We start from the raw sequence: 67,549 nt of genomic DNA on the forward strand, positions 1-67,549 counted from the left end.
ATGCTGTCTTTGTGGTGTATGAATTATTTGATAATCAAATTCTTGCAACAATAGCATCCACCTTGCAAGTCTTCCTGTTAGTTGTGGTTTATTCACCAAATAGATCAAAGCTTGGTGATCTACATGAAATACAATCTTATTACCAAGCAGGTAATGTCTGAACTTATGTAAAGCATATACCATTCCCAAAGATTCTCTTTTAGTGATTGCAAAATTCTTTTTAGCATTTGTCAACACTTTGCTGGCATAATAAACATTTTTATGCTTGTTTTGCATTAATATTGCTCCAACTGCCATATCGGAGGCATCTACAAATACATGAAAGGGTAACTCCCAATCTAGAGGTTGTAGGATAGGAGCTACTACTAACATATTCTTTAAAACATCAAATGCTTGTGATGCTACTCCAATCCCCATACATATTTTACTCCCTCTCTTGTCAGTTTTGTGAGTGGCATAGAGGTGGCATACATACATGTGAGAGATATCTTAGAAATCTGCCATGCCATTTGATTTGGCCAATAAATCTAGACAATGCTTTGACATTCTTAGGAAACAAATCTTTCTGTATGAGAGATACCTTCCTTGTATTAATAGCCATTCCATCCTCAGATATAATGTGCCCAATAACACACCTCTTTCCACAGCAAAAGCATGCATTTACTTGGATTTAAACTCAAACGAGCCATCTGACATTTTTTAAAACATAATCTGAGATGATCCAAATGATATGATCGAATCATCTAGGAAACTCTCAGGAAAGAAGTAAGGTAATCTGCAAACACTTCTTGAATCCACTTCTGGAAAGTTGGTGGAGCATTCTTCAAACCAAAAGTCATTACATTGCTTGCAAACACTCTCCATCTATGACAAATGCAGTTTTGTCTTTATCCTCCTCAGCCATTCTTATTTGATTGTAACCACTGAATCCATCCAAAAAGCTATAAACTCATGTCCTGCCATAGCATCTAGCATGGTATCACAAAAAGGTAAGGGGAATGGATCAATAATAGTTGTTGCATTCAACTTCCTATAATCCACACATATTCTTAGCTTGCCATTCTTTTTTGGAACTATAACAATAGGTGACAACCAAGTTATCTTTGCTGAACAATTGGGACTGCATCTTTTTTAAGGTTTATCTTATGCTGACAAAAAGAAGGATCAACTCCTTCATATCTGTATAATGCCATACAAAGATGTTTTTAAACTCCAGTAACAACTCCCTCAATTGCCCTTTGAATGGTTCTCTCAATCCAGTGCTGGCACACACCATCTTTGGGTCTCATCCTTGTCACCAAGATTCAAATCTTCAAGGTCATCTTCTTTTACTCTAGCACTCTTGCTCATATGCTCTTCAAATGCCTTCTCTGCTTGAATCACTGCTTGAATATGTGTTTACAAACCTCCTTCCACTATTTCTTCATTAGCATCAGAGTCATCTAACTTCTTTTGTTCAACAACCGCCTTCTGGTCGGAATTGCCTGGCTTGCTGCTCTACGTAATCGGATCTGCACTCGATCTGCATCCGAGTTAGTCTTCTTAGGATTTGTATATTTCTCCATAATGCCTACCACATCCACTTCAAACAATGCTACTAGTGAAGGGTTTGTTCTTAAAAAATAATCCTCTTCATCCTCTTCTAATTCTGCTACCATATTAACTCCCTCTGCCTCAATGGGTCACATGCATTTGGGAAGAGTTCTCTTCGGAGTCAAACTTATTTTATACTTTTTCTTTCCCTTCCTGATAGTAATCCTTTCAGCTCCCCACTCATGCTTAGCTCTTGCAGCACGGAGCCACGGCCTACCCAATATCATAGAGTATGAACTTTCTTTTTCCTCCATTCTTAGTACCAGAAAGCTTATTGTAAATGTCAGTCCCCATATACTGATTTGTTGACCTCTCACTATACCCAATGGTTGGATTCTCCTCTGATCAACCATGCTCACCTAAAAAGGTTCTGGGACCAATTCATTATCACAAAAGCATTTATACAACTCTTCTGACAATATATTAACACCAGATCCCCCATAAATGAGTACTTCTGGAATTCTTTGTCTTTGGTACTCCACATCTACTATAGGTACTTTATAATCAACATCCTCTACCATGGATGTATATGTTTCCACATCTTCTTCATCTTCCATTCTTACTCCCACTTCAGCTATAGAAGGTTGTTCCTTATGGAAATTTTGCACAACTGTTCTTTAAAAGCAAGTACCATTCTAGCATTATTCCTTACCAATGTCATTATCTTCCTTCATAATCTACATCCGACTGCTGTCGGACTGTGTTTTGATTGTTCTCCCGTGACTGTAGGAACTATGTCAGATCCTTGTTTCCTTTGCTGAACTCCTCTCCTCTATCTTTATTTGCTTCATTTTCTTTGTATATAGCCCTTAAGGCTGCATCCCCGACTTCTTGCTGTTCCTCCCAATCCACTGATTGTTTCAGATCAAATGCCAATGAATGTTTTGCTTGAACTTGAGCCTTAGCCCCTACTCTTGTAATTACTAGTGCCTCAACATTCGGTTGAACCATGGACACCTCAACTTCCTTCGGACATTATGAGCAATCACACTCACATTCCAAATACTGAATATTATGCTGACCATGAATCTTTGTGACTATTCTTATAGTCTCCTCTTGGAAAATCCCTTTGGACTCCTCCACAATTGTCTCCAAAATGACCACATTTACCCCTGCTAGTGGTTGTGTAGTGGGTTTGCATTTAGTCTAGGGGTGAAATTCACAATGGGTAGGCCTCTTTCAATTCTATGTTTACACCATAGTTCACACTGAGGACCTTGACGATGCCCATCCTCAAGCCCACAATACGTGCATGCTTGACTGTTTTCTCTTTGCTACATATTACAGCTCCGATTCTGTGGTCTTCTAGGTGCTGCATTGTTATATCTCGAGTTAGCTTGTGCTCCAACTTGATTAACTGATGCTGGCTGGGCAGCTTGTGCTACTGGCTGCAGATGAGGACGTAACCTCCCCCTATAACTTGGATTATACCAACACTTTTCTTTAGCATGATTATCTTTCCCACAGTAATCACATGGTACCTTTTCTTTCTTTGATTCTACTCCCATACTTTGCAATTGTTCCTTAATTATCTTCTCAAGTTTAGAGTCTCCTTTAGGACTCTTTGGCTCTTTCTTCTTGGTTTTCCCCCTTGTTTTGGGCTTCTTTTCTTTTCTTTTTGTCTTCCCCTTCTTTCCTTCTCCTTCCTCATCCGAATCTTTGTCGAAATTGTCATCTTCTCTTTGCAATGCAGCATATGTTGAAAGCCAATTGCATAAGAAAAGGGTTAAAAGTGTATGGTATGTGGATTCAAGTGCATCAAACCACATGCGCTATCATGGAGAGTGGTTTGCTAATTTGCAGCAGCCTAAGAGGCCTGGCTTTGATGAAACAAGAGATGATACTTGTCATATGATTGAGCACGTTGGTAGAATTCCTTTGAACATGAAAAAATTCACAAATAAAGTATTTAGTTGATGTATTAGGTGTGCCAAGTATTACTAAGAACTTGGTTTCTACTGGTCAAATGGTAGAGCAAGGATTGTAGGTCAAGTTTAATAGAGAGGGTGTGTTTATTAAGGACTGCAAGAATAGCAATAAAGTTATTGCAAGAGGATGCAAATTTGGTAGGATGTTCACTTTGAATGTAGGCATGTCAAGTGTGGATGCTACATTGTTTGCAAAAGGATAGGGAGGAGTTGTAGACATAGAGATATGGAATAAGCGAATTGGCCATATGAATGTGCAATAGATGGTCTAGGGGTATAGTTGTAGGTTTTGCCAAGTTAAGAGTTGAAAACATGGACAATGTGTGTGAAGCTTGTTAGCTTGGGAAGCAAGCCAAGAAATCCTTCCAACAAGATAAGCATATAAGCTCAAAGGCTCTTGATTTAATACATTGGGGTCCGCAAAGCCATTTGATTTGATACATTTAGATCTATGGGGTCCACAATTATGCAATCAATGAGTGGAAGAGGCTTTTATGTGACCTTTACTGATGATTATTCAAGAAGATTTGGGTATACTTTATGAAGCAAAAATCTGAAGTCTTTGGTCATTTTAAAAGCCATGGTCAAAATGGAGTGTAGCAAGGAGGTAGCAGGAATATAAAATGCTTGAGATCAGATGGTGGAGGTGAATAATTCTCACATGAGTTTGACAACTACTTAAAGGAGCATGGCATAAGGAGGTAGTTCACTATACCCCACAGCAGAATTCGGTTGCTAAAAGGAAGAATAGACATACTGCTAAGGTTGCAAGAGCCATATTGAATGAGTGACATATGCCCAACTGTTATTCGACTGAGGTAGTTCATACAATTTTATATATTATGAATAAGACTTCCACTCAAGCACTAGATGATGTGACATCATAAGAGAAGAATACTATAAGGAAACCAGACATGCCACACTTTAGATTTTTAAACTATGTTGCATATGTGCATATACCAAATGAGTTGAGGACAAAGCTTGATTTGAAAGGCTAAAAAATGAATCTTGTTAGGATACTCAACTGAGCAAACGGGTTGTTGTTACAACCTTGTCACAAAAAAGTTTAGAGTAGAGATGTATGCAAAGAGATGGAATCTTGGTATCCACGACCTAATGGAGTTACTGAAATGAAGGTTGAAAAGAATGTTGTTAGCACAGGGATCATGCAGCTTGTGTGGACCCAAAAAGTCCTCTAGTAATGCTATAAAAGTGAACCCTTGGTTAGGGAGGTTGAGAGCACCAATGAGAGGCATTGATTTTCTACCTAAAAATTTAGCAAGTAGAAAAGAGACAAGAAAGATTGATGAAGCACATGCAACCCCCAAAATTAGTGTTGGTCATAGTTTCGTGAATGATGATTCAAGTGGTGTAGAATCCTTAGATAATGAGTTTGGCATACCAAAATTAAGAACACATAGTGTGTAGAAAATGAGGCCTACAAATGAGAAAACTTTATGTATTAATAATCAAGGTGAAGTATCCAGTGGAAAGATTTGTGTTAACGATACGTCATGCCACAGCTTTGAATCGTCCGTAACAGCATGCAAGACCCCAAAAGCAACGCAAATAAAATTACAACACCATACCCATTCAATCAAAACATTGCACTTACCAAGAAGAAAACTCCTTTGCCTTAGCCTAAGCTTGAGCAATAGTATAGATGAGCTAGCATGGACAAGCAGCACCAGCATAGAAGAGTAGCACCAATAAGACTGAGCAAGAGCATATACAAGCAACATAGACAAGCAGCACCAACAAGAAAGCCAATCTAACAATTAGAACAAGGTGAATGATAATAAATCATTCATAAGGCCTGTCGGAGATTCAAGTTGCGAAAGAGAGCGGAGATGATGAATTGAAAGGGATGAGGGAGAGAGAGAGAGAGAGAGAGAGAGGGCTTGAAAATGTGGAGGAGAAAAATAGCAAGGAAAAATTGTGATTTTAAAAAAATTAAAAAAGGCCATTCGCTTCTGAATTGGCTTCGCCTTCACTTAGGCCTCCCTGTGGCATGCCAATAACAACCAAATTCAAGCAAAGCAATTGAACCAGACAGCCAACATACATCAGTCAGCAATTACACTTCTCCCAACCTCATATTTTTCCAACACGTACATCAGTCAACAAGATAAATGCCCACTTCTCCCAACCTGGTAATTTTTCCTCCATGTCACCAAAATTTTTGAACATCCTTCAAGGCTCAATAAAACCATGCACATTCCCACAGAACATGAAAAACCATACACAAACCTATGGGCATGCCAAAAAGGGCTCAGCTAGCCCATTTCCTATTGAATGGCAATCCAACTGGAAATTTTAAAATTCTAACCGAAAATTGACTAGCATTTTATATGCCAACGAGATGATGCCCTCCATCATCCCCCAATGGATTTCCTCGGGACTAGTGTTCAGGGGGGGAAGCTCAATTAGCGTAGTGCTTGCAAAAGCCAGTTTGTAGTGTATTTTAGGGCCGAAATCGAATTATCCAGGTTGGGATTCGAGGTTTCCTTTAACTTTTCAGGGATATAATATGTGTATTTTATTCGAAAATCTCAATAATTTATATGAATTTAAGGAAATTTTAACATACAATTCCAATTAAGCTTAGGTTGCCTTTTAAAAATGTTTTTTTCTAGCATTAAGCTAGCCGGTTTTCTTTTGAATGGCAATCAAACGAGAAAATTTGAAATTCTAACTGAAAATTGGCAAGCAATGGAACTAAAAAGTTTACAATCCTAACCAGCTAACTTCCTGTTGACTAATAATCCAACCAGCTAATTTGAAACTTTAATCAACTGAGTCCTAAGCTGAGGCTCTTTTCTTGAACCCTATTTGGGACCAATTAATGAAAAAGGAAGGAATGCTAGCAAATCTACAATGGAGAAGGGCCGTGAGATATGAGATGGGTGGCACCGATCTTAAGATTTTGGCCAAATAACACTGGTCATCTTGTTGTCTAAATAAAACTATAATTAAAAACTAAGGGAATGTGTCCCTAAATTCATAGCCCAATTGGTAAGGCTTTAGGTTCACAATCATGAGGTTGTGAGTTCCAATTCCCCAAGATATAATGGGTAGGGATACCTCCCCTCCTTTGTGGGGAGTTCCTGTTGTGAAGTTTCACATGTAGGTTTACACACTCGAGTTACCCTCCGACATTCATCACACCTATTTCGGCATTCGTCTACAATCTTCAACTTTGCTAATCCATTCCCTAACGAACAATGCTAGAGGAGGACTACTGCATCACCGACATTCAAGGACACACAGTCTAGCTTGGGGATGGTGCTTAAAAATTATGTCAAATCTTCAACCATTGGGCAAGCATGCAACTCTAACCAGTTGTGCAGGGCTTTCTTCTACCAATTGATTGCTAACCTAGCTTGTCTATCCCAAGTTGTGGTACTACCATAAATACAAAAGTAGCCAATATTTGGAAATGGGATGGCAATCCCCCCGCCCCTATTGTGGATGCCTGGGTGTGTGTGTGCTACTCTCGTAAAAAGGAGGGAATGGATGAGCTAGCGATTCAAAACTATGCTCTCTGAGAAAGGCAATTCACGGCTACAATACTATCAGAAAAGTGCTGAGAGATCAGATACATAGGACTTTTAAAGCAATGCACGTAGGCCACTCACTGATCAACATAAATGGCTTTGTCATCACTTAGTGCTTGGCATGGTGGACGTACTTGGCATGCTCAAGGAAGACCTTTCCTCCAACGGTCATCAAAGCCCATGAGTCACTTTAATTCGTGTGAAACGATCAACATTATATCACCCCTAACATATGTCAAGGGTGACATGAGGGCAATACTTATAGTGAATTTCTAAGTTCCAACCACCACTATCAAGCTCCAACCTTTGATGGGCATGGCTCCCATCACCAAGCACCTCATTGAGTTTGGAGAGGCATTTGGTGGCAGTAACCTACAAGTTGTTGAATGTGTCTTTCTATCTCAACAAGCTAGCATTTCTTGTTGGCCAAGTTGAGTCCTTAACAGCTTGCAAAATGCAATCGTTGCAATTTGGGCCATGATACCTTGTGCTCACAATGAACTCCCAATTTAACAGCCCAAAAAAGGTTGCACTTAGAAAGAGAAGAAGTAACAACAATGTGGGCTTACTAGCAAGCAAAGGTGTTAGATTCCGAAAAGACACGCCTATATACCAATAGAAGTGATAAGGGGTTATGAAGGAGGGGGGCAAGGGGGGAGGGATAGGACTTGCATACAAACCCCAAATGACATACAAGATGCCCATTACCTACAAAAGTAGGTAGATTCAAATGTAGTCGAAAGGCTAAGACTCCCAAGGAGGCTTCCCTCTCCACGCTATTACTACAAAACCTGTGCACTCAAAGAAATTGCTTAGACCCAATATACACAATTTGATAAGAGCCCATAAGTTGTAGAAGATGGTATTTCTTAGGGTATCTACAATGCATACATCTTAGAGGATGGCATTTCTTGAAGGCTCTATGTTTGTACAAGATGGTATTCCTTCAGGGTTAATGGAAGTAGATGGTACTATGTGAATAAAATAATCGATGCTAAAAAATTGCCTATTGTTAAGGTGCACCCACATGCCCTTCCCTTGCCTTTCCATGTGTTGGCCTTTAACACTCTACCATGTACTCGTATGCATTAGGAAAGGGGTCCTTAGCACCGGTTGGTGGCCTCACCTCAGTACCTTTAGGCTTGCCCACAATGTCGCAAAGCCTCTCCTCCATACTGGAATGTTTGATCCCTACTACTCACATGGCAAACGACGTTTGTGGGCTTCCAATCTTCTCTCCAATGCGATTGTCTTGGAGTTTGCAACAAGAAATACATGGACTAAGCTTGTAGAAACACCAACCTCCTCCATGTCCACTCTAGATATATATGTGTTTCAGATATGTGAATTTCTATGGATTCTCTTGATATACTATGAAGGGGGATGTGCTTATGTTATTGCAAGGTAGACAGTATATGTCAATGCATCACATGCCCTATAATGTGCTTGTGCTGTGTAAAGTAGGAAATTTACCATTCTTTAGCTGAAATCATACGTTAGACTGGAGAGAATGTTGGTTGTCTTCCTTTAAGGCTGCATCACATGAGTACTAAGTAACCACAAATCCTTATCTATGTATGAATCTTCTTGTTGAATTGTGGCCATTAATACTTCGCAACACCACTAAGGTGTCTTCAATCATTCTAGCTTTGCTACATCGTCCGACCTGTCTGCATTAGCCTGAATGCTACTGAGCAAAATACATATGGTGAAGCATTCCTCAGAACTAACTCAAAAACAACATTTGTCATGTGTGCAGCCAGCTCCATATTAATGGACATGATAAAAGCAAGCTCAACCATGCTGAACTGACACATTCAAATGGCAAGCTGAGGTCGGGTCCTCTACGTCTTCCAATAGACCTCCCCCAATGCTCATGATCTAAAAAACCTTCACAAAGGGGGTCAAACCATTCACGCAGGCAAAACATCGTGTCACTTTAGCAAACAGACGTGTATGACTGCATACAATGACAGAACCGTTCTGCCTGCATTCCATGCAATACTTGTAGCCCTTCTTTGTCATGCCTGCCATAATGGCTTTCAAGGAGATCACATCCAAGAGCTTTAAAGACATGGCATGTAGCAAAGCATGCCTATTTCGCTTTGTTGTCCGCATCAACCTTCTTTGTCATGCCTGCCATAATGGCTTTCAAGGAGACCACATCCAAGAGCTTTAAAGACATGGCATGATTTTGCTTTGTTGTCAACATCATGTAATAACTCATCATCTATAGCTTAACAATGCATCCGAGAACCACACTATACCTCAAAAGAAACTGAAATCCAAAGCTTTCTTCACACCATTATCAATCATTGCCTTTCTCAGCTTTGTTACATCATCTGATCTGGCTGCAGTAGCATGAATGTTTGCTAGCTGTACATATAGTGAAGCGTTTCCCGGATCTAATTCAAAAACAACATTTGCAGCACGTGCAGCCTGCTCCACATTACTGTGAATTCTGCATGATGAAAGCAAGCTCAACCATGCTGAGGCGACATGTTCACAAGGCATGCTGAGGATAAGGTCCTCTGCCTCATCCAATAGTCCCCCTCGCCCAAGAAGATCAATCATGCATTCATAATGTTCCACAAAGGGGGTTAAGCCATGGTCTATAATCATAGAAGCAAAGTATCGACGCCCTTCAGCAACCAGACCTGCATGACTGCATGCAGTCAGAACGCAAATGAAGGTGATCTTGTCAGGTTTGAACCCTTCTGCCTGCATTTGATGAAATAGGTGCAGGGACTCCTTGCCATGCCCATTCTGGGCATACCCTGCCATGATAGCGTTCCAGGAGACCACATCCCGCATTGGCATCTCTGCAAATGCGGCCTTTGCATCATCCAGGATCCCACACTTGCTGTACATATTGATGAGGGAATTCCCCACAACAACATCCAAATCCCACCCATTGCCAATACCAGAAGCATGCATATCTCGACCCTCTTCTAGTGTTGTTACACTGGCACATGCATCCAAAATGCAGATCATGGTGATCTTGGTTGGCTCAAAGCCTTCTGTATGCATTTGATCGTATAGTTGCAGGGCTTCCTTGCCGTGCCCATTCTTGGCACAAGCTCCCATGATGGCATTCCAAGTGACCTCATCCTTCAGATGCATACCTGCAAAGACAACCCTTGCATCATCCAGGCTGCCGCACTTCCCATACATATTCACAAGGATGTTCCCCACCACCAAATCCGATTCCCATCCATTATCAGCAGCAGTTGCATGCAGCTCTCTACCATCTCTAAGGGCTGCCACACTGGCACATGCATCCAAAACGCAGATAAAGGTGATAATATCTGGCTCATAGCCCTCTGCTTGCATTTGAGAAAACAGTTGTATGGCCTCCTTACCGTGCCCATTCTGGGCACACGCTGCCATCATGGCACTCCAGGACACCACATCCTGCAGAAGCATCTCTTCAAACACAGCCATTGCATCATCCAGGTTCCCGCACTTGCCATACATATTGATGAGCTTCGTCCCTAGAACTTCTGATTCCCATCCATTGCCAGCTATGGTAGCATGCATGTCTTGACCATCTTTTAAAGAGGTCAAATTGGCACACGCATCCAAAGCACAGATGAAAGTAATCTTGTCTGGCTCAAAGCCTTCTACCCTCATTTGACTAAACAGTTTTAGGGCCTCTTTGGCATGCCTATTCTGCACACACACTGCCATAATGGCATTCCATGCAATGACATCCCGCAGCAGCATCTCTGCAAACACAGCCCTTGCATCTTCCAGGCTCCCACACTTGTCGTACATATTAATGAGGGCTGTCCCCAAAACAACATCCACCTCCCATCTGTTGCAAGTAAAAGAAGCATGCATCTCTCGACCTTCCTTTAGAGCTGCTATACTGGCACACACATCCAAAATGCAGATGAACACTATCTTATTTGGCTCGTAGCCTTCTGCCTGCATTTGACTAAACAATTGTAGAGCCTCCCTACTGTGCCGGTTATGTGCACAAGCTGCCACTACGGCACTCCAGGAGACCACATCCCTCAGTGGCATCTCTGCAAACACAGCTTTTGCATCATCTAGGCTCCCACACTTGCCATACATATTCACAAGCGTATTGCCCACTGCAGTATCTGACACCCAAATACTGCCAGCAACAACAGCATGCATTTGTTGACCCTCTTCCAGGGTTAGCACACTAGCACATGCATCTAAGATGCAGACAAAGGTAACCTTGTCTGGCTTGAAGCCTTCCGCATGCATTTGACCAAACAGTTGTAGGGCCGCCTTGCCCTGCCCGTTCTGGGAGCACGCTGCCATCATCGAGTTCCAGGAGATCACATTCTGCAGTGGCATCTCTGCAAACACAGCCATTGCATCATCCATGCTCCCACACTTGCCATACATGTTGAGGAGAGCCGACCCCACAACAACATCCGAATCCCAACTGTTGCCAGCAACGATAGCATGGATCTCATGAGACTCTTCTAGAGCTGCCACACTGGCACAAGCATGCAAAACGCCGATGATGGTGATCTTGTCTTGCTCAAAGCCTTCTGCCTGCATTTGATCAAAAAGTTGTAAAGACTCCTTACCCTTCCCATTCTGGGCGCACACTGCAATCATGGCACTCCAGGAGATCACATTCCGCACAGGCATCTCTGTAAACACAGCCATTGAATCATCCAGGCTCCTACATTTGCCGTACATATTGACTAGGGTATTCCCCACAACAACATCCAACTCCCATCCGTCGCAAGCAACAGCAGCATGCATCTCTCGACCCTCTTCTAGTGCTATAACACTAGCACACACATCCAAAAGACAGATGAAGGTAACCTGGGTTGGCTCAAAACCTTCTGCCTGCATTTTACTATACAGTTGTAGAGACTCCAAGCCATGCCCATTGTGGGCAGAGACAGCTATCATAGCATTCCATGTGACAACATCCCGCAGTGGCATCAGAGCAAATACATCGCTCGCATCATCCAGGCACCCATTCTTGCCATACATATTCACGAGGGCTGTCCCCACAACAACATCCAGCTCCCATCCATTACCAGCAACGGTAGCATGCATGTCTCGACCATCTTCTAGGGCTGCCACACTGGCACACGCATCCAAAACAGATATGAAGGTGATCTTGTCTGGCTCGAAGCCTTCTATCTGCATTTGACCAAAGAGTTGTAGGGCCTCCTTACCGTGCTCGCTCTGTGCACATGCAGAGATCATAATTGTCCAAGTGTACAAATTCCGATGGGCTATATTGTCAAACACAGCACGTGCATACCCCAGGCTCCCACACTTGTTGTACATTTGGACGAGGAGGTTACTCAGAAATGTGTTGCTTGTATATCCACGCCTGTTCATGTGCTCATGAACGCGCACACCATCAGACAGGGCTTTTGCTTTGGTGCAAAGCCTCAAAAGAGAGGCATAGGTAGAAACATCTGTATCTGGACCCAACTGACGGAGAACCTCTTCATTCAAAATCTCAGGACTCTTGAGAGAGCTATTCCGATAGGTTTTGATGGTTCCTAGCTCAGTTTGCACCGCTTCTCCAAGTTTGGCCCTATTGGAGCTCCGCCCACACATCAAATAGGGGACAGGGAGAGAGCCCAGTACATTACCCTTCTGGCTAGCAAAGTTTATTTTTGCATCCCTAGCCTGGAGGCCTGGCCGCTTGCTACATTCTAAACTGTGCCTCTTGAAGGTTAGGGGCTCGATAGTAAGATGAGGAGAAACGCAATAGGAAAACAGCACCATGGATTTTGGCCGGTGATTTCACGTTGAAGCTGAACGTCTTATATATTTTCAAGGGATGCAGGAGACTGGGTATGGGAACCTGGGACTCACGAGTAGCAGACATGTGATCGGCTATTTTCCTAGTAACTACGTACAGTCAGTATCACCCAGTTTGATTGCAACAAGTTCCAAGGAGAAAGAAAATGGCCAGTACATGCTGTTGCAGTCGAGTGCTCAGCTTTCACCACAAGTTATGCAGTGCAAATTGCAGCCAGCTGCGAGCCCTTTAACGAGGTCTAAGAGGACGAGCATAGTTCTCAGCAGCCTCCGACAGATGACCCACTTGGATGCAATTCCTGAGGCATCGTAGACATCATGAAAGAGAGAAATCGGAGAAATTTCCATTTGAAAGTAGATACCCATTTGGCCATGGAGCTGAGATGTCCTACAAGAATTTTCACCTTCCCCTACACAAGCTTTGAGCTGCCAGTATTCTCAAATTCTGCCTGAGATGGCAATTCTCGCCTCAAGTCGTCACCATCAAGAAGATTTACCAGGGTCGCGACTCGACCAATTTTCACATCTAGAAGTTCACCATTTCTCACGTGGTGTCCCTTCTTCAAGCTTATGAGTGCTAACTAAGCACACGTGCAGAAATAGTTATCCAACTAGTTGTATCACTCGTCTACTACGATTTAAAGACCCCCTGCGCTGCATCTCAAGGTACGATCTTTTAAATGTCAATAAATAAAATTTCAAGCTTCATGTACTCACTTTACTCAACAAATACAATTCAATTTATTAGGGTGGATCTATTGTATCTTTTTGAATTTGTTGTCTTTGCTCTATACTAAACAAACACAATTCAACTTATTAGGGGAGCTCTATGTGGATCTATTGGATCTTTTTGTATAAATCTTTCGAGGCTTTAAGAATTTCTTTTGTATCATTGTGTTCTTCCGGACATCATTGTGATGAGGACTCTCTCTCTCTCTCTCTCTCTCTCTCTCTATATATATATATATCTTCATTTCTCTCTCATAGCATACATACACGTGAGCATGTGTGCACATATGTGATACAAAAATGTATATATATATGTGCATATACACACATATATACATATGCATATAGTAAGTGCACCCCCCCCTCCCCCCTCCCCTCGACGAACACACACACACACAGATATAGATAGATAGATAGAGAGAGAGAGAGAGAAAGAAGCTCCTTTTTGGCACATGCATTGATTGGTTCTTAAATTGCTAATCAATCTACCTTGCATCTTGGATTGGCTTTTGAAATGTTGGCTAAGTCTTAACCCATGGCTTTGAGACCTTCCATCTCCTCCTTTCATTCCATTGACTTTCCATCTCCTCCTTCCTCCCAAAGTTGAACTTCCATCTCCTCCTTTCCATTAGCTTTCTACCTCCTCCTTCCTCCCAAAGGTGCCTGTTGTCTTTCCACCTCCTTCCCACTCAAAGCCTCTTGTCTTTCCACCTCCTCCCCTCTCCAAGCCTCCATCCAAGAGCTCCTTCTTTGTGACACGTGGCAAGCTCTTCTCCTCCAAGATGCCACATGTCCTTTTTTTTTTTTCATAGTGTCTGTGGTTAATAAGTTAAAGATTAGATCAAGTCCATGAATCCATTAAGTTTGCATGGCCCTCTTAGTCTTTAACGGTGCTTGTAGTGTTTTCTAGCCTGCCCCAAGGGGAGTAGGCTATAGTGACATGTGTAGGTATCAGGAAAGCTAGAATTTGTTTTTAATTTTAATTCGAATAAATGCGAAATGCGAAGTAACTTGTGATTGGTCCGCACTGTTAGTTCCATGTGCCGCATAGTCTTATTGGTGGAGATACGTAATTGCATGCAGTATAAATGGAATGCTGCAATAATATCATGCTCCCTCCTGCTCACAAATGACGAATTCGTCAATCACCACCATGCCATTGGGCTTTCCCTCTAAGCTTTGTGAAGTATCTTCTTGCCTCGTGCTTTCACATGATCCTCTCCGAGAATCACTATGCCAACAAATTCAAGCGCAACCTATGCCTTCCAAATCGACCCATTGATTCGCCATCCTGCTTGCATTTTCATCGCGTGTTTCCTCCTTTCATCGAGTCGGTCTATTGGTGCTTCTATGGTTCAGCCAGTCTTCAGCACCTCCATGTGCTATGATCATCTCTCTTCTACTTGGATATTCTCAGCACTTTTCATCTATGGCTTCTCATCCTGAGCTCTCTGCTGAATCGATGGAGACTGGAAACATGACCTTCCAACAGGGTCGGATTTCGAGACTCCACTTTGAAACATTGATTCGTGCTAATCTTTCCTATTCCTTTTAATTGCGCTTTTTACTTACTTCTTTCCTTTCTTTTTCACTTCATTCTTTCGATTTCAATTGGTTGGAGCTTGTGTGGACTCTTTTTACATGATTCTTGTGGCTTCAATTCATTGACGGTTCGATGCCTTGTAGAATTGGAGAAGAAGTTTGATGGTAAGCCTCACGATTCTGTGGTTGGATCGATTCATGGACACATGAGTACTAGTGGCCACCCTACCATCCCCACTTCCTTCAAAAGTCTACACAATCTTTTTTATTTAGATCGAAAGAAGGAGTGTTTATGGCTCCACATACCGAGTTTGTGTTGCTGTGGGTTGGTTTACATTGAAAGAACAGGTGTTTGTGGATTCACATAACTAAACATTCATTTCAGCATTTAGTGAATTAGAAGGATTGTCTGTGGTTGGTTTAGCTTGAAAGAAGGAGTGTTTGTGTGCTGGTTTTGTTTTGAAGTATAGGCATGCATACTTGTGATTTCAGCAAGCAAGCATTCCTCCCATTAAAAAAAAGTTGATGATGATGCAACCTCACTTGGACCCTTGAGAGAGATGAGAACTTCATGTCTAGAGGGAATTCCTATCCCATTTTGTGCATACAGATGCTATTTGAGTTCATTTGGCATATGCTAGCTTTTGAGGGGAGGCTCTTAGTCAAATACGAAACACATAAGGCCAAGGACATACCTTATCCAACTTGTCTGTGTGCTTATTTTTACCGATCACAAGAGCATTGATACGGTCACATTGGTTGTCCCACATGCATATGTGCAACAATATAGAGATTACCTAGAGAAAGACTCTTTTTACCGCATCAAGGGGGAAACTGTAGTTCTAAAGGCCACAAGGGAGGGAGGGACATGTAGTTATTCATTACATGTGAATGCCATCAATGCCGTAATAAAGGGGAACCTTTAAAGGGAGCCATCACATTCCTACCAGAGACCACCATTGCATGTTATGTTCCATGACTCATCGATGACCAAGCTGGGAGAGGAAAAATATCCACGGTGATGGGCACAATCGCATTTGTCATAATCAAGGTGGACATGAGGGAGGTGCGAATGACCAAGTCATCATTGCAAATGGGCCTCACAATGAGGATAGTGTTGTGGTGAGTCCCAAACTAGATAATATTCACACGCCTTTCTTCTCACACCATCTTCTCTTAGATGCTAACTCAAATCATTTCTATAAGCAGCTATCATATGTGAATGAATGAAAGAGCGTCTAGACACGATTGATTCAAGAGTTCAATGAGAACAGGATTGTAATGTACACATTGAAGAACATTTTGTACATGCATGCACAAAAAACTTTATGTGTGTATGACTTTACAATGCTAGGATCGAAATGTGTTGTAGGTATAAGGCATATTGCACTTCAAATGTTGTAGGTATACGGCATATTGCACTTCATGAATTTAAATGGGCAACTCATGGATTATCAATGTGATTGGTGTGGAGGTAATCATGTCAACAGAGACCCTATGCATCCTTATAATTGCTCTAGTTGCAATGCTATCCAAGAGGTTGTGCAAGTCCCTTCATTCAAAGGTCATCTTTTACTTGAAGATGAATCTAATGTTCTTGTTAAGATTGTGGGCCCACATGTAGACACTATCCTATCATTGGAGACTATGTTCTTGAGGCTGTACGAGGACAATGTCTGCATTTTTGTTCAATGCCCCTAGACTTGAAGCCCACTGGTAGTTTCACCATCAATAGTTTCGGCTACATTATTGATTTTGACCCTTAGTGACATACGACATCCACAATATGTTTCTTGCTTTGCATGGATTAGTTGTAGTCATGAAGGCTTCATGACTACAACTGGTAGTTTCACCATCAATAGTTTCGGCTACATTATTGCTTTTGACCCTCAATGACATACGACATCCACAATATGTTTCTTACTTTGCATGGATTAGTTGTAGTCATGAAGGCTTCATGCCTTTGACATAGATTGCGTTCATAGTTTTTTGCCCTCTCTACTTACTTGTGGCGATGAAGGTGTTATGCCTTGTAGACTCATTTTTGGATTGAAATAAATGATGATCTCCACTTCATGAAGTTGTTTTTTGTCCTTCCACTTCATATGGGTGTTAACATTCACAAATCTCTACTTTCACTTCACATGGATGTAAATATACACAAAGTCCCACCATATTCCAAGGAGGTCTAAACTAGTGAGTCATTGTAACATAGAGAAGAAATACAAGGTGGAGTCACTGAAAACTTGGTTGAATGTGACACAAGCAAACTAATTGATTTCAATGAAAGTAACCCCCACAATACTGACATCATCAAGTGTGTCTTAGAGCTCATTCCTTCAACAACATATGGATCACTAATCCATATACTTTTCAACTCCATACAAAACATATCAAACATATCCCCACAACACCATGGTTGTTGATTGCAAGAGTACTTGACAATCAAGTTAAAGCTACCATCACATACGATGAAATCGCAACATACGTCACTATAGCTTCCTTCTCAAGATCCATGATTTATGATTGCATCCCTGCAAAGAGTCCTTCTTGATAAAACTAGAAATCCCCCAATAATATCTCCATTTTTCCCAAACAAATATGTACACATACAACAATGTGCCGAATGGAGAGACCTACATTGAGAACTTGGATTTTTACACCACCCAAAGAACAAAGATGTTTAATGAAATGCACATACACAAACACTAATATCATCAAGTGCTTGATTGAGTTGATTCCATCGAAAATCTATGAGTCATTACTAAATATGCTCTTCAACTCCATAGTATCATCTAGAAGCATGTGGTTATTGCTTGCAAGAGTGCTTCATACCCGCAAGATGAACAATGGATTATAAGATAACATGTTGCAACATATGTGACTATCGCTTCACCTTCTAAAATGATCCTTTTTTATTGCCTAACAAGATTCTCCAAGTCCATTACAACATTATTAAGTATGATGGATTACAATTCCAGAGCATAAAATGTATTCCATCTCCACTTATAAGACAAAAAAAAGAATGAAACGAGTCATTCTAACATGCCAATTTGCAATGGTGTTGTGGCTGTTAAATTACACGGCGCAGCGGAACAGAAACTGAACAAAGAATAGAGAGTACACAGCACACTGGAGAGGAACAAACTTTTCCTTCAATACTGATGTAGTATAGATGATGGCTCCGTCCACCCGTGCGCTCCCACAATGGAGCTTAGATGGCGATCTAGACAGATGCTAGGTGAAGAGCTACTAGTTGGAAAATCTGATCTAATCTAAACTAATCTAATACAATGGACTGGGGAGGTTGCCTCTTTATAGCTATGAGGGCGGTAGTCAGATCAACGTGTCGGTGGAGTCAACCAGTCGACCTAGTCAGTGGAGCCAACCAGTCAACCTAGTCGGTGGAACCAACTAGTCATCCATGGAATATTCAGGGAATATTCCCTATACCGTCTAGCAAGAATAAGGGGCTCCCACACAATCACCTTTCTACCATCAATAGTCTCATTGATAGACCTCATCTGACATGCAAGTCACATCCAGTGTCTCGGGCTCACACATGGCTTCTCCTCATATGGGGGCCTTACAACTTGAGCACCTTGGACCATTGGTGGTTACCAGGAGGGTGGGGCATTGAGCATATCTAACACCCCCCCTCAATGTCCACCCATAGGTGAACTAACTTCTCGGCCCAATGCCAAGTCTCTGAAGATGACCCTAAAGCTGATCCTTCGCGAGTGCCTTGGTGAAGATATCTGCTCCATTTTGCTCTATTGGACAGTAGACCAATTTCACTATCCCGTCCTTGATCAAATCACGCACATAGTGATAGTGAATCTCTATATGTTTTGTGCGCTCATGAAACACTGGATTTTTAGCAATGGCCATGCAACTTTGATTGTCGCACCTCAGCACAGTTGCCTCATCCTCTTGCACTCCAATGTGCCATAAGATCCTCCTCAGCCACACTACTTCACATGCAACAAAACATGCTGCCTTGTACTCAGCCTCGGTAGAAGACAATGCCACTGTTGGTTGTTTCTTACTGATCCAAGAGAAGATACCTAAACCTAAAGAGAAACAATATCCAAAAACTCATTTCCTAGAATCAACATCTCCAGCCCAATCTGAGTCACAATGACTAGCCAAGGAAGTGCCCATACCATAGGTGATGCCATAATCAAGAGTGCCCTTCACATACCTGAGCACCCGCATCCCTGCATTCCAATGATTCTCCCGCCGGGGCTTATTAGAGAACCTGCTCAAAATGCCAACAGCAAAACTGATGTCCGGTCTGGTGTTGCACAGATAGATGAGACTGCTGACCAACTTCCTGTACCTCCCGATGTCTGTTTGTGGTGAGGCATCCTCCATAGACAACCTCGCATTTACCTCCATAGGTGTAGCTATCTCCTTGCACTCGGACATACCAAATGCCTTCAAGATCTCCCTTGCATATTTTTGCTGAGAGATGAAGATCTTGCCTGGCTCTTGCCAGACTTCAATCCCCAAATAGTAGTGCATCAAGCCTAAGTCTGTCATCTCAAAATCCGTGCTCAACGCCTTTCTAGTCTGTTGGATCATGCCTTCATAGTCACCTGTAATAAGGAGATCATCCACATATAGAACAATAATAGCATTTTTTCCACCTTTCCTGTACACATACAAGTTAGCATCTGCTGAGGCACATCTTTTGAAGTTTAATTTATGAAAGAATTTGTCTATCCATTGGTACCATGCTCTTGGGGCCTGTTTCAGCTCGTACAGAGCCTTCTTCAGCTTACATACCTTGTTCTCATAATGGGGGGACTCAAACCCAGGTAGCTGAGCCACGTACACCTCCTCCTTGAGGTCACCATTCAAGAATGCTGATTTAACATCCATTTGATAAACTGGCCACTTTTTATGAGCAGCCACCAATAGTACTGTGCGAATACTGGTCATTCTTGCAGTCGGAGTGAAAGATTCCTAAAAATCAAACCCTTCAACCTGCAAAAATCCTTGTACAACCAATCTGGCTTTGTACTTTTCCAAAGTCCCACCTTGTACTTTACCTTCCAAACCCACTTGGTGCCAATAACCTTTCTGTTAGGTGGTCGATCTACCGGCTCCCAAGTTTCATTCTTCATTATGCTGTCATATTCTACTTGCATAGCAATTTTCCAATCTCGGTTTGCAAGTGCTTCCTCCAAACTCGCAGGCTCCTTTTCTTCTGCAATAATCTCAGCCATCAAGGCCATATTGACTATGTGAGCAGAAGCCCTCCTTTGCTCCTCGATTCTCTGAGACCGCCTTGGTCCATCTGCATGCTGCTCAACAGACATAGGCATTTGGTTATCATGGTCGTAGAGCTGCCTTACCCATCGCGGCAATGGCTTTTTCGGTGGTGTAACAACAGGTTGGTGACTTATACCTTCATCATATGATATTTCCTCCTCCTTTATAGCTCTTGGGACAGGTCCATAGTGAATTACCTCTTCGCTTGATGATAAAGTGGAAGAGCTATTCTCTGCCTCCACTGCATGTGGCTACTCCCTGAACACCACATCACGGCTCGCTATGATCTTTGTTGCCTCTTGGTCATACAACTTATAGGCTTTCTTCTCATCACAATAGCCTAAGAAGATACATTTGGTGCTTTTTGGTTGTAGCTTGTTTCTCTCTTTGTCTGGTACATGCGCATAGCATTCACACCCAAACATTCTGAAGTGGGAGACAGATGGCTTCTTACCGCTGTAAGCCTCATGTGGTGTTTTACCTTTGAGTGCCTTTGTATAGCTGCAATCAAGGATGTAAACCATAGTATTGACAACCTTAGCCCAAAAGTGGTTTGGCAGTCCAGCACCTTTCAACATACACCTCCCCATCTCCACCGTGGTCCGCATTTGGCATTCAACAACTGAATTTTGCTGAGGCGTATGTGGTGTCGTCATTTGTCGCTTGATCCCTTTGCTCTTGCAAAAATCTCCAAACTCTGTAGAAACAAACTCACCACCACCATCCGATCTGATTTTCTTCACTTTTCTCCCTATTTCATTTTCAACAACCTGTAGCCATTCTTTAAATTTACCAAAAGCTTGAGCCTTTTCACGAAGAAAGTACACCCACATCTTCCTACTATAGTCGTCGACAATCAATAAAAAATAGGAAGAACCCCCCAAGGCCTGTGCAGGCATCTTACCGCACAAGTCAACATGCACCAACTCTAGAGAAGCGTTTGCTCTATTCTTTCTTCTTGTGGGAATGCCTTTCTCTGTTGCTTGCCCATCATGCAAGCTTCACACTGTTCTTTGATTTCTATGACTGCAGGTAAGTGAGCAACCATACCTTGCTTCTGCATCTCCTTCAGCACTGCAAATCTGATGTGGTCGAATCTTTCATGCCAAAGTCTGCTTGTGCCCACTCCAGCGGTGGTTGTAAGAGCACTTAGCTCATACAGGTTGTTCCTCCTTACTCTTGTGCCAACAAGATTGCCTGCACTATCCAAAATTTTTGCTCGTGTCTTGTTGAACCTCATCTCATGGTCAAGGTCAGTTATGGAAGCAACTAATAGCAAATTTCTCTTGATTTGTGGAACATACATCACATTAGATAGTTTCTTAACATCTCCATTTATAGAAACAAATGAAACCATACCTGTACCCTCAATAGGGCATTTTGTGTTATTACCAACCGTCATGATGATGGGTTCTTATAGAGGTTGCATGGAACAATATAGACCCTTCTTACAGGTCATGTGACGGGAGGCACCACTATCCAACACCCATGAATTAGTGGTTGAAGCTTCTTGAACTGAGGAACACTCTTCCTCAATGACCAAAAATAGATCCAACTCTGCTTTCGCTGTGTTAGCTATCTCTTTCCCCTTATCTGTCTTCTTCAGGATACCATTCTTTTCATCTTCTTTCTTGACCCAAAAATCTACAATCATATGGCCCTTCTTTTTGCAGTAGAAGAATTCTCCCTGAAACTTCTTCTTGCCACCCTTCTTCTTTTTGTCACCACTAGTAGAGGACTCACCTTTGGTGGAGGAATCACCTTTGCCTTTCGCAATGGCAGAGAAAGTAGCATCCCCATTGCTGCCTCCATCTCGAGCTTTAAGCCTCAATTCCTCCTCCATAAGTAAAGCACCGAACTCCTCAAATGACAATGGTTGGGGTCTCACCTGAGTGTTAAGTGCTGTTACCAGTCCATCAAACCTTGGTGGACATATCCGGAGACACCGCCGAGCTAGCTCTTCGCTAGTCTTTTGTATCCTAGCACCAGCCATCTGGTCACATAGATTTTTGATTTGGGTTATGAACACCTCCGATGTCTCTCCTTCATTAAACTTCTATGCTGCGAGCTGATTCTCCAGGTTCTGGATCCTTGTCTAATTCCGCGTCTCATACTGTCTCTTCAATATGTTCCAAGCTACAATTGCCTTAAATGTATGCTGAATCTTCATGTGTATGCAATGGAGCCTTAACCTTAACCTTTTGCATGAGACTTGTAATTTTCAGCAAAGTTGATGACCGACACTATGGCATCTTCTAGGAAATTTGTCAAACACTCCTTGAATTGGGCTACCTACCATTTGTAAATAAAATTGTGGGTGATGAGTTTTGTTGCATGTTCCTTTGTCATAATCCACAAATTACCAACTTCCACTTGTTTGTGAGATAAAACCTTTATCTATTTCTCTTTTCCTGGACTTGTCTTGCACACCACAAGGTCCTCAAATTTCTACATGTTGGGAAGTCCACGTTTGCCACTTCAAGTGTGCATATTAGACTTTCTCTAACGATATTGCATTCTTTACATCATCCCATGAGGCATTTCAACTGATGGAATGGTGCATATGTCGGTTTGCTACAAAGACACGACTCCCAACAATTTTTGACACCATGATTAGAAACTACACCCTGACCTTTCTCTCTATCAAAGAAGTAGACACTACAAGAACAAAAAAAGGTGGCTCCATGCACACCAAATGATGAAGATCGAAGATGGTTTATGACATCTTCTAAGTATATCATTTGCATGTGTTGAATGTAGCAACAAGTATTCCTATCCTTAAGCTTCTACAAAATATGATTTGAACTCCTTGAAACTATGTTGCCCTACAATGACATCAAGATACATTGATTTGAACTTCAAGAAGAACTATGTTTGCAATTTAAGCTATGCATGAGGATTTCTTAAAGCACATTAGGATTTCTTCAAAGCACTAAAGAGAACACACAAAAGCACAATAAAAAGCACTTAAAAGAATAATAGAAAGCATATGAAGCACAATAGAAAGCACCATAAAGCATAATAGAAAGCACATACAAGCACACTACAAAGCACACAAATGCATATAAAAGCACAATAGAAAGCACATTATAGCAAATAGAATGCACACAAAAGCACAATAGAAAGCACATAAAAGAACATAGGAGCACATCAAAGTACAATAGAAAGACATAAAAGCACATGGGGACTGCTTAACATCATTAAAGGGAGTACATAAAAGCAATATAAAGCACATTAAAGCACAATAGAAAGCACATTGAAGCACATAAAAGCACATAAGGACTGCTTAAAAAAGCACTAAAGGGAGCACATAAAAGTGCAATAGAATGCACATTAAAGCACATAGAAAGGACATAAAAGCACATGGAGGCACATAAAAGCACATGAGGACTACTTAAAAGCACTAAAGAGAGCACATAAAAGCACATTAAAGCACAATGAAGAGCACATAAAAGCACATAGAGGCACATAAAAGCACATGAGGACTACTTAAAAGCTCTAAAGAGAGCACATAAAAGCACAATATAAAGCTCATAGAAGCACATTAAAGCACATAGAAGTGCATAGAAAGTACATAGAAGACATAAAAGCACAACATACAAGCATATAAAAGCATAATAGAAAGCACATAAAAGCACAATGGAAAGAAAAAAGCACATAATAGCACAGAAAAAAGCACATAATAGCACAATAAAAAGCACATAAAAGCACATGATAACTTTTTGAAAGCATATGGAATGCATATATAACTATAGAAGAGTATTCAAAAGCATGTATAAGCACACATGTATAAGCACATTAGATGGAAAGCTCATATAAGCATAGATGATTGTTTAAAATCACATATCAACACATGAGGAGTGATAGCACATAATACTATTTGAAAGCACAATAGAAAGCACATGTAAGTCCATGAGGACTACTTGAAAGTAGAATAGAAAGCACATAACTTTGCAAATATTAGCATGATAGTATAGAGATGAATTACTTGCCCATGAATCCTCAAGATAATGAGTCGGATGTTTGATGCATCACTTTTGACCCAACACGTTGCTGACGTATATCCTTTTTGTTTGGAGACACATGAGTGTACTTTGTCCAGAGCTCAATAATAAGTTCCTTCACTTCCCTCTCAAAAATGCTCTTTGGAGCCTCATGTTTGCATAAATCCAAGGAAGCTTCTCTCCAACTTCATTGCATGATAGGATATCTTGGACATGATGAATATTTTTTAGATATCCAAAAGTCTAGAGACTTGGCCAATGGATATTTCATTGTCTCTTGACAATGCATTCAACAAGCAAGTGAGATTACTTCTTTTGACAAAAAGTGTGTCACTAGATTTGGGATTCTTTAGGATTTACAACGATTCTGTTAGAGCTGAATATTGCATTTTGCACCGTTGTATACCTTGTGATGTGTGGGTCATGCAACACTTGGTCTGTTACCTCAAAATCCATCTTCTTTGAAGAGGATGCTAATTTCTCTATATAAACATCACAATATTTTCTATGATTGTACTCTTAGTTGTTTTATTACACTCATCTTCTTCATTTAACTTGTTTTTCATTCTTTTTCTCTTATCCCTCTTCCTTGCTCCTTCCCAAGCCCTTATAGTCTTCTTTTTTGGGGAGTTGAAAGATGCCATTGTTATAGCATATGTACATCCCTCTCCTTGGCTCACATGATTTTGAAGAGAAATACTCTTAGATTGAATCCCATCAGTCTACAAACCTAGTGCTCTAAGAAATTTTAGGTCCATGGCCTACCTAGGATCTTCCATACCTTCATCAGTAGCATCTTGCATGAATGTGAGCTCAAACTCATGGTCCAACGTGGTCAAACTCAGAATCCCATTAGTCTGGATATCCAAAGGTTGCCCAAGACCCTCCATACATTCATCATCTACTTCTCGCATGAAGGTTAGGTTAAAGTTGTGCTCAAACATGGTCAAGCTAAAGAATTTTGGCTAAAACTACCCTATCTTTGAAACCAGCAGAGAAGAAACAGGAGCTTCATACTCAACTACATCAATAATCATTATAGGCATGCTTGACTTTGAAGCCCCCTAGATTGGCTTCTTGAGAATTGATTGTTCTTCCCTATGTGTTTCACCACCAATGCAACTTGAATAGCCTTTACACTTACATACATTGTGCTCTATTGTGTCAATAGCTCGTGACTAATGAAAGCATTCAAATCACAATGAAACATTTTCATCGCTATAAACTCACTTGATTTCCCATCCACCTTATTGTTGGACCATACCATCCAAGTCATTGATATTGGGAATAGGCTATATATAGTCAATGAGGACCTGATCTGGAGCTTTGCATGTTGCCATCTCAAAGCAATTCATCATTGAGACTCTATTTTTGGTTACTCCTAACATGGATCAATAAATAATCCTATTACTAGGTAGAAGGAACTCCTCTAGTGGGTTTCCTTTGTGTTATTGAGATAGAGTCATACCATCTCGCTATTGTGTGCCATTTGGACGAACAAGTAGTTGAACTACATCAAAAGATCGATGTTTGATCTTTGCAGTACACCATCAGCCTTGTCGAGCAACCAAGGAAATGCAGTGATGGGGAGTTCCTTGGAGATAATCTAGGCCATCGTGAGTCGAAAAGGAATTGGCAAAAGCTAGTGAAGGAAGCGATGAAAATTGGTGAAATCTAAGGAAACAAAGTAGGCTAGCATTTTGATACTAGTCTCAAAGCAGTGAAGCTTTCTTCACCATTTCTCTTCTTTTTAACAAAAGTCCAATTTAAACCATTAATCTTCATGATGAGGGATTAAGATGGACATTGCTTTTACCCACAATGCGTCATAACTCCCTTATTGATGAATCCAAGACAGTGTTATATCTTCTCCATAATTTTTAGGCGAATCCACCATAAAATAAATGTTGACCAAGGTTGAAGGTATATTAAACCTACCAGCTATAATGTTTTAATTCTTGGGATTGCCAATAATTGAACTCATGTTTCTGAACCATTATAGCTTCAACTAGTGTCATTTCTATATATTTTGTGAATCTCCAAATGCAAAGTCGAAACATTTTCAACACCTTGCCATAGGATCGGGGGGGAGGGGGGGTTTGTTTGTTGTGTGCTGTGTGTTACATGAAGAGATTCATTTCATGCGTGCATATGGAGGCCATTATTGAATGAGGGAAAGAGAGCTTATGAACCATCCATACAGACTCTTTTTGAGTTTCCATCATATGTATCCATTTTTCTAAGAACCAAAACATATATATTTTCATTGTATTAATAAAACTTAGCAAATGCCATAAACCTAATTAGCTCCTTAGTTAATGCATAAGGCATAGGTACCATGTCCATGAGTTCATTTCATGAGGTATGGCATGAGGTAATTTGAGCTGATAGAATGGGTGATAGTTGCTTTATAAACCCACAATGAAAGGGAGCCACCTCCATAACTAGATTTGATTAGTTGTTGGTGGGAGGTCATTGTTCATTAGTGCATAATTAAGACTGTAGATATGCCAATTCCTTCATTATAAACTAATGAACAACCTACCCCTTAACCTACAATGGTATCTTAGCCATGGTCATCCTTTAGACTACATGAAGTGACCAATCCCACTAGTTGATGTACATGGGTGACCACAAGTTGAAGCCAAACAATGGTATCATAACCAATCCCACTAGTTGGTCCAATCCCACTAGTTGATGTGCAAGGGTGACCACCATGAGAGCCTTCCTTCTTTCGTGGACCTTATGTATTATGCGGTGGGAAGGCATGCACAAATCAAGCTTGTGTTCGACAGTCAATCATAGTCATGCATGCACGAGTGGTGTGATTCTTGCTCTCCTCCATTGCCCTTCATCTTTGCAAGTGTGGTACTTGTCCTTAAGCCCTAATGAAATGGTGAGAAAATGGTTTTTATGGGAAAAACTAATTCCCCATGTTAAATATCATATTATTTGGTGAAAACATGTCATTTTCAACACTCAAATGTTTCACAAGGTCTTTTTTCCCACAAAACCATTCATCTCAAGAGCTCATTTGGGAGATAAATGGGGCAAAAGGGTGGGGGGACCTCATGCCGCATTGGCATTAAATTTCCCATTTCTGCACAAAACTACCACAATGTCATAAGACCGCTAGAGGCCATCCCTATAGTGCGGAGAATGAAGGTGCTACACCCTCTTCAAAAGGTGTTGTGAGAAGGTGTACAGGATAGAGAGTCGGCCACATCACCACCAGATAATTAAAGAAGGACTGGGGTACCCTCGGGGACCCCCTAGATCATTGTTGGAAGGTGGCCCTCCTATTGCAGGAGACGGCCCTCATAACGACGATTCCATGGTGCGCGAGGCCGGTGTAGGGGGTCCATGGGGAAGGCCTCTTAGCCATATGAATGATGGGTCATCTGGGCATTCTTCCTAGCTTTGTGTTCAACGGTCAATCATGGGGTGAAATTCTTGCTCCCTTCTTCGGCCTCATCTCCTGCTTCGTATTTATGCCTTCCGGTAGCACTCCACCATAGCCCCCTGCTCTTAGCAATGGCTGAGCACGTTCTTAAAGACATGAACCTTTCTTCTCAGGTAAAGCCTCACGCTTTTCGCTCACTTGCAGTTACCTTTACCGTCGTGGATAGCATCTTCGTCTCACGAGGATTGTCTCCGAACGTTGCAGGAAATAGGAAGGTTCGCCAAGGCCATGAAGGACCCTCAATTTATGGACCTGCTCAAAGATTATGCAAAAGAGATATCAGAACCCATGAGTAAAGAGGTGAGCTTAACGTTATGCTGACTGCCTCTCTTATCGTACTTTGCTTGTATCTTCTCATGCCGACAGAAACTGGTTACAAAATGTGGATTTTGGGTCGTTTGGTTTTTGCTTATTTTGTTTTCAAGAAGGCTTTAAGGAAACATGCTTTTATACCCAAGAAGTTATTCACATGGTTTTAGGAGGCAGAAAATTACGTGAAGATGGTAGAAGACAGATCACAATTCTCAATGGACGGAAGGGAGCTCCTTATTCCAACTCCAGATTTATGTTTCAAAACGAAGAACAAACAGACAGGCTGTAAGGTCTGGGTCTATAATCTCAACAAATTTGGAACAGTCCCATCACGATTAAAGATCTCCTCATATTGATTAAAGATCTCCACCCCTCTAATGATTCCTTCCTTATCAGCTTTTTTCAGTTTCTCTATGGAAATTATATTAGAGGAGAATATCTCTATGGCTGTTCCCGTCTTTTCAGTCTTCTTTGTTCTTTACTCTTAGAACGAGAGGCTTATATATCTATGGAAAATTTGCAGTTCTTCATCAACGTATGCCATTCGGAGAAACTAGATCCACCACAAAGCAATGCGAGGGCAGATGGCAGTGGTGCGGACTGGCATATCCCATACAGTTTGAGCCCGATTCATAAGAATAAAGACAAAGGTTGGTGTGTGATCTTGGATGTCTCAGAAAATGAGAAGACTTTGTTCCTTAACAAACTTAAAGATACAAATGCTGAAGATAAGATAGGTTTACCTGAATGAGGCACTGGGTTAAAGAAGGAATCTTTCTGTGCAGCTGGGGTTGATTGTGTAGCTGTGGATTATGTAGTCAACAAAGACGTTTGCAAGCGTTGTAAGAAAAGCAAATACTTTAAACGGTTTGTTGCAGACACGGCAATAGACTCTGTTGAAAAGCAGTATGGGCTACAATTAGAGCGAGGTATATTAAACCGAAAACTTATGCCAGGCAGACTAAATCATTAAGTCTTGGAGTTCTTAATGCAGGCCACTCTTCCAGTTGTCAGTTCTGGAAAATGTACGATAACATATAGTTGAATACAATATGGGCTTTATGAGGCTGTCCTATATATGTTTGCCTATATGGAGTATGGTTTTAAAATTTTGTTTAGTCAACGTTGGCATTCAAAGTATGGTTAGGTGGTGATTTTTTCTGAAACATTGACTCAATATACTCTATCTTGTTACATACTAGGGGCGGCTCAGTTTTAAAGAGAACTGAATTGAGAGTGTTGCAATTTACACTATTCTAACCTCCCTTTTTATCAGTTGCAATTTATTCAATCTCACAGAAAACAAAACAGGAATGTGAATCCTCTCTCTCACTTGACTATTAAATCAAACTTCAGAAACTGATGAAATGAACCTGAAAGCTTCAAAAGATTTAACTTTTGGTAAAATAACTCAAAAGTGGGAACCGTTTGAAGGAAAATTGTAGCTCTCATCTCAAGCTACAAGATGGGCCACAGTACAACTGAGGCAGGTGCAAACACAAGGAGCCATGGGCTTTGATACTATGTTAGAGAAGGGGGGAGAGAACGAGAGGAGAGGAGTGCACACACATATTAAGCCATCGGCTTTGATATCACGTTAGAGAAGGTGGAGAGGAGTGGAGTACACACACCTATTAACTATACAGTACATTATAATTATGAATATATACAACTTTGTCCCTTATGATTAGTTTTAGGTTAGGGTTTGTCCCTCTGCCTTTATAGTCCTCTCTAGAATGTGCAATTTACACTATTCCTAACACTATTTGAGTTCTATTGAAAAATTAGTAAATGTGCATAGCTTGGTAAACACATAACAATTGACCAGCAACCTAGTCACTTATATTAGTATTTTTCATTTGGTGAATGAGTACAGTCTTGTCACAAGTTTTTGATCTTATTATTGGGCGCAGATATCTCTTTTCCCAAATTAAAATACAAAGGGTCTACAAACAACCCCAAAATGCTGACAATACCATCAAATCCGAAATCTGTGGGTGTTGGTATTACGTTAACTCCACCAAAAGCATCCTAACTTTTTTGCAAATGAACCATGAGGATTCAGTTTGGCGATTTGGCAAGAACCCCAGAACTAGAAAAGAGATATAATTCTAGCTCCTCATATAAGTAAATCTGTATACTTTAACTGTTTGATTTATAATCCACAACTTGATCATGGGGTTAAACAATGTGCCAAAAATGAACATTGATATAAAAATCAGCCAGAAGTTCTCTATTGTTTTAAGAGCACTCATTAAACCTAAAACAGATATTCCTCAAGGAAGGTCAAGCAGTTCAAATGAAGAGAACAACTTACCATCAAGAGCTACTGGCAAAATCGAAGCATGCTGTACTGTGAAAAGTGAAAATTTTGGTGAAGTGAAAGGAGACAAGAATGTCGAGGAACTACTTCTTGAACCATCTTTTGATATTATCTACAGGAACGGGTTGGATATTGGGGCATTTTGGTCAGTATGGAATTCTTCTTGGGTCAACACACACCCATCCTTTTAAATTTTATAATAAGTTTTGTGAGAAGATAATGATGAGGACAATAAAAACTTAAATATTCATAAATATTTTTTTTGGACGGCCCTAGGATTGTGCAATCTTTTTTTCATGATCTTATGTATGACAGTCAGCTCTTCTCACCTCTGAAATGGGCACCCAACGTGAGGGTTAGCTAGGCCCAAGCGTGGGTGTAATCCAGGTTCTAATCTAACGCCAAGACATGCAAAACAACCACAGATTAAGAAGGGGGGGCCTGGCAAGCTGACTTCCCAACCGTAGATCTAGTATAAGGATTGTCCTCCAAGCCTGAGGTTAGCCGCATTCATGACCACAATTCATGTCCCAAACCACAGGAGTCCACCAGTGCAAGTGTTCGACTAGATTAGGCGTAGGCGTGGCTCTCTTGTATCCCAAGGGGTCCCTGTAAATGAGCCCACATCACACTTAGTTGCGAGAGTGGATCCAAGCGAGCTTGACATTAGAGGGCGACCACTGCAGGAGGTCACCATCTATGGAAGAGGCGTTTTTCTCATCTAGTTGAGCTCCCCCGACACTGCCTCGACACTCGTGGAGCAGAGCCCCATCCTCCTTGGCCCGCATCTAGTTTACCTCTTTCCTTGGTATCATGGGTTCACAGTGGAGGACATGGATACGACACACCATGTTCCACGTTTTCCGGCTACGCTCCGCTTCCTAGGGCTCCCCAAGGAGTATCAAGCCATCCTCCCCTCCATTGGTCGGGCATTTGGCACAGTGCTCGAGTCCCCGCCAGAGTCGGCTACCTTAGTTCTAGCAGATGATGGAGTCCCCAAGATCAGAATGGTGGCTGAGAGCCGAGAGTCCCTCCCAGAGTTGATCCTCCTTGAGACCCTTGAAGAGGGCACCACACTTCGCCAGAGGGTGGAGATTTTCGGACTACCACGCCACTGTCTTCATTGCAGATAGATGGGTCAACTTGCCAAAGATTTCCCTCGTGGCCTCCCCCATGCACCTCCCCCCCCTCTCCCACAGAGTAGTCAAAGTCAGCAGGCCCGAGTCCAACGCCCTCTCAGGCAGGAGCAGCCAGAGTCTCAGACCCCATGGATTACTCCCTCTAGGTGAAAAAGAAAAAGAAACCAAGCAAGCAGGCCCGCAAGCGCTGCAGGCAAAGGACCAATCGCAGAGAGAGGGACAGGGTTGACCGAGAGGCCTCGAAGGAGGAACAGTAGGAGCCACCTCCCCCAGCGGCAGGGGCCATCGCGCATTCAGATGATCCTCTCGCTTCGGAGGTTCAGCCTCTATACCCACCCTTGTAGCAGTAGTGAGTCCCAAGAGCTCCAGATGCGGCGATGGCGGAAGCCGCGGACGTTAGCCCGATAGCGGCCGTCGCAGAGGAGCAGATCAGAGCCCCGACTAGCCTGAGCAGTAGGGGGGGCTTGCGGTCGTCCTTGTTCCTCCTCCTCCCCCTCTTCCTTTCCACCCCCCCTCCCTCTCCTAGGTTCCCCCCGCTCCCTGGCCCCCCCTCAGCCCCCCCTACTATGGTCACTCTCACCACCCGCCCCCTTCCCTCCGCCCCCCGCCGCCCCCCTCTCCACCTCCACACCCCTGCCAGCAAGCAAGGGAAAGATGACGCCCCCTTTTGCTTCCTCATCACAGTAGCCGGTCCGTTCAGGGAGGGATCCTAAGGGACGGGGCTCGTCCTCTCAATCAGCAACTTCCAACCTCCAGCCTGGGCGTTACCACGGGAGTTCTGGAGGTTAGGACCCTGGAACTATCTGGAGATTCCGGACTCTTAATGGAGGTAACGCTCATGGTCCTTCAGCCCCGGATGGGGGGTTTGATCAGTGATGTGGGATCTCAGACTCACCCCATTTGGAGATTCCAGTTTGTCTCCACAGGGTTGGAGAAGTGGTCCCCCGAGGTGTTCAATGCTATTATGGGAGATCAGATTACACGCATGATGGACGAGTGGATGGGGCCACAGGGACTGGATCTTTGGCACGCCCATGGCGCGGAGGTGAACTTTCAGCCGAGCTTCACACGCGAGGAGCCGGTGTGTGGTTTGGTGATAGGAGTTATCAGATTGCCGTTGGCGGCAAAGGTGGAGCAAGCATACTTCTGGCCCCTCCCAGAAGTGTGCGGAGCTGTTCGGGGTGGAAGCCTCCTTCATGATGAAGTGGGCATGGAAGATCGGTATTGACCCAGTATCCACCCTAGTACGTCGCCGCACAGACACCGATTACTCGCCCTCCAAACCCCTCGTCCAAACCCCTCGCAAAATCACACAAGGCAATCTTTCTAGGACAGGCACCCACTCACAGGAGAGCCTTATTCCCGACACCCCCGTCCTCATGAGGTGGACCATAGTGAGTTGGAAAGTACACGGGCTCCACAACCGTGTTTGTAGCCAGCCGTAGTACTTGATACTCCTGCAGGAGTTGCAAAGGGCAGTGGTAGGGCGGGCAGTGGACATCCTTATGATTCAGGGCACAATGAAAAGAACTGAACTAGGATCCTATAAGAGCCCAATAGACGAGACATGCAAGGTCGCTGGCATCGAACTCAAGGAAAACTAGCAATTAAGAATCCATGATGGTACAAACTGCATGATCTCGTCATTGGATATTGCTCCCCATTGGGCACCACAAAATAAGTACCTCATATTTTACGGGGGATGGACATTTAAGGCAGCCCTCGCATTCACCAAAAGGGGAAGTGTACGGCCTTGGAGGTTTCAGCCGCAAACATCAGACGACGCCATCACCTTCTTTCAGGGAGAGGTCTAGAGGAGTGGTCCCTCGCAGAAGGACGGAGCGGAGGGGTCTACATCTCAGTCTCACAGTCTTTGGCTCCAGAGGTCTACGATCAGGGTGAGCTCATTCCAGGACATGTAGTTTGGATGGGAGTTCGGACGGGAGAGTGCAGGCTTGAGATCCTAAACGTGTATGCCCCAGCGTGTAGGCAGCACCGCCCCGGCCTTTTGGAGGAGGCTGTTAGAGTGTCTTCCGGATGTTGACTCCTGGATTGTTGGAGGTGACTTCAACAACCTGGAGTTCGGGGAAGATAAGCAGGGTGACGCCTCTTTCTCTAAGATGCCAGCAGCAGAGCGTAGCACCTGGGAGCAGTTCATTTTCATGATCAGTGGCAGAGACCCGTGGAGAGAGCTAGATTTCAGCAGGACACCTGGCAGCCTCCTCTTCTCCTTTGGACAGAGAAGACACGATGGACTGGGCACTCCATAGAGGCATATCTATTGGGATTCTGGCAGGTACCATGATGTCAAACCACTCTCCAGTGGCACTTCACTTGGATCAACCCTGCCGAGGTCTCCCCCAGAAGGGGGTCCACATTCCAGAGGACCTCCTACAGAACGAGGAGATCCAGTAGGTCATGGCAGGGATTTAGGAGCAGTCAGAGATATCACCGTGCGAGGGTTGGGCTGCGTGGGTGGCCGATGTGATTCAGAGGATCAGTGAGGAGCTGCTGGCTCATGCCCTTAGGCGGAGGAGGACCCTTCAGGAGCAAGAGCGGGCTTTGAGGAGAGACCTCGCCTCCATCGAGAGGCTCAGGGAGCAGGACCTAGGTTCTCAGTGGCTTAGCGACCAAATTGAGAGCGCTCGTCTTGAGCTTCAGGACACGGAGTTGCGGCGGGCTGAGTTCTCTTACCAGTCCTCTCGGGCCCGGTGGGTGCAGCAGGGGGACAGGATGACGAAGAAGTTCTTTCCGACCACTGGGCCCCAATCGGCCGGCACACTGCTGTAGCGTCTCTAGGATTCGCAGGGCATCATGCACACTGACCCGCAGGAGATTCTAGACCTGACCACCGATTTTTACAGCCAGCTCTTTCATAGGGAGAGGATGACCCAAGGTGGTCTTGTGGCCCGAGATGTAGTCTGGGATCACGTTCCGACAGTAGTCTCGCAGGATTTATGTAGCTCACTTGAGGAACCTTTCACAGATGAGGAGCTCTGGGAAGCCCTCAAGGCTCTCCTGACCCAAAAGTGCCCGGGTGAGGATGGCTTGACTCCGGCCTTCTTCTAAAACTTCTGGGAGATTATTCCCACCCCTTTCCATTTAGCTTGCCATGAGATATTTGACACAGGCTTTCTCCCTCAGTCCTTGAGCAGGGGGTGGACTTGTTTGATCCCGAAAGGGGGAGATAGGTCAGACATCCGACAATGGAGACTGATCACTCTGCTTGATACTGCATACAAGATCCTCGCCAAGGTCTTGAGTTTGCAGTTACGGCCTCATCTTACCGATATCATCCACGACACAGACTGTGTTCGTCCAGGAGTGCAGCATCCTGGACAACATCTTCACGTTCTGGGAGGCAGTGGGTTGGTCCAGGGAGGAGTCACAGCCGCTGGCCGTCCTTCTCTTGGACTTTGAGAAGGCCTACGATAGGGTGGAGTGGTCCTTCCTAGAGGGCACTATGCGGAGATCGGGTTTCTCAGACAGATGGGTCAGAGGAGTTTCGACGCTACATGCAGGGAGCTCTAGTCAAATGCTTATCGGAGGACACATGGGCGAGGCCTTTCCTCTCTCTCGCTCGGTTTGCCAGGGCTGCCCACTCGCTCCCTTGCTCTTCCTGTTTGTGGCGGAGGCTTTGGGCTACTACTTGAGATCACAGGTAGCAAGTCTCATAGGGTTGAGGCTCCCAATCAGACAAGAGGAGGAGCTACTTGACTCGGAGTTTGCAGATGACACGGCCTTGTATGTTGAGAGCACCACAGTGAGTCTGAAGAGAGTCAGGGGCACCGTGGCTATCTACTGTGAGGCCTCAGGTACACTGATCAACTGGACAAAATCCATAGGTTTCTTCACAGGCTTTGAGGAGACATAGGAGATCCGTGAGTGGGGGAGGGTCTTTGGCTTCAGATGGATACCGCGGGGCCAAATAGCGAGATACCTCGGATGCTAGGTTGGTATTGACATTACAACAGAGCAGCAGATTGCCCCGGTCCTTGAGAGTGTTCGGCGCAAGCTTCTCTATTGGAGCTCAGCCAAACTCTCCCTAGCAGGTCATGCCTTAGTGGCAAACCAGGTCCTTCTTGCCACGGCCTGGTATATCGCCTCCTGCTAGTGCTTTCACAAAGGATGCATTGGGCAGCTCGGACGGTTGGTACGGAACTTCCTTTGGGCAAGTTCAGACGGCACGAGGAACACTAGAGCCCGAGTAGCTTGGCAGACTGTGATCATGCCACAGGCACTGGGAGGCTTGGGTATCATTGATCCGGAGATGCAAAGCAGAGCCCTTCTGGGCAAGTTGGTGGTTCGTGGCCTCACCCCACCTTGGAAGCTCCTCTTACAGCGAGGGCTTCTAAGGAACACCCCACGCACTGGGGGACAGTGGCAACCTTCACATAGATGGATCTTCTTGGAGGCCCCCCTTACGGGGAAGGGTTCCCCCTTGATGAGGAGCCTTCACAGGTTCTGGCAGAGACTGGCAGGGGGTCTCATTCGTGCTCCGCCCAGATGCAAAGAGGAGTTTGAGTGCCATCCCCTTATGTGGCACCCAGAGATCAGAGATCAGGAGGTACGTATGCTCGGACAGCGGACTGACATTGGTTGGGCACAGTGAGACAGTGATCCAACAGGGTCCTTTGGCCGTTGGAGCAAATTACCCATGGAGGCAGAGGCGAGGCTTGACGTCCTAGCGCATTTGCAAGGGGCAGGGCAGCGGATGGGAGAGATTGACTTAGCCATTCCTAAGTCCTAGTGGCAAGGACTTCACGTTTGGAGAGACAGCAGATGGTTGGGGCAGTTTTTCCAAACTGGTGTTCCCTTGAGGATGTTCATGCAGCGAGGCAGCACACACCCCGGCTTCTTTCGTGTAGGACCTGGAGGCCTACTCCAGCCACTCACTGAGAGAGACCCCGAGATGGATGGGAGTCTTGATGGGATTCATTGGCAGATGATCAGAGTGGTGGGACGTTTGGGGAAGGAGTGGCACATTGACCCTCCCAGTAGAGCATGTCACCCCTAGATGGCGCCTTTGGCTGTGGGAGGGTAGACCCTTGAGGGAGGTCCAGTGGGATCCGAGAGAGTGGTTCTGGCCTTCCAGGGGCGGCCTAGCCAAGCAGGTGGATGAGGTGCCCTTCTTTTCCTACACCACACGGATTGGAAAAGGGCTTCATATGGACTCGTCAAGGTGGACCCCCTCAAGGGAGAGGCATTGGGTGACCCAGAGAGTGCCTCTAGGTTTTGGACGCGGTTGTGGTCCAGTTTGCGGCCAAGGAAGATTTCATACTTCTTCTGGCTAACTGCCCACAGAGGCTTGCCCATCGGACTGTGGTTGGAGCAGATGCGAGTGGAGGGGCAGTGCCATTGCTACTCCGATGGTGTCTTGGAGACTATCCCGCACTGTCTATGGAGCTGTCGTAGCGCAGCGAGGATTTGGATGGGAACCCTCAGGATCATGACACGTATGTAGAGTCTTCAGAGAAACTACACCTGGGGGGGGATGGTGGCTTGGTTGACAGAGGGAGGACACGCGTTTCAGATTGATGAGATCTCCCCAGCCTACCGGATACAGGGTCAAAGCGTCCAGAGGATAACACTCCACAAGGCTGTTGGGGTAAAGGCACATTGCCACCCCTTTATTAAAGATAGGACACCTATGACTGTCTTAAGACAGTCATAGGGTAAAACCTAATCCTAATAAAACTAATGAGTTTGTGGTGTGGCTCATCACTTCACACCCGCACGTTTGAGTCTCTCTCTCTCACACTCTCTCCCTCTTGCTCTTCTTCCCCCTTTCCGGCCCTTCAACTGGTATCAGAGCCTCTCCTATCCTCACTCTCCACTCCCTAGCCCCTCCGGCCAGCGGGGCTGCAGCGAGGCAGAGCAGGCAGCAGCGCGAGTCAGCGGGACAGCGGGGCGGCACGAGTCAGCGGGACAGCGCAGCAGGGCAGCGCATCGCGCAGGGCAGCGAGGCGGCGCGAGCTGCAGCAAGGCAGCGCATCGCGCAGGTGCAGGCGCCATTTCGCGCGCCGTACATCTGTACACGCCGTACAATAGTACGGACGTCGGCCGTACATCCGTACATCGGCCGTACATCCATACGGGCAGCCCTCTGCCGTACAGTACGGACCGCCGTACGGACGCTGACAGGGAATTGTGCAGGGAGCTGCTTCCGAATTTTTTGCGTCAGGGAGGTGCATTTTTTTTTTGGGATCTGTGTCAGAGAAGTACATTTCTCCTGGGATCTGTACCTTGCACAGGTACACAGGCACGAAAGTACAGCAGGTACACTTTTTTGTTTGGGGAAGAAAGAGAAGGAGAAAGAGCACTCTTGCTCTTCATTCAGGATCATCTTTCAGTTCTCAAAATTGTGTTTTTCTTGAAAGTACAGCAACAAGTACCTTCATTTCCTCGTGCTTGAGGTGACCAGAACCACAGTGTGTGGTTGATTGCACAGTTATTTTGTTCTGGGAAGGTAATGCCTTGATTTTGCAAGAGGACATATGCTTTTACTGGGTTTGAATCTCAGTTTACGGGTGAGCAGATCATAGGGCTTTTGCCTGGCAGTTGATGCTTTGTATGCCTTGAGGCATTGTGGTGCCAGAGTGCACACATTTGTCTCGATTTCCGCAGTGTCGAGGTGACATTTTCTTGCAGGTCACATTTCTTGTGCAACACTCAGAGAACCTCAGTTGAGCCACGCTTGGCCAGGGCGCATCGAGTTTACTCGGTCCCTAACTGTCCCCATCGTTGACAGTGCTCAAAAGGTTCCTCATTGAGTGTTTGTACGTTAGGATCTGTGTATGTCATTTCTACACAGGGCAGTATTTGCATTACACTGTTAGTTGATTTTGTCAGAGAGATTTACATTTTGTATGCTACCTCAGTGTTGAGGTGTTCTTCACTTGGTTCAGGTGTCAGATCAAAGGGCTTTTGCTCAGATTTTGCTTGAGAGCACTTGGGTTACTGTCAGAGATCCTCAGATGCCTTTTATCCCCTTGGCAGAAGGGTGATTGCGTGGGATTTATCCCATTTTCTGTTGCAGGTTTTGTGACAGGCTGAAGTGTCTGGACCTCTCTTTTTTTTTCAGTCAAGTGTATGCCAAGTGGTTTATGCATATTAAATCAGTGCAATACCTCATATGAGGTGGGAGAAGTGATCAGGACAGCTGTGTTTTGTGCGGACAGCTGTGTTTTGTGCTTTGTCAGCTGATGATGCACTGTTAAAGCACTTGTGGAGCAACTGCAGCATTCTGAACTTACTGTTTTTTCTGAGAACTCAGAATTTTATGCCTATTTGAGCACGGTACAGTGTGTGTTAGAAGGTACAGTAACTGGAGGAAATTTACTGTTTTGCTGCAGATTCTTTTGACAGTAAAAACAGCACTATTGTGAGTGCTTCTGGCTCTTGATAGAGCAGGTTTTTTCTGAGAAATCAGAATTTTATTCAGTCTTTTTTGACTTACAGGGAGTCAGGTACTTCCCTTATCTGATATGGCATCAGGGGGAAGTGAATCATCAATTCTGAACATAAAGAAGTTGGAAGGGGCACACAATTATGCCTTATGGGCAGAACAGTGTTTGAATGTACTTCTGCTTAAGAAGATTTCTAAGCCCATAAGGGTGAAGGGTGTCAAACCATCTGGGATGTCAGATGATGAGTGGGAGGAGCTAGATCTGTCCGCGAGGGCTGCTATCATGCTTACTCTCAGTGATTCTCTTGTGTATAATGTTCAGGCTGAAAAGACCTCTTATGGCCTATGGCAGAGGCTAGAAGAGTTGTATGCCCAAAAGAGCTCAGCCAGTAAGGTTTATTGGTTGAAGAAGCTGGTTGATCTTCGCATGAAGGAAGGTACAGCTATGACCTCACACTTGAGTGAGTTCAATGCCATCTTTACACAGCTTATTGCACAGGGATTGAACCTTGATGAGGAGTTCAAGGCTACTTTCTTGTTGTGTACCCTCCCTGAGAGTTGGGACACTTTCAAGACCACCCTGTCTAATTCAAATGTCACTCTTATGTATGCTGATGTAGAGAGCTCTCTCCTCATGGAGGAAATGAGCAGGAAAAATAATGCGGGCAGCAAGTCTTCAAATGCTTTGCAGGTACAGGAAAGAGGCAGGACTCAGCAGAAGGGGAGATCTGCTAGTAAGTCCAAATCCCGCAGTCAGTCCCGTGGCAAAAAGGACATTGAATGCTTTTATTGTGGCAAGAAGGGACATGTGAAGTCTAAGTGCTTCAAGTTCATACGGGATCAGAAAGCCAAGAAGGCTGAGACAAAGGATGCAGGCAGTGGAAGCAAAGGCAAAGGCAAAGGCAAGGCCAAGGCAGATGACTTGGATGCAGTGAATGTTGCAGCAGAAGACAGTGAAAGTGACAGGCATGATGTTTTATGCTCTTCTGCTGTAATTGCACATACCCTGGTTATTGATGGCCATGACATGCACACCTGGCTCTTGGATTCAGGTGCTTCTTTTCATGTTGCTGCATTACCCCATGGCTTTTGGGCAGAAGCCGTGCAAACAGCAGTTCACATTATTAACAGGTCGCCAAACAAGGCTTTGGAGTTGAAAGTGCCAGAGGAGGTGTGGTCTGGCAAGCCACCTTCATATAAGCACTTACGTGTATTTGGCTGCGAGTGCTTTGCTCATGTACGCAAAGAACTGCGCACCAAACTGGAGCCAAAGTCTATCAGATGCATCTTTATGGGTTATGGTGACGAAGGTGAAATGGGGTACAGGTTATGGGATCCCGTTAAACGGAAGATTATACGCAGCAATGATGTCATCTTTAAAGAGGATAGTGTACACAAGGAACCCGTGCAACCTGTGGAATACAGGAGGGTTATTTATGATGATGTTGGACAGCAAAGAATGCCCATTTATATGCAGCAGCAGGCTGCTGCAGATAACCCTGTTCAAGAGGGTATACAGGCTGAAAATCAGCCAGATAATTTTGCCAATGATGCACCACTGGATATGCCAGCAGATGGGGCTGTGGAACAGCTAGATATGGTGGTACAGCCACCCGTCATGCATGAAGAACAGGCTGGACAGCAGCCTAATCCGGAACATTTTGTTAGGAGGAGCACCCGTGTACAACGGCCTCCTGCCAGGTTTGTTCCAGGAGCCAATAATGTGGCTGATTTTATCATGCTGACAGATTGTGGTGAGCCTTCCAGCTTCAAGGAAGCTATGGGAAGAACAGAGAAAAAGAAGTGGGAGAAAGCCATGCAGTCAGAAATGGACTCCCTACTTCAAAATGATACATGGGACTTGGTGCAGCTACCTGCAGGCAGAAAGGTTTTGCCATGCAAGTGGGTTTACAAAGTCAAAGTGGATTCAAATGCTTTACCGAGGTATAAGGCCAGATTGGTTGCCAAGGGATTTAAGCAGGAGAAGGGCATTGACTTTGATGAGATTTTTTCCCCTGTAGTCAAGATGACTACTTTGAGAGCAGTGTTAGCTCTTGTTGCTCATGACGACATGGATTTATGTCAGATGGATGTGAAGACTGCTTTTCTTCACGGAGATCTCCATGATGAGATCTATATGAGTCAGCCAGAGGGATATGCTGTTAAAGGGAAAGAGCAGCTTGTGTGTAAGCTCAAGAGGAGCTTGTGTGGACTCAAGCAGGCGCCAAGAGAATGGTACAAGAAGTTTGATGCCTTCATGCAGTCCCAAGGGTATCATAGGTGTGAGACCGATCATTGCTTGTACACCAAACAGGCAAAGGATGGCAGTTTGATGCTACTCATTCTATATGTGGATGACATGCTGATTGCCAGCAAATCTCAGCAGGAGATTAGTGCTTTGAAGAAACAACTGCATAAGTCTTTTGATATGAAAGACTTGGGTGATGCAAACCATATTCTTGGTATGCGTATTATTCGTGACAGGTCCAAGGGACTTTTGTTTCTGTCACAGAAGGAGTACATTGGCAAGGTACTGCAGAGGTTTAAAATGGAGGGGGGGAAGTCTATTAGTACCCTGTTGCCTCCACATTTAAAACTCAGCAGTAAGGACAGCCCCAGATCAGATGATGATAAGGCTGAAATGGCCAAGGTTCCGTATGCATCTGCAGTTGGTTCTTTGATGTATGCCATGGTTGCCACTCGTCCGGATATTGCTTTTGCGGTGGGAGTCATCAGCAGGTATATGGCAAATCCAGGCAAGAGGCACTGGGAAGCAGTGAAAGGTGTCTTGAGGTATCTCAAGGGTACCAAAGACTTGTGCATATGCTATGGTAGGCAGGATGCATTGGTGCATGGTTTTACAGATTCAGACTATGCAGGGAATGCAGATAACCGGAAGTCTACTACCGGTTATATTTTCACTTTTGCAGGAGGTGCTATATCATGGGTATCTCGGTTGCAGAAATGCGTTGCACTGTCAACTACTGAAGCTGAATATGTTGCAGCCACTGAGGCTTGCAAGGAAGCAATATGGCTTACTCGGCTGGTGGGAGATTTGGGCATTACAGGAGATATGCCAGTTTTGCATTGTGATAGTCAGAGTGCTATCATGTTGGCAAAGAATCCGGTCTTTCATCAAAAGACCAAGCACATTGATGTGAAATATCATTTCATCAGGGAGGTACTGGAAGACAAGCGACTCGAGCTTGTGAAAGTGCACACTGATGATAATCCTGCAGATTTGCTCACTAAGAGCTTGCCTACAGAGCGGTTTGCACATTGCCGCCACATCATGGGATTAGGATAAGACCATTCTTCTTTTATGGTCTTGTATACAGTAACTGTATATTGCTGTAATTTTTTATTCTTTTCTCCCCTTTAGGCACATTGGCCTTTAGGTGGGAGGTTGTTGGGGTAAAGGCACATTGCCACCCCTTTATTAAAGATAGGACACCTATGACTGTCTTAAGACAGTCATAGGCTAAAACCTAATCCTAATAAAACTAATGAGTTTGTGGTGTGGCTCATCACTTCACACCCGCACGTTTGAGTCTCTCTCTCTCACACTCTCTCCCTCTTGCTCTTCTTCCCCCTTTCCGGCCCTTCAAAGGCAGTCCCTCCTGACAGCCTAGCTGCCCCTTCTCCTAGGGAGGAGAGTGTTTGGGAGGTGGTAGCCAGCATCACGGCTTGGAACATTTGGGTGGCTCGTTGCAGTCTTGTGATGGGTGAGCACCCAGTTCCACCCTCGGCTACCCTAGTTGCCATCTGGCAAGATATCATTTACACTCTACGGTCCACCTGGGAGTGTGGGACTCTAGGCTCTAGGGCGACTATCGAGAGGCATGCTCATTTCTGCAAGGCTTGGCCTGCAGGAGTTTTCTACATCTTCACCCTGCGAGGGATTCGCTGGTTGTATAGTCCCCTCACTTGGTTGTCAGCCCCAGTACCAGAGATCCCCTAGACGGTGAGCTGGGTTTCTCTGGAATAGGCTGGTTCTTTCTTTCAGCCTTTTCCAGTTTTTCCTATACTCAGCACCTTCGGGGCTGCTGTTTTGTATGAAGCCTTTCAAGCATTAATAGAAGGTTCCTTTCTTTGGGGGGGGGAAACAGACTTACAGCCATCCAAAAATTTCAGATTATTATTAATATCAAAAGATAAAAGATGCTTGTCTTTATTAATATACTGTGGATTACAAATTTTGGCCACAAGGCTGTTGAGGTTAGCCTCCAAAGTAATATGTTGACCATGCGTGCAAAAAGTGATAGTGTGGCCAACATAATCCACATGAAGGTTCCTTAAGAAGAGCCACTCTTTGCCAAGCAAAATATCCCTCTATAGAACATGACAGAAAGCTTCTCTTCCTATTCTTGGATTTACAAAGGAGCCGCAGGTACACTACGATCCCAAACTTTTTTTCTCATAACTTCAGAGTCTCCTTGGGCAAATTTAACCATACAAGAGTGGTTACTGCCTAACATAGGTAGGTTCAACTTGTGCAAGAAAGACATGTCAATAGAATTGTGACTACTTGCATTATCAAAGAGAACATTTAGTTGACATCCCATTATGGAGCCACGCATGAGTATCATTAATCACAACTCACAAATCATGCCAGGCGCAAAACAATTCTTGCTGGAAATGTCAGCAGACTTACCTGACATAGGGACTTTGGCCAAATGGACTGCTTTGCTTTTACCCCGTTCAACATTTGTCTTGGAAGGTACAATCCTTGGCAAATGTGACTCGCCTTGACATTTGAAGCATTACCGAGTTGCATGAATCCTGTCTTTGTTGATTTTGAGGAAAGCTCACAGTAGGAGTGGTGTTAATGAGGCCTCTTTGCTCAGTTATTCTTCTCTTGGCGGTGGCCTTCAAAACCACCCTCTAACGAACCACCAAGTGCACCTTTGTTGCCACATGATGCGATGCTTTCGTCATAGGTCTTCGCGAAGCGACGTACATCCTCCAAGGATTAAATTTTATTGCCACGAACTTCATTTTGATAGTCTCTTGGGAGATCACTATAATAGAATAATCGCCATACCTAGTCCAAAATAGAGGGAAACTTGGACTGCAATAAAAGAAATTCGTTATTATATGCTTCTAAAGTTTTACCCATCATGATGAGCCTTTTGAGTTTAAAGAGTTTTTTAAACTCATCAGGTCCTTTTGAGAGTCTCTCCGTGAACTTCACTTTAAACTCAGCCCAAGAAAGCGATGCTTCCAATATCCTCTTTTATCTTGGAATGAGGTACTTGCATTATAACGCAAGTAAGCCTCCACAGCAGTAAAGGATGAACTTCTGGATAGTTCACCAAAGTGAAATGTGCATCCTAACGATTAAGCCAGGATCGCATGTACTCAGGCTTTGTTTCCTTCTTTTCCCCAGCAAAGAAGTCATGAGAAATGGTGTATGTCATTGCAGCACAAAGGGCATTGTAATGATGTAATCTGCCGTAGATGACGCTACTGTTGGTGCAAATAAGCAACCTTCTAGCTCATATAATTGGTTTGGGCCATGAATTGAGTGACAGATGGCTCGGGTAGAGGCGGTTGAGGAGGGGGTGACTCGTTATGCTGGACACCCTCCATAGGAACTGGAGGGGGATCTGAAGATGAAGCCATGTAGATGAGAGAAACAGGGCTGAGAAAAAGCATATGATAGTGCTAGCTCGTAAGCAAGGAAGGCCGAGGATGAACGCACAACAGGGTGTAGACAAGCAAGGGACAGCAAATAGATGAGCAGGATTATTTTCGGTCCAAAAGTACCATACAGCCCTGCCCATGCATTCAGCCCATTTATAAGCTCCTAAAAACACTCGTGGCAGGCTTAAAAGACTGGATGCCTGCCACCTAAACGTTCACGCATTGGCTGTAATGAAGGGGGGGAAAGGGATACTTTAGTGGCCCTTTATCTAGGGGGGGAAGGGCTACTTTAGTGGCCCTTTATCTAGAGAGTGGGAAATCGGAGGGACTATAATGCTGTTATGAAGGGGGGAAAGGGATACCTTTCCCACTAACTCTAGCTGAAGGGCCACTAAAGTAGCCCTTTTCCCACACTCCATCCAAGAGGACAAACCTCCACCAGATGAGCTTGGAATCTCACTGAGACAAGTCCTGATGCAAACAAGGCTTTGCGCTCCTTTTCTTGAGACACAGTGGCTCTGATACCAAGTGTAACGGACGCCCGGGGCAAGGGTTATCTAGGCCCAAGCTTGGATGTATCCATGTACTTTGACGCCAAGATCTGCAAAACAACCATAAATTAGGAAGACCATATAGGGGGAGCTGGCGAGCTCACCTCCCCGTTCGGACTAGGCAAAGGCCTGCTCAAGGTCCGGTTATCCCAAGTAATCCATCCCAAGGGGTCCCTGTAAATGAGCCCTCGGCTCATAATTATAGGCTTTACCCAAGGGTATCTTTATCTTAAGGGCACCTGTACACCGGTGTTGTAACCCACCCCTTTAAAAGGTACAACACTTGTACCTAACCCCATGATTAATGCCTGCTCATGCTATGACCTTAGGGTCATAACAGTCTCTTTGATTGATCATCTTGATTTGGTAGAGTGCTTGCGGGTCTCATTGCAAAGAGAGAGAGAGATAGATAGATAGATAGATAGATACAACAAAAAATCTAAATTTGTATGATTGGACTTATTCTAGTCTTACAAAGGTATAGATAGATAGATAGATAGATAAATAGAGAGAGAGAGAGAGAGAGAGAGAGAGAGAGAGAGAGAGAGAATGAATGGCAAGTAGTAAAGTGCTTAGTATTGTACGGGCTCATATACCTCAATAAAGAAGACCTTATGTAGAGAAATAGAGACCTTAAACGCAAAACCTTATGGTCCATAGGATGCCATGCACACTTAGGTGCTTGTGATTATGTGGATAGTTCATGTGCATTAATGTGGCTCGTGGAACTAGTTTTTTATTCCTTTTTTGCTGACAGGATGGATAGCAATATTGAATGCAAGAAACAGCCAGAACCACCTGAAGAGATCCTTCTACGAGTCTGCCTGCCAGAAGTGGTACATCTCTGTTCTTTGCATCAAATTATACACCTAAATCTGTGCTTTATGAAGTAGCAAAATTGCCTTGAAGTCTTGTGGCAGTATATGAGATCCACTCGTCTATTTTCCAGGAATGACTTTGGAACCAGTTATTTCCCAAAATTTCTTCAGGAGCCTGGTGTTTGTACTAATAATAACAATTGAGTTATATTTAACTGTAGAGAAATGCTGAATAATCTTGGTAGGGCTCGAATGGTTATTCTTTCCCTAAGGAGGGCGTTGCAATGATGAAGGCTGAAGCACATCATCTTCTCTTGACCAAGACTTGCATCTGGAGGTGGAACATCTTCAAGCTGCCTTAGTGGTTGTCTTTTAAAGGTCATCTCCAAGCAAGGACTCCTCTCCTGTGATTGGAGAATGTAGTTCCATTTCACATTACCTGGGATTTTCTTGTTGGTCTTTACAGGCTTGTGTTGCTGATCTAGATTCCTCATCAGCAGCCTTTGGTTTTCTGAGGTCTGCTTGGTGGTTTTACATTGCCTTTTTGTGAACTCAAGCACCTTAAGTTTCAAGCCTCTGTTTCTGGGACTTGATGACTTCAAGAAATTTGAGATGGGAAGGGTTCTGTGTCTAAAATCTGCAAAGTGTAAGAACTGACTAGAAGTAAAGCTGTATTTGTTAATGTGTAATTTTCGATGAAGCCATTTTGTGGGTATCTAACAGGAACCCTCTATTTGTTTACCTTATATTGAGGCAAAGTACTAAAGCTAGTTGCCTTTTCAAAATTTTAGTTGGATTCTGTTAGAGATATTTATTGAAGGTGCCTATTTTTGGAGTTCTTATGGAAATTTAACCTAATCTCTCTCTCTCTCTCTCTCTCTCTCTCTCTTTGTATTTCTTTTTTTTTTTTTCAAAGAAAGGAACCTTCTATTAATGCTTGAAAGATTTCATACAAGACAACAGCCCCGAAGGTGCTGAGTATGAAAAAAACTGGAAAAGGCTGAAAGAAAAACCAGCTCACTGCGTAGGGGATCTCGGGAACTGGGGCTAACAGCCAAGTGGGGGGACTATACAGCGCCTCTCAATAGTCGCCCTGGAGCCTGAAGTCCCACACTCCCAAGTGGACCGTAGAGTGTAAATGATATCCTGCCAGATGGCAACCAAGGTAGCCAAGGGTGGAACCGGGTGCTCTCCCATCACGAGACTGTAGCGAGACACCCAAATGTTCCAAGCCATGATGCTGGCTACCACCTCCCAAACACTGTCTTCCCTAGGGGAAGGAGGAGCTAGGGCGTTAGGGGGGGCTGCCTCGTGGAGTGCAATCCTTTGAATGCTCTGACCCTGTATCTGGTAGGCTGGGGAGATCTCATCAATCTGGAACGTGTGTCCTCCCTCTGTCAACCAAGCCACCATCCCCCAGGTGTAGTCCCTATGAAGACTCTGCATGCGTGTCATGATCCTAAGGGCTCTCATCCAGATCCTCGCTGTGCTACGACAGCTCCATAGGCAGTGTGGGATAATCTCCAGGACACCATCTAAGCAGCAATGGCACTGCCCCTCCACTCGCATCTGCTCCAACCACGGGCCGATGGGCAAGCCTCCGTGGGCTGCCAGCCAGAAGAAGTAAGAAATCTTCCTCGGCCGCAAGCTGGACCACAACCGCATCCAAAACCTGGAGCAAACATCCCGAGGCACTCTCTGGGTCTCCCAGTGTCTCTCCCTCGAGGGAGTCCATCTCGACGAGTCCATCTGAAGTCTCTTGCCAATCCGTGTGGTGTAGGAAAAGAAAGGCATCTCACCTATGCCGCCCCTGGAGGGCTAGAACCACTCCCCCGGGACCCACTGAACCTCCCTTAGGGGTCTACCCTCCCATAGCCAGAGGCGCCATGTAGAGGCGTTCCGCTCTGAGATACTGGGAGGATCGATGTGCCACTCCTTCCCCAAGCATCAAGACTCCCATCCATCTCAAGGTCACTCCCAGTGAGGGGCTGCAGTAGGCCACCAAGTCCTACACGGAAGAAGCTGGGGTGCGTGCTACCGCGTTGCATCAAAGTCCTCAAGGAAACACCAGTACGGGAAAATTGCCCCAGCCATCTACTGTCTCTCCAAATGTGAAGTCCTTCCCACCAGGACTCAGGAATGGCCAAGTCGATCTCGCCCATCCGCTGCCCTGCCCCTCTAGATGTGCTAGGGCGTCAAGCCTCGCCTCTACCTCCAAAGGTAGTATGCTCCAGCGACCAAAAGACCCTGCTGGACCACTGTCCCACTGTGCCCAACCAATGTATGTCTGCTGCCCAAGCATACGTCCCTCCTGATCTCTGACCTTTGGGTGCCACATAAGGGGCTGATGCTCGAACTCCTCTCTGCATCTGGGCGGAGCACAGATGAGACCCCCTGCTAGTCTCTACCAAACCCTATGAAGACTCCTCATCAGGGGGGAGCCCTTCCCCGTAAGGGGGGCCTCTGAGAAGATCCATCTATGTGAAGGCTGCCACTGTCCCCCAGTAACGTGGGGTGTTCCTTAGAAGCCCTCTCTGTAAGAGGAGCTTCCAAGGCTCGACACTTGGGGTGAGGCCACGAACCACCAGCTTGCCCAGAAGGGCCCTGCTCTGCATCTCCGGATCAATGATACCCAAGCCTCCCAGTGCCTGCGGCATGATCACCGTCTGCCAACCTACTCGGGCCCTAGTGTTCCTCGTGTCGTCTGAACCTGCCCAAAGGAAGTTCCGTACCAACCGTCGGAGCTGCCCAATGCATCCCCTGTGAAAGCACCAATAGGAGGCAATATACCAGGGAGTGGCAAGAAGGCCCTGGTTTGCCACTAAGGCGCGACCTATGAGGGAGAGTTTGGCCGAGCTCCAATAGAGAAGCTTGCGTCGAACACTCTCAAGGACCGGGGCAATCTGCTGCTCTGCTGTAATGTCAATACCCACCTGGCATCCGAGGTATCTCGTTGTCTGACCCGGCGGTATCCATTTGAAACCAAAGTCACTCCCTCACTCACGGATCTCATGTGTCTCCTCAAAGCCTGTGAAGAAGCCTATGGATTTCTTCCTGTTGATCCGTGCCCCCAAGGCCTCACAATAGATAGCCAAGGTGCCTCTGACTCTCTCTAGACTCGTTGTTGTGCCCTCAACATACAAGGCCGTGTCATCTGCAAACTTCGAGTCAAGGAGCTGCTCCTCTTGCTTGATTGGGAGCCTCAACCTTGTGAGACCTGCCACATGTGATCTCAAATAGTAGCCCAGAGCCTCTGCTACAAATAGGAAGAGGAAGGGAGCTAGTGGGCCGCCCTGGCGAACCGAGCGAGAGAGAGGAAAGGCCTCGCCTGTGTGTCCTCCGATAATCATCTGACTAGAGCTCCCTGCATATAGCGTTGAAACTCCTCTGACCCATCTGTCTGAGAAACCCAATCTCCTCATAGTGCGGTCCAGGAAAGACCACTCCACCCTATCGTAGGCCTTCTCAAAGTCCAAGAGAAGGATGGCCAGTGGCTGTGACTCCTCCCTGGACCAATCCACTGCCTCCCAGAACGTGAAGATGTTGTCCAGGATGCTGCGCTCCTAGACAAACCCAGTCTGTGTGTCATGGATGATGTCGGTAAGATGAGGCCGTAACCGCAAACTCAAGACCTTGGCAAGGATCTTGTATGCAGTATCAAGCAGAGTGATCGGCCTCCACTGTCGAATATATGACCTATCTCCCCCTTTCGGGATCAAACAGATCCACCCCTTGCACGAGGATTGAGGGAGAAGGCCTATGTCGAAAATCTCCTGGCAAGCTAAACGGAAAGGGATAGAGATAATCTCCCAGAAGTTTCGGAAGAAGGCCGGAGTCAAGCCATTCTCCCCCGAGCACTTTTGGGTCAGGAGAGCCTTGAGGGCTTCCCAGAGCTCCTCATCTGTGAAAGGCTCCTCAAGTCTGCTGCATAAGTCCCGCGAGACTACTGTCGAAACATGATTCCAAACTAGCTCTCGGGCCACAAGACCAGCTGGGGTCATCCTCTCTGTCTGAAAGAGCTAGCTATAAAATTCGGTGGTCATGTCAAGAATCTCATGCGGGTCAGTGTGCATGATGCCTTGCAAGTCTCGAAGACGCTGTAGCTGTGTGCCGATCGATCGGGGCCGAGTGGTCTGAAAGAACTTCGTCGTCATCCTGTCCCCCTACTGTACCCATCGGGCTCGGGAGAAATGGTAGGAGAACTCAGCCCGCCGCAGCTCTGTGTCTTGAAGCTCGAGACGAGCGCTCTCCAATCTGTCACTAAGCCACTGAGAAACTGAAACCTGCTCCCTAAGCCTCTCGATGGAGGCGAGGTCTCTCCTCAAAGCCCGCTCTCGCTCCTGAAGGGTCCTCCTCTGCCAAAGGGCGTGAGCCTGCAACTCCACATTGCTCCTCTGAATCGCATCGGCCACCCACGCAGCCCAACCCTCACTCGGTGCCATCTCTGAGTGCTCCCAAATCTCTCATAACCTGCTGAATCTCCTCGTCCTGTAAGAGGTCCTCTGGAATGCGGACCCCCTTCTGGGGGAGACCTCGGCGGGGCTGATCCAAGTGAAGTACCACTGGAGAGTGGTCGGACATCGTGGTACCTGCCAGAATCCCGGTAGAACCGCCTCTGTGTAATGCCCAATCAGCGGTCTAATCTCTCGAGCAATCCATCGTGTCTCCTCTGTCCAAAGGAGAAGAGAAGGCTGCCAGGAGTCCTACTGAACTCTGGCTCTCTCCACGGGTCTCTGCCACTAATCATGAAAATGAATTGCTCCCAAGTGCTACGCTCTGCTGCTGGCATCTCTAAGAACGAGGCGCCGCCCTGCTTGTCTTCCCCAAACTCCAAGTTGTTGAAGTCCCCTCCAACAATCCAGGAATCAACATCCAGAAGACACTCTGACAGCCTCCTCCAAAAGGTCGGGCGATGTTGTCTACACGCTAGGGCATGCATGTTAAGGATTCCAATCCTGGACTCTCCCATCCAAACTGCGCGTCCTAGAATGAGCTCGCCCTAATCATAGACCTCTGAAGCCAAAGTATGTGAGACTATGAACACGGTCGTGGAGCCCGTGTACGTTCCAGCTCACTATGGTCCAACTCATGAGGACAGGGGAGTCAGGAACAAGGCTCTCCTGTGAGTGGGTGCCTATCCTAGAAAGACTACCTTGTGTGATTTTGCCGGGGGTTTGGAGGGCGAGTAGTTAGTGTCTGTGCGGCGTCGTACTAGGGTTGATACCAGCTTGATACCGATCTTCCGTGCCCACTTCATCATGAAGGAGGCTTCCACCCCGAACAACTCAATGCACGTCTGGAGGGGCCATAAGTGTGCCTACTCCACCTTTGCCTCCATCAGCAATCTGATAACTCCTGTCGCCAAACCACACACCGGCTCCTCGCGCATGAAGCTCAGCTGAAAGTTCATCTCCACGCCATGGGCATGGCGCTGAACTCGGGCCTGCTGACTCTGCCTACTCTATGGAGGGGGGGGGGGGGAGGCGCACGAGGGTGGCCACGGGGGCAATCTTTGGCGAGGTGACCCATCTCTTTGCAACGAAGACACTGGCCTAGTAGCCCGGAGATCCCCACCCTTTGGCGAAGTGTGCCCCCTTCCAGGGTCTCAAGAAGGATCAGCTCTGGGAGGGACTCCGGGCTCTCCACCACCAGTCTGATCATGGGGACTCCATCATCTGCTAGGACGGAGGTGGTCGTCTCTGACGGGGACTCGAGTACTGTGCCAAATGCCCGGCCAATGGGAGGGAGGATGGCTCGATACTCCTTGGGGAGCCCTGGGAAGCGGAGTGTAATCGGAAACCGTGGAACATGGTGTGTCGTATCCATGTCCTCGACTGTGAACCCATGATACCAAGGAAAGAGCTAGACAAGGTGCGGGCCGAGGAGAATGGGGCTCTACTCCACAAGTGTCGATGCGGTGTCAAGGGAGCTCAATTGGATGAGGAAAACACCTCGTCCATAGATGGTGACCTCCTGGATGTGGTCACCCTCTAATGTCAAGCTCGCCTGGATCCACTCTCGCACCTATCTCCGTGTAGGCGTGAGGCCCACAATTCTGCCCACAAGCGCCTTGTCCTGGAGGGACTGGATTGCCTGCTGTACCTGTTGCTTGTCAGCTGGGGAAAGAAGAACCTTAACGGCTGTGGGAGTCGAGGGTGCTGCCATGGAGCCCCTCTTGCCAAACCAAAGGTCACTACCAAGATTTTCTTTCACCGTAACAAACATGAATGCTCCCGTTGCAGGGAGGCAAATGAAAAAGGAGCAAAACGGAGAGGCGGAGGAGAGAGAAGGAGAGGGCAGGGGAGGAAGGAGGGAGCAAGGGGAGGAGGAGGAAGGAATGAAGAAATGGAAGGAGGCGGGAGAAGAGGAGAAGAAGGGGGTGGAATGGCGGGGGGGGGAGCACGTTGGCGGGAGGGCGAAAGGGCGGGAAGAGGTGCGAGGCGGCAAGGAGGGGAGGCGAGGAGGCAGAAGGAGGGTGGGGAGGAGAGGCGGGGGAGCAGCAAGGGGGGGGCGGAGCGGGGAAGGCAGCGGGCGGGGGGGCGGAGGTGGAGCGGGGGAGAAAGCAAGGCGGGGGATGGAGGTGGAGTGGGGGAGATGGCAGCAAGGGGAGGCGGGGGAGCAGCAAGGGGGGGGCGGAGCGGGGAAGGCAGCGGGCGGGGGGGCGGAGGTGGAGCGGGGGAGAAAGCAAGGCGGGGGGTGGAGGTGGAGTGGGGGAGATGGCAGCAAGGGGAGGCAGGGGAGAAGGCAGGGCTGAGGGCGGAGGTGGAGCGGGGGAGGCAGGGCGGAGAGGAGAGGGAGGAGGGGAGAGGCGGAGCGAGGGCAAGGGTGAGGGCAAGGCAAGGAGGCAAGGCGGGCAGCGGGAGAGCAAACAGGCCGCCGCAGGCAGAGGGGGGGAGCTCACCGAGCAGCTCCTCCATCAGCCTTCTACTCAATCTTGAGCTGCTGTCTTTCTACTTCTCTTCGCATTTCTTCTTCTAATTTCCTGCTTGTTTGTTCCTTTTTGCTTTCAAAGTTTTTGTTGCTTGGTTGCGATTTCAAAACTTAGTAAGTACTGGGTTTACCCAAGAGATTATCTTTTGAAACCCAAATGGCAGCTTATGCTTGATTAGTGAATCGTGATGAGAACATAGTGTAGCTTTGCTTACTAAGTTATTTTTCTTCTTTTTTTATTTTTCTCATTTACTTATTTTTTTAAAAAACTTCCTTTGTTCTTTTGCTTGTTCTATAAAAAATTCACTTTGTAAGATTGGATATATTATAGTCTTCTGAAGGTATATTTATCAAAGGTACAAGTGGCGGAAAGGTGAAAACGATAATGTGATAGTTGAGAGCCAGAGGGGTGGTCAAGATAAGAGATCGGACTAGCTCTCAGATCTCACTCCTTACAATATGTGCACATATGTAATGATAGAGACACCCTTGGAACTTGATTGGACTGCTCTCCTCCTTGCCTCATGCCTTTGCTAGAGGATTCTGTAGCAGAGATGGATGAGGGCCTCTTTGTATAGAGGGCTAGTCAGCCCCCTACCAAGCTTGACGACCTGGCCCTCTCATCGGTTATCTGGAGCAGATCTGGGCTATCCCAGATCTGGCTGACCCCACCTCCAGATGCCCACAGACCAGCCATATATTGTCTGACACCTGTTAGCCCCAGCCTGATCTCATAGCTGATCATATACCAGGCCCCCAGATGGCCATTCCTAGCCCCTGGTCAGGCCTTGTCCAGGGCATAATAGTCCTTTGGAGCCTCCTACAGCAAGGCCTTCCAGCTCACATGGCTTGGCTGCTGTGCTTATGCCCATGTGGCAACGAGATCTGCTGCCCACATGGCAGCCTCGCTGCTGCTCTCGTGGCAGCCAACCCATGATTTATATGGTGGACTGTTTGGCAGCCATCCATGGCTCCATGCAAAGACAACATGTAGCAGTCCACACACCCATGTCTGCAAGAAGTGTGCATGTGGCACACTCATTAGACCCTCAATTAAACCTAAATGCAAGGTATCAAGCTCCATTGTCCTCCTCATATGGGGGCTCACATGTGGAGCATCGACCGTATACTTTTGATACCCCTTTTCAATGACCCAATGTGAGCCAGTACCCATTCGTCATATGAGATACTTCAGCTGTTCCCTTGGAAGAGCTGGATATCAAAGGCATACTCAATGGTCATGTCAAACACCTGCACATTCTGCTCCTTCAGGTACAGATCTTGATGATTTGGCATAGAACCCCCCACATGCTCTGATTAATAATGGAATGATCGATTCTCCAGAAAAGGCTTCATGTTGTCCATGAACTGTCTGAGCAAAACAGGATCACAGGCTGATAAGGTTACTCTAAACTTTGATGAAGATGCAGTGATCATCTGACATTGCTTGCTGAGCAATTAAATGGCGCATGAACGTCCAGAACCATCTGACCAGTTGGCATCCCATTATATAGCCCAGTTAGAACCATCTGACCAGTGGGCATCACATTATACAGCCCAGTTAGAATCACAGTATCCATAGAATGGGATACTGCCATGCTGAGTCTCGAGCCCGCTAGAATCCCTAAGATACATAGATACTGACCATGTGTCCATCTAACGAGTCACCTACTTTGTGATTTGACTAGAATCACAGTATCCATAGAATGTGATACTGCCATGCTGAGTTCGAGCCCACTGGAATCTCTAAGATGCATAGATACTGACCATGTGTCCATCTTATGAGTCACCTACTTGTGATTTGACTAGGCCATCCTTGTATAGATAGATGACCATCTAGCTATCCCCCTCATAAACTAGGGAACAGCCTGGATCCCACGTACCAAACATCAAGGGTCAATTTCAACCCCTCCACCAATTGGCACAATATGCAAACTCCATTCAAAGATCCTATGTAGAGAGATCCTAATGGCTGCTCCACCTAGATCCCCTTCATCCCCATTGAGTAAGCCACTTGGACTGTCCTCAACCTAACAAAAGGATTTGAATATACAAGCTTCTCGGGGCATTGCTCTATGTTGGAAATGAATATGGTCACACTATTGTTTGCATAATTTACCCCTGTTTTCTCATATCAAACACAATGAGCTTGCAGTAGGAAGACATCTTCATTTATCACCGTTGTGCTTCATCTGACTTCAACTCTTCCTGCTTGGGCTGGTCGTCCTTTTTCTGATCTGGCTTCTTTTTCTTGCAATCTCATGCATTGTTTCCTCTTATTGCTTCCACAAATTGAAGAGAATTCTCTCTTCAGAGAATTTCCTTGGGCTTGCCTTGTTGAGCTCACCTTTCTTTGCCCTTTCCCTTGCCCTAAGCAATCAGGGCCTTTAAACATCAGTATGTACATCTTTGCTTGAGCCTCTTACTGCACGAACATATCCCATCTCTTCAAAGGTTGACCTCTTTGTTGTTGGCACAGTGGAATCAAAGGTCCTAAATCATGTGCAATAGCAACGTTTCCATTGCTTGCCTTTCCACCCTGTTGTGAATTGTAGCAAGCTGATCCCTGACTACCTTCACCTTGGTGACAACATGCATTCATTCTTTCTCCTTCCTTCTCTTTTAGCCTTTTTTCAACTCTCTGCTCCCCTTCCTTTCCTTCCCTTCAAGCCTCGTCTCCTTCTCCCCTGTAAGTCCAATACCTCACTCTTTCTACTGCTTGAAGCCTTCCCGCCTTGTTTCTTCCCTCTTGCCTTTCCAAACTTATTTTCTCCTCCCATCATTTCTCTAGAGCCCTTCTCTGATTGCATTCCCTCTCCACAGCTAGAGAGTCTCTTATTGGTTGGCAGCTTTTCTCCTTCTACACACATGATTCAGCATCATTTCTCTAGAGCCCTTCTCTGATTGCATTCCCTCTCCACAGCTAGAGAGTCTCTTATTGGTTGGATCCAATCCTCTTCCTTATTGGTTGGCAGCTTTCTCCTTCTACACACATGATTCACCATCTAGAAACCATTGGGTGGCTGAGGGATTAACTCCACCACAATATCGCAGCCAGTTTATTGCTCCTTGTGGGAGTTCAGTCAAGGTACTGTGCCATTCTTTGGATGCATGCCCCACATGAAAAGCCTGATTAAGGGCCTTGTGAACATACTCAGCCATCATGGTGACCGGCCTTTCCTTGGCTCATCTTTCCTAATTCTGCAGGTCCTCGTTTCTCTCCATCATAGGTGCATTTGATGTGGATTCTATGTGCCCAGTGGGCCGTATCAAGGCCTCTCTTTAGCTCCCAATTCATTGATAAGTGACTCCTCAACTATGTGGCCCTTTTCTGAGCCTGTCCTTAACTGCCTTGACTTGTCCAATTGCTGGTTCTTTCCTTGCTACCAGCTTATTAGAGATTCTCCACTTTATTATACATCTAGAGACCTTGAGTTCATCCTCAGAGTTCAACAAGGTCTAGTTTTGTAATTTTGTGCCACTAGGAAGCTTACAAATTATGTTCCTGTAACCCATCTCTAGAGGCATTTTGTCTCCTGTTCCCCAATACTGCACCACATGAAGACTTGAGATGCATACCCTCAGATCAGTACCCCGTTCAAGTAGAGAAATTCGTATTTCTCTTGACATGCATCCTCTGCACATCCATCCCCTTCACTCAGACGTTTTCCCACAGTAGGGAGCCATCCCCCTGGTAATGGGTTAGGTCATGATCACAAGCATGTCGTCAGAAGGAAATCTCCTGATTTTTTAAGACCAAGCTTATGAGCTCATACGATATGTAAGAAAGTATTAAGATCTGACACCCTGGACAGTCAGTGTGTTTACCAGCTTCCTTTTGTATTACTATTGAGGCATTTCTTGACTGATCTAGACCAGCCTAAGGACCCCTACTTTAACATGTTCTCATGCTAATCTGGTTAGAAGTAAGCGCACTCACCATGTATATGCTTAAATAGGGTCGCATGTGTAAGGTTCACACTATCATCCCACCTGCATGCTAACACTTAAAGTTAAGTGTAATCAATTTTGCATATCGAATAATTGGTTTTCCTAATAACTTCACTATGTAGAGTGTTTTGAGATAATAGGTTTGATGCTGCAGAGCATTCATTCTGTAGTCCTTATTACTGTCTTGTAAGTGCCAAGTCCAAAATGTATTAATTGCATCAAAAGGATTAATTAGTATGAAAGAGTAGATTTCTGCAAATCAATGAGCTCTATTGTGTGCTTTTAAATCTTACACTTACTGGGTTTTCCCTAGATGAATGCAAGTGAAGTAGAGCTGGATGTTTCTGACACTCAAGCACTTTTAAAGGTTCCTGGTCTATATAAGCTTCAGGTAAGTGCAGCTCACTTCATATATTTTGAAGAGAACAAGCAGCCTCATGTGTCTTTCTCGTAGAGCCGACACTGCATACTGCATTCACATAAATTGCTCAGGAAAATGCAAAATAGTCAATATGGAATATAAGATAACTTCAATTATGCTGTAGCTATCGTTGCATCATACAATCGATAGATGCCTTACTCGGTGTGTTTCTCCTGCTATCAGCTTTTATCTTATGCAACTGTTTTGTTATTAAGGGTGGTGAGGAATGGTCAAACTTCTTGAAAAACACTTCTTTCCAGGTAAAATGGAGATACGTGGTAGATTCAGCAAAGGGTTTCGCAAGGTTTGATAAGCTTAATCGTAAGCTGGAAGTAACGTTGCCAACTCGAGTTGCTTCTGCACATCGTACCTGAGCCATTGTAGTTTGCCCACAGTGCTATGTATTCCTCTTACAAGTTTGAGGTAAAAAGTTTGTGCCAAAGTTCATTCTTGAGAACAAATGAGTTAAATTTAGAAAGTCTTTTCAATCATATTAGCAAGATCATTTGTCAGAGGGAATCAGAGGGCAATTTTTTTACTGTAAACAGCTACAGTGAGTCACAATTGTCAATAGTGGTGGTGTTTGATCCAGGGGCTGTACTCCCCTATGACTTGAAGACTCCCCTCCTCCCATCATTAAATCATAGTGTTTTGGTTCTTTTATTGCATGTTTACAGCAGCCACCAAAGAGACTGGGTCTCCCTATGTATGAACATCTGGATTTATTATTTCAACCATTGAATGTTACTTTTGCAACTCTAAGGTCCTTTTGTCAGTGCTCTGACGCACCAATTCTGTAACTTTTTGTAATAATCCTAAACCATCTTCATGGGACCTTGCAAAGCACATTCTGTTGGGCAAATAGTCTGAATTCGGCCAGGAATTGATCTTTGAAATTTTGCCAATCAGGGATGGGGAGCTAGGCCCAAGTCGATAATACCACGTCTGAACCTGGTCTTTAAATGTTCAAGTAAGGGTAAACCATCCTATAGATATCTTCTTCAGTCGCAGTGATTGCACATATATATTTGAGTTTTTTGAGATGCAATCCTAGATCTTCACCAGTGACCCCAAGAAAATCGAGCAGTGGAAAGACTAGATCCTTTGACAGGGCTAGCATCTAAGGGGTGTTAAGAATAATGACAATAGGGCATACACATCGGGAGACTAATAGAGCCTAGCAACTCACACAGTGGTGGACTAATATGTGTGGATCCAAAACTTCTTTCCTTGTGTGTACTTAGCGTATTTTTTATCAAGTAAATGGACAATGCACAGGAGAGATGTAAAACCAATAAAACTTGTATTTCTGTCCACAATTGACACAGCACAAAAGCAATGTCCAGTGTGTCACCCTGTAGTAGCAGAGTGCTATCTAGATTTGAAGCCCTATACATAAACAACAGTTGTTCTCCTACCTCCGTGGCAGTCCTGAGACACTGGCCTGCATGCTCCCTATGAGCTTAGGGGCCTCGTCGTCGTGCTCCACAAACATACCTTTGAGCTGACCTCGTGGACAGAAGGCAGTGCTTGACCTCCTTGCTGCTCTTAAATGCAGCCAATGGTGAGGCCCAACATCCCCCTTTGATCTGTCCTCCTTGCTGCCCTAATAGTCAGCCTAAGATGTTTGCTGCACTCAGCCTGATCTCTGCTTCAAGTCCTCCTGGGTGAAGGGAAAATCCTGGCTGAGGTGCTGCTGCAAACTGCTCACTGAAAGGCTCTTCCAATGGATGAGTCATGAGATCAAATGGATCTCCTTTTCTAAGGGCCAAGAGCCCCCAGAAATAGCCGACTGGATCAGCCAAATCAGCCAGCCCAACCAACCAAAGACTTAGTCTGTAAAACCGTAGTTCCAGCTCTCAGTCAACACAAATACTTTGGATGACCGTACTCAACCCTCTTGGTCTAAACCAAGTCTCCTTGAGATGGTCCTGTGTGTGTTTCTTGGAGGCAAAGGATGTTTGCAGTGAGGATGCTTTGAGAGGATAAGATGTCATCTGCGTGGGAAACTAGTGACCTTGTGTTGAGGTTTGTTCTATGTTCTAGTTTTGCCAAGATGAATAGAGTTCTTGGGTCACGTACATGGGAGAGGGCAGTGTAGGTCAACCCATGTGCTTTGATATTAGAAGGATCGAATACAAGCATATGCATTGTGAGACCTTGGGACCCCAGTCGTGGTTGTATCGAAAATTGCTCCCAAGATACTGTATTCAAGTGGCAATTTGTGACCTCAATCGCGATGTCATTGGACCTTGTGACCTCAATCGCGTGAAATCTCTTGTTGCACCATAGGATCTACTTTGATATGTCTATGTTCTAGTTTTGCCAAGATGAATAGAGTTCTTGTGTCACGTACGCGGGAGAGGGCAGTGTAGGTCAACCCATGTGCTTTGATGTTAGAAGGATCGAATGCAAGCATGTCCATCGTGAGACCTTGGGAGTAGCTAGTTGTATTGGAAATTGCTTCCGAGATACTTTATTCTAGTGGTTCTTCACAATTAAAAGTCGCGCACGACTTGGAGTATGGGAGTCCAATTCGTTGGAGTGCCTTCTTTGTATAGGAATTTGTTTTCTCCTCGTGTTTGCGCTCTTGTGTTTTTGTTGTTGAACTCTATTTAACGCACAAAAGGCTTGTGCTCTACTTTGGCATCCTTGAAGACTCCATTTGCACCGTTGACTATCCTGTCATGCACATTTAAGTTCTTCGAACATATCTCCATGATCATCCCTGGTTTTTAGTCATAGTTGTTTATGTAGTCCATCGATGTTTCTGGGATTCGCTAGGATTTGTATTGTTTTGCTGCATGCTTTGTGCCTAATGTCTTTTACTATAATCAGAAGGCCAAGAGCCTATTACCCAACCTCGAGATGTGGCAAGGCTAGCCACATCCTTGTCCATGAAAGTAAAAATATCTATAGCAACCCTATCAAGAGGGAACCCCATCCTTTGGAGCGATCTCTCCGACTGGGTGAATGGACAGATGGTCACTCCTAAGGAAGTGGCCACCAAGGTACTTGAAGCTCTTGTGGAAGAGCCAAATCTGCTAAAGATACCAATCAATAAACTAGGCAAGTACTTTGAAAGCGAAGCCACTAATGTTGTACTTTTGATCACCTACCAAAATAAGGATGCTATGGCAATCTTGGATGGAGGGGCAAGTGTTAGCATTGTCACCAAATTGTGTTGGGTCAAGTGGGGACAGCCTAAAATTAAAAGTACCATGCTGGTTGTCAAGCTAGCAAATGGAGCGACAGCCCAACCGGTAGGGGTCTTCACCAATCGCGTTTGGTTTGTTGTGATAGATTTCCATGGACGGCGGATGGATATGATGTCATTCTAGGAAGACCCTTTATGCGCACAGCATGTCTATGCCATGATTGGTCCTCCAATAGAATTTATCTGCACAAGGATGATCAAACTATGAGGGTCGACCTTTAGACTAGGAAATCCCACCCTATGACCGGTAATTTATTTGTGGCCAATCCTGATACTACACAGCAGGCCACCTCCATAAATGTGTGTCAGGGCTACAATGAGAAGGATGTAGGAGAGGACCAGGATAAACACTTGCATGCTCTGTTGCTAGAACTTAAGTTCTCACAGAATTGGATGCATGTTGTCGTGACCATAGACGTGGTCGAGAAGAGAGGGGCACGAATGGCGGCCTACGATTTCCAGGTTCTTGGGGCTATAGTCCCCTTAAATATGTTTAATGGTTTGAGGGCACCCGAGGATGGAAAAGGGGTACAAAGGTCAAGACCTATCTCCATTGGTTGAGATATGTCGGTGTTGTTATAGCGCACCACAAATTCTCTTCTAATTGGGGAGCCATAGTAGATAGAGTTAAGGCCCCTCTAGGATCCCTTAAGGTAGAGGAAACCCCTCTAATTGCGGCTAAGGCTCCCTTGGAAACTAAAGCTCCGTAGGGAGATAAGGCCCCACGATCCAAAGACACAAGACTTCTCTCAAGGAGAAGCAGCCTTCTCTGAAAGCCTTGGAGGACAACGAAGAAGAGAAGGCCGACCTACACCAGGTCCCCAAGCATTTTAAAGCTTACATGATCCAAGATCGTAAAATACCTCTCAAGCAAGCAAGAAGGACTACAGAGGAGGAAGCCAACATGTTTACGATGGTTCGGCTAAGGTCAAGGAAGTGGGCCTTGCATCAAAAGGCGAAGACCCTAAATTGGTCTACATAACCAATGACCTCACTACCAAGTAAGAAGAGTCATAATTGCCCTCCTGCATGAATACGAGAAGCGCTTTTCCTAGAAGTACACTCATATGAAGGGCATGCCACTTGTGGATGTGCAACATACCATCCCTATGATGGATGACATTAGATCGATGAGGCAAAGACACCCTATGAATCCAAAAGATGCGAAAATTATGAGAGAAGAGATAAAAAGCTAATCAATGCAGGATTCATCTATGAGATCGAACACACGGATTGGGTATCCCCCATCATCATTGAAAAAGAGATGTAAAATACGAGCATGTATCCATCTAAAAAAGGTAAACGACCCGGAAAGACCACTATCCGTTGCCTTTTACGGAGCTGTGTTGGAAAGAGTCACTAGAAAGGAGGTTTATAGCTTCCTACATAGATTCTTTGTGTATAATCAAGTATCCATAGCTCCAAAGGATCAACATAAAAGTGCATTTGCCACAGAATGGAGAGTATACGCTTTCAAGGTGATGCTCTTTGGCCCACCAGTGCTCCCATGACATTCCAACAATTAACGATCACAACTTTTAAAGAGTACTTGAGGGATTTCCTAGAGGTATTTTTAGATGACTTGTGTGTACATTCCACATGGTATGACCACCTTAAGTATCTTGGACTTGTTTTTGAAAAGTGATGCCTCTACAAGTCTCCCTTAACCCTCTCAAATGACAATTATGGGTCAAACATGGGGTCATACTAGGACATTTTGTGTCCAAGAATGGAGTCTCCATGGACTACAACAAAATCAAGCTCAGTCTGGAGCTACTGTCTCCTATGCATGCAGGATTGCCAAACCTCCTACAAAACCCTTAAACTCGTTCTGGCTTTCGCCTCGATCTTGCGAACACCAAACTGGGATTTAATATTCCATGTTCATATAGCCTCCAAGTTCGCAATGGTGGTGTGTATTGGCGCAACCAGGCAAATATAATCTGGACTACCTAATATATTTTGCAAGTCGCCAACTTAATGATGCAAAGATGAATTACACAACAATGGAAAGAGAAGGCATTGCAATGGTATATGCTGTAAAGTAGTTTTGACACTACTGGTTGGTAAACAAGTTTGTGTTCTTTGTTGACCACTAGGCCTTTCTATATTTTGTGAATAAACCCTGCATGATTGGATGCATCACGCGGTGGATGCTTATTATTCTAGAGTTCGCTTTCACCATAGCTGTACGAAAGGGACGCACCCATTTTATGGTTGACCATATGTCCCAAATTCCAAATGGAGAGCCTGTAACTAGAGTGGATGATGATCTTCTAGATGCCCTGTTATTCCTTGTAGACTTAATACCGGAATGGGCTCAGGAGATTGGACACGGGCTCAGGAGATTGGACACTTTTCTGGCCAACGGGTTCCCACAAGAGAGGGCGACACAGCACCATACCAATTGATAGCCAGTCAACTCTATCGGATGGGTAAGGATGGTATAATGCGCCACTACGTCCGTAAAAATGAGTTTGTAGAGGTGTTGGATGAAGCCCATTTGGGCATCTCAAGGAGGGCATTTCGCAGGAGAGCTCACAACCCGCAAGGTGCTGCAAGCAGGTTTATGGTGGCCCACTCTCTTCGCAGATGCTGCCGAGTTTGTTAAGCACTGTGACCCTTGCCAGCAAACCTCCATACCTCTCAAACAAGATTATATGCCTCTAATGGGAATTTTAACCAAACAACCATTCAAAAATGGGACATGGACAGAGGCCAAGTCCACCAAGAAGGCCAATGCAAGAACGGTCACTAAGTTCATGTACAAGAATGTTATATCACGCTTCGGCCTCCTACTTGAAATTGTGAGTGATCGAGGGACTCATGTTGTCAATGACACGATTCACATTCTAATGAGTGACTTGCTAATCTTCCACTAGAAAGACACCCTACTACCCTAGAGCAAACGGTCAAGCCAAAAGCTCTAATAAGACTTTGTGTCGAACAATGACGTGCACGGTGGAGGCCAGTCATAATGACTAGGAACACAAACTCACTGCGACACTTTAGGCATATCAAACAGCGTACAAAGTCCCTACTAATTGCACACCCTTTAACCTCGTGTTTGGGGTTGAAGCAATTATGCCTGTGAAATTTATAGACCCAAGCGTCAGAGTTGCCGTTAGAGGCAGACTATCAGATGAGGCTATTCTTGAAAGGCTAATAGAGCTTGAAAAGCTCAATGAGACTAGACTAACAGCCGCATATGGCATTAAGGTCGAGAAATTCCACTGTAAAAAGTGGTTTGATCACAATCTCTAAAACAAGGACCTTAAAGAAGGTGACCTTGCATTATTATATACGTAAAGAATACAAAACATAAGTTGAAATACCATGGTTGGGTCCGTATCGAGTTGTGGAAAGCATGCCATAAGGGTCATGTCGTATCGTGACCCTTGACAAAGTTGGGATGGATGGCCACATCAATGGTAGTAAACTCAAACATTATTATGGCCCCCTAACGTTTCAAACGATGCAAGCCATCCATCGGGAAAATGAACTGAAAAAAGAAGTGGCTCGTATGAAATGGCAAGCAATAGAAGAAGCTAGATCGAGGCAAGCCAAGGCAAAACACTTAGGGCTCATAACAATTTGCAAGGCATTCGTGGAACAGCTAAACCCCACAGATGATCTAGCCATTGCACCTGATAGAGTGCAGGTGGACTTTTGATTGTCCACTAAAGCCTTTGTGGACCTAGGGGTAGGTCACAACCTAATATCTTATGAGATGCGCACCCAACTCTTGACATCTAAGGTAGCTCTTGAACCTACCCTTGTCATGGTACAAGCAGTAAATGGTCAAATCTTGCCAACCATAGTAGGTTCTATAGAATTGCCAATATCAATAAATAACCATAGGGTGGCAAGTAGACGTTATGTGATGCTTGCAGTTGCCATGGACGAACAGGTAATCCTTGGAAGCACCTGGTGCTGGGCAACCAATTGCCAAATTGGTTGGCGAGAACGCACCGCAACATTGACAAATGACGGTCACACCTCGGTGGTCTCAATCGGTTCAGGAGCCTAGGACCCAGTGATCCTTGTGACCTATAAGATCAACAACACGCCCGCTCCAATCTACAAGAAGGCTGTAAGTCCACTATGCACAATAGAAGCTTCCTCGTCTGCCTCTGGGATACCAAGGCGGAGCCTGTTTCATGCCTATTCCTGCTCGATGTCGCTCATTCCATTCGTCACTTGCAGCTTTCCTCATCACAACTCTACTGTTCTTGCTCTTCCTTGCACTCTACCTCAAATGCCTCCAGCTCCCACCATGGTGGTCTACACTAAGTTGTCAAATTTCGACACTGTAGTACCCCATGTAGAGGAATGGCTAATGGCAACATGACTAAGAGATGTAGCAAGCCAGCGTTGGAGCACAATCTCCATTCACCCCGAGGCGAATAGCATTATGGCACAACTTCAACAAGGAAGGATAGTTCGTGTCGCCTATGGGGAATACATGCTCACTATAAAGTTGGTCTCCACAGCGCTTCATCTTCCTCAAGATGATGAAACTCACTACCCCAGTGCCAAGCGCAATGACATGTAGTATCTGTTTGGCAAGAAATCTGCCTAGGAGCACCTCCTCAGCAACCTGGTCAACCCTACCCTCATCCCTTGCTTTAGGTTTTTTTTTTAATTGATTTGGTTGGAAGCAAAAACTGCTAGCATCTTGGTTGCTGGAACAGGGTGTTCACACAAGTGGAGGAAGGAAAGCCCATGGCATTGGCATGGCTATTCCTTGAGCACTTCCTCACTGAGGTAAAATGCCTCATAGAGTAGGCGAATGCTTAGAGACACGTCGACCAAATTTACTCAGTCTTGTTTCCGTTCTCAATACCACCAATAAGCGATGCACTAGAGGTCAACCCAACAGAGGCCTCCAAGCTTGCGACTGTTGCTCGAAGCGCACACTAGAGAAGAAGATCGGGTGTACCAAAAAGACCACCAGTCATCGAGCAGGAGGACGACAGCCTTGATGAGGCCCCCATCTCCAAGGCCTCTATCGATGATGACTTCGAGCCAATCATCTCCTTCCCCTTACCCATTGGCCTCGCATCCACCACCTCTACCAACAAGCTCTCAAGGCCGGACACAGACCAGGAGGCGCAATCAAAGCTTTCCATCAAAGTGCTCCAGTCCAGTTCCCACGTCTCCTGCCCAATAATGTTAAGGTGGCTCGTCGCGCTACATCGAGTACCTCACTGACCTAGCCATTGATCAAATGGAGTGTCTACACCAAGAGTTAGTACATGCGAATATTAGGCTGAGGCAGCAGGAACAGAAGATGGCAAGTAGGCCAAGAGTTTGCAACCAGGGTCTCCAAGCTGTCATAGGAGGTTTAAAACCTCAAGCACATCCACCAAAGAGGAGCATGTCCACATGTTAGAGAGCCTCCGCAAGCACCATGTAGAAACAACCACTTGAGCCCTCCTCTAGGATATGTAGCTCCACACCACCCAGAACCCAACTGAAGAGGCAGACCCCACGGATGCCAACATACCGATAGAGCTCTGTACGCCCGTCATAGAAGAGCAGGGCCAAGAGTGGAAGCAACGCATTGATCGCCTCTGTAGGCCATCTTGGCACTCGGCTGTAAATAATGGCAGTCCTCTGCCTAGAAGAAACGGAGCTAGATGTAGACACGGCTGGCACTTTCATCCGCCATCTATAGGGCTAGATTACAATCATCAAGCTAGACATGCAGCCCTCCGTCTAGGGTCAAGATTCTATGCCTGCACCAAATGCCAGTAGCCAAAAGCAAGCATCCTTGTTCCTCACAACTAGGGTGCGGTAGGCCGCCTAAGGGGAAAGACGGAATGAATTATGAAATTTATAATAACTCGATTTAAAGTAACAATGTTTTAAATTGAAATAAAAAGAGTAAGCTGAGAATATCAGAATTGTATGCCTTTTGCTTTTTTGCATTTAAAAAGCAAAGATATGCTTTCACCCACGAGTTTTTACGCTATTTGAATAAACCTTCATGATTGACATTTAAGATATGCTTTTACCCACGAGTTTTTATGCTATTTGAATAAAACCTTCATGATTGACATTAATTAAAATCAATCTAAGGGCTCATATTTGTAAGGGCTAAAATCAATCTAGGGGCTCATATTCGTTACATGTGACTCAAGGAGATGGAAGAAAACCAAAGAATATGATTTTTGTAAGTTTTGAAAGTCAAGAAAGGGAAACACCTTACTATAAACTAAGCAGGCAAGCAGGCAATAGTAGGTCCGAGCAAATGTGGTGTGTGTTTAAGCGTTCCCTTCTTGCGAGTACCTCAACACAGAAACATATAAGAATTTAGAATATGCAAAAGCAAAAGTCAACAAACAAGGTGAAATTTAAAACATATATATAACATATGTAAGAGACTGACACATTACCTAAATCTCAATGGGCGTGTTTGTATTCTAAGTTGAACATCTAAATTCGTGTACGCACCACGTATGTATGTCTGCTTCACTTTCTAAAAAGATGCAAAAAACATGTCTGAAATGGAAACAGTATTAAAATATGGTATTATTGAACAACAAATCATTATTCTAGCTTTTATCAAAATTATATATATAAATTGCTACATGTAGTGTTGGAATGTAAACGACATTTCCGAGGCAAGTCCATAAACGTATGTGTCTCTCAATCAAAATCACAAATTCTGATATGAACTAATCCCGCTCGAGTCTCCACTATGTTCCATGGTTTGATGTACATGTGGAGCACTCCAAACTTTGCAAGTGTTCCATGCCCCTTGAAATTTACAAGGGCCTTGTTTCTCTCTACGTATCTACTTTCTCTTTTATTTAATCTTTTCTACAAGATCATGGTTCATGCCAAAAGACAAAGTTCTCATTACAAATGGGTGTCTCAAACAAGATAGCGGAGATCACCTGAAAAGTGGGTTCTTCATAAACAACAATCAATGAGGCTTTAGCCCATGGCTC

The 67,549-nt window shown here is 45.0% G+C and overlaps 2 protein-coding genes across 2 annotated transcripts; one reads left to right on the forward strand and one right to left on the reverse strand.

Annotated features, from left to right (window-relative positions):
• Window positions 1-8,681: 8,681 nt before the first annotated feature.
• LOC147890790 (pentatricopeptide repeat-containing protein At3g53360, mitochondrial-like) lies at window positions 8,682-13,451 on the reverse strand. The gene is made up of 2 exons (XM_087389601.1): window positions 9,201-13,451; window positions 8,682-9,091 (listed from the first exon to the last, which is right to left on the reverse strand). The coding sequence occupies exon 1, from the start codon at window positions 12,818-12,820 to the stop codon at window positions 9,347-9,349; it is 3,474 nt and encodes a 1,157-aa protein (XP_087245727.1). The 5' UTR covers window positions 12,821-13,451; the 3' UTR covers window positions 8,682-9,091; window positions 9,201-9,346.
• Window positions 13,452-27,191: 13,740 nt separating this feature from the next.
• LOC147890791 (protein kintoun-like) lies at window positions 27,192-58,086 on the forward strand. Its single transcript, XM_087389834.1, has 10 exons — window positions 27,192-27,231; window positions 27,852-27,987; window positions 28,079-28,174; window positions 28,354-28,476; window positions 28,710-28,836; window positions 28,972-29,157; window positions 30,456-30,654; window positions 46,011-46,089; window positions 57,266-57,343; window positions 57,634-58,086. The coding sequence occupies exons 2-10, from the start codon at window positions 27,946-27,948 to the stop codon at window positions 57,745-57,747; spliced, it is 1,044 nt and encodes a 347-aa protein (XP_087245960.1). The 5' UTR covers window positions 27,192-27,231; window positions 27,852-27,945; the 3' UTR covers window positions 57,748-58,086.
• The last annotated feature ends 9,463 nt before the right edge of the window (window positions 58,087-67,549 follow it).

The sequence above is a fragment of the Dipteris shenzhenensis genome, chromosome 18 (assembly GCF_047967505.1).
Source record: "Dipteris shenzhenensis isolate YYH24624 ecotype China chromosome 18, Dip_SZ_1.0, whole genome shotgun sequence".
Taxonomy (NCBI): domain Eukaryota; kingdom Viridiplantae; phylum Streptophyta; class Polypodiopsida; order Gleicheniales; family Dipteridaceae; genus Dipteris; species Dipteris shenzhenensis.

Excerpts from the sequence above, each read along its gene's own strand:
- LOC147890790 (XM_087389601.1), bottom strand. The coding sequence starts at position 12,820 with ATGGTGCTGTTTTCCTATTGCGTTTCTCCTCATCTTACTATCGAGCCC.
- LOC147890791 (XM_087389834.1), top strand. The coding sequence starts at position 27,946 with ATGGCTGAGCACGTTCTTAAAGACATGAACCTTTCTTCTCAG. Across the intron at positions 29,158-30,455 it reads GCCAGGCAGACTAAATCATT|ATATTCCTCAAGGAAGGTCA; the intron begins AAGTCTTGGAGT and ends AACCTAAAACAG. Across the intron at positions 57,344-57,633 it reads CTGGTCTATATAAGCTTCAG|GTAAAATGGAGATACGTGGT; the intron begins GTAAGTGCAGCT and ends ACTTCTTTCCAG.